Source organism: Leiobunum rupestre, chromosome 5 (genome assembly GCF_980474605.1).
Source record: "Leiobunum rupestre chromosome 5, qqLeiRupe1.1.hap1, whole genome shotgun sequence".
Taxonomy (NCBI): Eukaryota; Metazoa; Arthropoda; class Arachnida; order Opiliones; family Sclerosomatidae; genus Leiobunum; species Leiobunum rupestre.
Window position 1 is genome coordinate 63778171 of NC_143388.1, and position 72089 is coordinate 63850259.

The 72089-nt window shown below is 37.6% G+C and overlaps 7 non-coding genes across 7 annotated transcripts; 3 read left to right on the plus strand and 4 right to left on the minus strand.

Moving 5' to 3' along the window:
- Positions 1 to 22805: 22805 nt before the first annotated feature.
- On the minus strand, positions 22806 to 22878 carry TRNAT-GGU (transfer RNA threonine (anticodon GGU)). The gene has a single exon. It is a non-coding gene; the product is annotated as a tRNA-Thr (tRNA).
- Positions 22879 to 23144: 266 nt separating this feature from the next.
- Positions 23145 to 23217, minus strand: TRNAT-GGU (transfer RNA threonine (anticodon GGU)). The gene has a single exon. It is a non-coding gene; the product is annotated as a tRNA-Thr (tRNA).
- A 266-nt stretch (positions 23218 to 23483) lies between these two features.
- On the minus strand, positions 23484 to 23556 carry TRNAT-GGU (transfer RNA threonine (anticodon GGU)). The gene has a single exon. It is a non-coding gene; the product is annotated as a tRNA-Thr (tRNA).
- A 266-nt stretch (positions 23557 to 23822) lies between these two features.
- TRNAT-GGU (transfer RNA threonine (anticodon GGU)) lies at positions 23823 to 23895 on the minus strand. The gene has a single exon. It is a non-coding gene; the product is annotated as a tRNA-Thr (tRNA).
- Positions 23896 to 25838: 1943 nt separating this feature from the next.
- Positions 25839 to 25911, plus strand: TRNAT-GGU (transfer RNA threonine (anticodon GGU)). Its single transcript has one exon. It is a non-coding gene; the product is annotated as a tRNA-Thr (tRNA).
- Positions 25912 to 26177: 266 nt separating this feature from the next.
- TRNAT-GGU (transfer RNA threonine (anticodon GGU)) lies at positions 26178 to 26250 on the plus strand. The gene has a single exon. It is a non-coding gene; the product is annotated as a tRNA-Thr (tRNA).
- A 266-nt stretch (positions 26251 to 26516) lies between these two features.
- Positions 26517 to 26589, plus strand: TRNAT-GGU (transfer RNA threonine (anticodon GGU)). Its single transcript has one exon. It is a non-coding gene; the product is annotated as a tRNA-Thr (tRNA).
- The last annotated feature ends 45500 nt before the right edge of the window (positions 26590 to 72089 follow it).

Consider the following 72089-nt stretch of genomic DNA (forward strand, 5'->3'; position numbering starts at 1 on the left):
GTATTCTGCAATGGACTCAAAATCAACAGCTGTTAGTTTCGGTTAACCAAGAATATTAGATATAGCAGGAATGTGTTCTTTCAATTTAAAAATTTTCAAGAGACAATAGTAAAATGAATTCCATCTGGTTGGGCATGGAATAGGCAATCCTTTCGGTAGAAGCTATTGAACATAATCGGCTGACGACGAAGAACGACTAATTTTGTTCCACATAGTACAAAATTTCGCTATTACCACTTTGTAATGTTTTTGTAAGTTCCGTCTTTCAGTGCTTTATCAGCGTCTGTCATCGCGACTAAATTTAAGGAGTGAGCAAAACACTTAAAGTGCTTGGGTAATCTCGAATATTAAATTTCTTCGTGGTACAAAGAGTCATCAGGAAAAACATGAACATTTATGGTCTTCTGATACTCGTCGTCTAGAAAATGCAACTCGTCTTCTAAAACGTCGTCCGGAATGCTGAAAATCTGAAAAGCCTTACCAAAATTCGACGCATTATCTGTAACACATCCAAAGTTCTAGTTTTGGAACGTTCAAACCATAATTTGAATACACTGAAAATAACACTGAAGAAATTTCAATAAAAGTATGTTTAAATTTCATTCTTTGGCAAGTTAGTAAAAATGATATATATATATATATATATAAATAATGTCCAGTTATTCCCATGAACGATTTACGATAAGAGCTCCATATATCCGCGGTTGTACAGACATATTTGACTTCTAAGCATTTAACCCTTAAATCGCATTCCATGGATTGACGTTTCGCCAACAGTTTGTCCTTGAAACATGCACTATAAGGTGGTTCTCTACCACCAGATAAACATTTAATCAAGCGCCGAAATGAAGGTTTTTCGACTGTGTAAACAGGTCGCACTTCCGAAATTACGTAATCCAACAAGGCTTCGTCAACCTTTTTAAAATGAGTAAATAACATGGAAATGCACTTGCAATGTTAGTTAAAGACGGGAAGTAAATTGTAATTTTAAGATACCAAAAATATTTACTTGATCTTTGGTAGGAGGATAAACGCGTTTACGTTTTGAACTGGTATTTTTTGGGTATGTCCTTTTAGCAGACTTCTTTCTTTGAAGTTGATCTAAAATTTCAGAATTTTTTATCTAAAAGAAAAAATAATATTTGCATATAATAAAAATGTACAACCCTAACCGTTATTGATACCCAAATACGCCTAAAAACAACACAGTTTCAATTTAAACTACTTTCATCTTAAGTAACATAATAACAATAAGCATGAAAATTATCGAGATTTATAACGAAATTGATTTTCGAAGGTGGGTTTACTCACGTATAACTGGGAAGTATGCGACAGGGGCAGGGCGATGTTAGATTTTTTTAATTTCAGAAGTTCTTGAGATGGCGCTAGTAGTACGATTTCGCTGCAGTGTAGGAACAAATGGCACCATCTGTCGCTTGAAGTAATCTAAAACAAATCAGAGTTTTTGCTTACCGCTGTCAAGCTAACTCTCCGTCAAACAAACAGTAAACCGACTTATCAAGATCAGCACACAGCCCCTAGTGTCTAAAATATGGGAGACTTCCGCCTAAGCCGAAATATCTGGTTTCCAATAGATAGGCACAATACTAGGCTCGTTAGCTATAGGCCCCGTGTCGTGAACAGCGAAATAAAAGACGCGAACTTTTCCGACATAAAAACCGGTAAGCCTTTTTCCTCTTATTTCAAAACAGAACTGGCCGTTAATTTATTTTTACACGCGCAAAAAATAACACCTTTTTTAACAGCAACCAAAAACTCACTTTCACGCGCGCGTGCGCTATATAAACATTTGAAAACGAATATAGGTACATGTACTATACAAAATTACGATGTGTACAACCGAACATTCCGCCCGCCTTGAAATAACGAATTTCAAATGAGATAGTAAAAGTCCGAAAAGTTACATTTGCATACATAAATAACCCTTAGTAAATAGTTTGAATACAATTAAAATCAGTCTAGTGGTAACTGGCATAATTTAACTACGGGTCTTTTCAGTGATTTGTCAGAGGTTCTGACAGTTACGACGCGAACTTGATTGTCTTGTCCTGGATGAAGTTCAGTGATTCTTGCCATTCTCCACTTGGTTGGAGGTAAATCTTCATCTTTGAGCAAGACCAAGTCGCCGACTTGTAGATTCGGTTTTGGTGTAGTCCACTTTGGACGTTGTAGAAGGCGAGAGAGGAATTCATTTCGCCAACGGTTCCAAAAGTGCTGCAGTACTTGTTGGCCCAATTGCCAACGTGACAGGCGGTTGACGTTTTCAGAAGTGAGATCGGGTTCGGGTATTGCGGTGAGTGCATCTCCGATTAGGAAATGTCCAGGTGTCAACGCATTGAAGTCGTTTGGATCCGAGCTTAACGCCGTTAAAGGACGTGAATTTAAGCAAGCTTCGATTTGGCAAAGAAGCGTTTGCATTTCTTCAAAGTTTAGAACCATGGTGCCAAGAACTCGTTTCAGATGATACTTGACGGACTTCACCCCAGCTTCCCAGAGGCCTCCAAAATGTGGCGCTGCAGGCGGGTTGAAGTGCCAATTAATTCCTTCGTCTGCGAGCCATCGTGATACTTGATCGTTGTTGTTTGTAGAGACTATGAATTTGATGAATGTTTTCATCTCTCGATCGGCTCCTGTAAAGTTGGTTCCACAGTCGCTGTAAATGTAGGCGCATTTTCCTCGTCGAGCAACAAAGCGTTTCAATGCTGCCAGAAATGCTTCGGTGGTCATGTCACTGACAAGTTCAAGATGAATTGATCTTGTGGTAAAGCAAGCGAAGACGGCAATGTATCCCTTAAACCTGAAGTGACTTCGTCCCTTCATTAGTTTAAGGGTAAATGGTCCTGCGTAGTCGACTCCACACTTCAAAAATGGCCGAGCAGGATTTACTCTCGCTGGTGGTTAATCGCCCATAAGTTGCTTTACAGTGACTGCCTGCTGTCGTACACATGAAACACATCTTCTGATATGGAAACGTATGGCATCACGAAGACCAACGATCCAATAACGTTTCTGTAAGACAGAAGTTAGTAGTTGAGCACCTCCGTGAAAATGTTTTTCGTGCTCGTGTTGTATTAGAAGTTCTGTTAATTTGCTCTGTCTCGGTAACAGTGCCAGATGCCTTTGTTCGTATGGTAAGTTGGAGTGGCAAAGTCTGCCACCAACTCTAAGAATCCCATCTTGATCGATGAACGGACGCATCGAAAGGATTTTACTTTTCCGTGGTAATTCCTTGTTTTGTTTAAGGCAAGCTATCTCTTCGTTAAAACTGTTGCTTTGGACGACCCGAATCCAATGGGATAGCGCCTTTTCGTTCTCTTCCTTCGATAAAGGTCCAGTAATCCTCAATTCTGTCGCATTTCGCGAATTGAAGACAAAACGTAGAATGTAGGCGGTGATATGAATGAGTTTTTTAAGCGCTGAAAATTTGGAAAGGAGCGTGAAATCCATTTGATGATGTGTTACTAAAGAAATAATTCGTCTTTCCTCGGATAAACATTCATTTGGCTCTGAGAGTTCATGTAGTTCTTGCGTTGTTGCGGCGAAAATAAGGCACTGCGGTCCATGCCACCAGAGACCATGATTTCCCAGTTCGCTAGCGGATATTCCTCGAGAAGCGCAATCTGCAGGGTTGCTATCTCCTGAAATGTGATGCCATTGCGCTCTCGGTAGTTTCTCGTGGATTTCTGACACTCGATTGGCTACGAACGTTTTCCAACGTTGCGTTGGAGCTTTCAACCAAGCTAGGACGATTGTTGAGTCCGACCAGCAATGAACATCAGCTATATCCAATCTCAATGACTCCCTGATCAGTTGAATCAGAGAAGCCAAAAGTAATGCACCAGATAATTCCAGTCTCGGAAGTGTGATTTGTTTGAGCGGAGCGACTCTTGTTTTCGCAGCGATCAGTTGTATTTTGATTTGTCCGTTGTTATTCACCGTCTTCAGGTATACGGCAGCTGCGTACGCTTTCTCCGATGCGTCACAAAATCCATGCAGGCTAATGTCTGTAGCATTAGCTTGCGAAATGTGCCGTTGAACCGTAATGTTTTCAATTTCTGGTAAATCGGTTCGAAACGACCTCCATTTAGCTTCAAGTGGTTGGGGAAGTTGCTCATCCCAATTCAATTTTAGCTGCCACATTTCCTGTAACATCAGTTTCGCTCGAACGGTTACTGGTGCCAACAGTCCCAGAGGATCGAATATCCTTGCTGTATCCGAAAGAATCGTACGTTTAGTGATTGAACTTCTTGACGCTGGAGAAGTAACCATAAACGAGAAATTATCAGCCGAAGGAGTCCAATATAGGCCGAGAGTCTTGACTGATTCGTCGTTCTCGATGCATAGTGGCTTTTGTAAATCCTTCATGTTGGCTGGTAGTGTATCCAATAATGCAGCTTCATTCGACGCCCATTTCCTTATTTCAAATCCTGCCTGAGATGTAGCTTGAATGATTTCTGACTGAAGTCTTAAAACGTTCTCAATCGTTTCGTCTCCTGTCATTAGATCGTCCATGTAGAAGTCATTTTGTAAAGCCGAAGATGCCAACGGAAGTGTCTCTTTCACGTCATGGCCGAGTTGCTTCAAGACTTTAGTTGCTAGGTATGGCGCTGATGCGGTTCCATATGTAACCGTTAGCAAACGGTATTCGAGCAAGGGTTCGTGTGAGTTGTTTCGCCAAACAATTCTTTGAAAATCGGAGTCGTCTGGATGTACTCTAATTTGACGAAACATTTTGGCAAGGTCTGCTTTCATTACAATGCGATGTTGACGAAAGCGAATAAGGAGGTTGACCAAATCATCTTGAAGTTTTGGCCCCACTAGCAGATGATCGTTTAGGGAAACTCCAGTTGTAGATTTGGCAGAGGCGTCGAACACCACACGAACTCTCGTGGTGGTACTGTCTTCTTTGAATACCGCATGATGAGGCACGTAGTAAGATGGATTGGTTTCGATTTTTATTTCATTCGAGGGAATGAGTTCCATATGTCCAAGGGCAATGTATTCCCCCATGAACTTGCGGTACTCCTCATAGAGATTCGGGTTAACACGTAGACGTCGTTCTAAGTGAGAGAATCGACGGATTGCCATTTGTTTAGAATCTCCAAGTTTTGGTGCATCGTTTATCTTTGGTAATCGTACAGTGAATCTTCCTGTAGAGTCACGTGTATGTGATTCTTCAAAGTTCTTTTCACATTGAATTTCTGTTGGAGATAGTATTCTTCGAGGCTGGATGTCTTCTAGCTCCCAAAGATGTTTCAAATCTGCTTCCAATGTACAATGGTGGACCTTTATTTTCGAACTTCTTCCGGCCATCAGCAATGGACCGGAAACTGCCCATCCGAAAAGAGTATTAAAGGCACCTGGAAGACCTTCTTTCCCCTTGCAAATGCCATCTTGTAAGAGCTCTAGATACACGTCAGCACCTAGTAAAATATCCACTTGTCCAGGGCTATGAAAAGTTGGATCAGCAAGTGTTAAGCCTTTCAAGTGTAGACAATTTCCAGGATCGAACGGACTGTTAGGTAAATAATCCGTGACCTTTTTCAGGACGATTGCCTCGACGATGACCTCCGACGTGTTAATGATATTTGACTGAATATTCACCATGACACTGCCTTGAGAGGTGTTCATTCCGGTTGCTCCAATTCCGTCAACTGAGACGTTGAAACGTGTTCGCTTCAATCTTAGTTTCCTCGTGAATTGTTCCGTGATGAAACTGGCTTGAGAACCCGAGTCCAGAAGCGCTCGGGCTGGATAAAGTTGCTCGTCAAGTCCCTTTACTTGGACCATTGCGGTTGCCAAGATAACTTGGGTTGATCCAATTATTTCACGAGATGGGCATGAAACTACACCGGAGGTTGCCTTCGTCTTCGTTAATTCCTTCTCTTGATGTAGAAGTGTGTTATGTCGTGCGTTGCATTTCCTACAATGACCAGATTTGCAGTCATTGCTTTGATGACCGGTTCGTAAGCAATTGAAACACATGGCACTCCTCTTGACCATGTTCCAACGCTCGTCCGAAGATGCATTCAGAAAATTGGTACATTTGTATACAGAGTGTGTTTCGTTGCAAAAGTGACACGTCTCGCTCAGAGCACCATGATGAGCCTTTGTACTCGGTCTCTGATGTAATGGAGGCTTCGACTTGATTGCAGTAGTTGTAGGCGGATCTGCTGCTAAGGCTCTGGCCCGTTGTTCAAGAAATGTAACGAGATCCTCGAAAGTTGGTCTTTCGGTCCCCCTCAGGGAAAGTTCCCATTTTCGGCGAGATTCTGAATCCAGTTTTTCCTTTACAAGATGAAGTAGTATGGAGTCCCAATGTTGTACTGGTTCTTTGAGAACCTTGAGCGCCCTTATGCATTCGGCGGTGGTATCGATGAGCGTTCGTAAAGCGGATGAAGATTCTTGGATGACGTTAGTTTGACTGAAGAGACGTTTTACGTGTGCATCGATGATTTCCCGGGTATTGTTGAACCGATTGTTTAAGATATCCCAAGCTTCCAGATAATTAGCGTCAGTTACCGGAATAGATTGAACTAGGAGCGCTGCTTCGTTTCGTAATGATGACTTCAAATACTGAAACTTCTGAGCTCCGGTGAGCGATTCGTTGTTGTGTACGGTGGCCGTGAAGAGATCATGAAATGGAAGCCAATCGACGTAACCACCGCTGAATGATGGAAGTTCCAGCTTAGGTAAACGTACATCACTAGCTGGTCTGACTTGTCTCACTGGAATGTTTGCTGCTCTTTCATTTGATTCAGTGACGAGTAGGATTGTCAGATCTTCGAGTCGAGCGACTAGAGGGTTGTATTCATCTTCGTGATCCGCGAAGTCGTCGTCGTCGGGATCGATATTTGCAACTACGGCATCGTGAACCTCATCCAAGTCTTTCGATAGTTTTTCCACCTTGTCTACATACAGCTTCAAGGCGACGTCAGATAGATTCGTTGCTGTTTGACCCACCGCATTTTCAATCCTGGTGATCTGTCCCTTGATAGCTGCTCTTTTTCTCACCAGAACATCCATGATGACTTATGTTGATTCGTTTACGATCGGGATATGATCGATGGTTTAAACGGTTTCCAACGGAGAATCCACGCTAATTTTCACTGTCTCTCACGGAAAGATAGCCGATTCGATGATTAGTTGAGGAACATAATCAAGTTGACGAATGTATCCGGCTCGACGGACCAAAAAATGTCGTGAACAGCGAAATAAAAGACGCGAACTTTTCCGACATAAAAACCGGTAAACCTTTTTCCTCTTATTTCAAAACAGAACTGGCCGTTAATTTATTTTTACACGCGCAAAAAATAACACCTTTTTTAACAGCAACCAAAAACTCACTTTCACGCGCGCGTGCGCTATATAAACATTTGAAAACGAATATAGGTACATGTACTATACAAAATTACGATGTGTACAACCGAACACCCCGTGTGTAGATAAACATTTAGATAGAAGTGTCGCCGTCTACTGGCCGAGTTTGAAAATGAATTTAGATGGCTCGTGGACTATTGCCTGCGCCGTCATCGGGAGTCTAAAATTTATTCTTTGGGATCCCGTAATGGAGAACGGGGCTGAAAGGTAAACAACAAATACAGACTTGCCCACGAAAATAACGCAAAAAAGTATAATATAGAATTAGTTTTACACCGAGATTCGAGGTCACGTAGGTGAGCACAAGGCGTTGTAGCTATATCTCGTTATTTTTGAACTACGTTACTTCTATTACATTGGTTAAGCTCCGCGACTTTTTCTTACGAGGAGACTACCCGAGGTGATAATCAGCGATTTTGTTGAAACTAAGTGGGTGTGTAGAACTTATGGTAATATGAAATTTCACCAAGGGAAAAGTTGCAATGGGCATTAGTTTTGCCATGGCAACCGAAAATGTTTTTGACAAAACATTATGTATATTTTCCCATTGAGCACTTCTAAGGGTCCCCCTGTGAAAAAAAATGATATTAATTCTAATTAAAATTGTTAATTTTGATCAAATTCGGCTATTATAGTTGGCAAATACAACTTTTTTATCTTCACATTTCACTTTTCTCAATTTTTACCGATTCTGATCAAATTGACCAAAATTCATCAAAATATCAAAAAATTAATTTAATTTGTCAATTTTGATCTATTATTTTTAGGTTTTGAAATTTTTCACAGGGGGGACGCTTAGAAGCGCTCAAATTCCCATACTATTTTCAATGAGAAAATATACGTACTATGTTGTCAAAAACATTTTCGGTTGCCATGGCAAAACTAATGCCCATTGCAACTTTTCCCTTGGTGAAATTTCATGTTATTGTAAGGTCTACATACCCACCTCGTTTCAACCAAATCGGTGATTATCACCTCGGGTAGTCTCCTTGTTAGTACACCGTAAGAAGCCTTTTATTCATGGTTGAAATAAGCTCGAAATGTAGTAGCATTTTCGATCTTGAATTGCGACTTACCTTAACATGCTTGAGTAAGTTGCCAGTAGATGTCCTTGATGTTTTCAAGACTTTAGTGCCAGAACAACTTAAACATTGTACACTTATTGGACCATCTTCGGCACTGCATGCCCCGACCGTAACAAAAAATTCACCGTCCAACAGATAAGGAAGTGTACCATTTTTCTGGTCATTGCTTTCGAGCTCTGTTGTACTTGTCCTTTTGTCTTTATTACCCGCACTTTTTTCACCATTAATAATACCGTTTTTAAGGACTCTGATATTATTAGCCTCCGCCATACTTGGATGTATCACCCTCCTCACGTACTCCAATGCGTACAATGCGTGTTCAAACTAACGACGTAAGTGTCAAGTATATATTCCATTCGGTAAAATTCTAAATAATCTTTGTACGTAATTTACATGACAAATAGCTACCGAAAAAAACTATCTTAGATAAGAAACATAGTACAGATAATATTTTCGTCATAAGTAAAAGTTATCTTAAGAAATGGACAATAAGATAAATGTATCAAGATAAAAAATTATTTATCTAATACCTATTTAAATTGAGATGTTCCAAATTGAGTATATATAAAATAATGATACTCAAATTAAGGAAGTATTTTAATTTTTTATTTATCTTGAAAAAAATACCTAGATCCGCATTTAGATACTTCAAATTATAGATAAAAGTATCTATCGCTGAACACTGTTAGTCTTAATCCTCTTTGTATATTCCCCTAATGCTAGGTTTATCGGAAGAATTACCCCGTTTACTCCATTTAATATTAGGTTTTCCCTCCAAAGTTTATCATTTTAGAATTTGCCTATAGAACTTTGTATTTTTTGGGCAGTCAGTTGAATTTATATTGTGAAGCATACGCAGAGCTCTCTCATTACCAATAAGATACTTTACTATAGCTTCTCGGTACTATAGTTAAATATTTAGTCCAAAGGAAATTTTTGACTCATAAATATAGACTTACCACAACATAATTTTACGCCGTCTTACTTCTGCTTATTTTGAAAATAAAAATCGTTTTTTAGATGTCATACAAACAGAAAGTTCTGCCTTAATTAAGTTTTTACGACAGGGATAGCTGATCTCAGGTCAGGGATGAAATTCATTGGAAATAAGAATGGTTTTATCCAGCTGTAGTTTTTCTTCATCTTTCTTCTAAAATGTTTTTTAATTCGTGTTTTGCTTAAGGCAGTGTTAAAATATTGAAAATAAATAGAATTTAGAAAGTAATTTAAAATAATAAACTGGGTTTACATAAAATATGTGCAGTTTATTTAAAAAGTGCGTTACTTTGAGCGCCTGTACGAATGCAGGCTAGCTGCCATTATATTTCCGCCGATCAGAGATTGTAAGGCAATTATTTAATCAGGCTACCTTTATTTGGAAAGTCTAGGCTAAACTAGGTTAACGACTACAAGTTGAAATATTATTTCTAGAAAAAAAGAACTATTTAAAGTGGAAATTATAAAGTAGGACTTTTATACAAATGTTGATAGCAACGGATACCTTATTATGTTATCTTTTAATTCAATGATTTCTTAATTAAAAGTTTTTTATCCGTTGTTTTCGGTGTTGGTCGGGTCTTAAAAACTTGATGAGGTTAACGGTAATACAAAGTGTGGAGAGCTGTCGACTCACGTAGTATGAAGTTCTTGCCACCACCCAAATACGCAATGTAACTGGGCCACCGGATTTAAGGCATTAAAAATCACAATCTGACTTCGGCCTATGGTGGCGCCTTGGGTATTAACTTATCTGATTATTATGATTAATACTCATGGATATGATTTTCCAAGAACAGCATTATCTTCACGAGTCGCTATTGGTAAATGAACATATTCCTTAAATACAGTTACACTGCAAAATTAAATTTTTCATTAAGATGACTAAAAATTCTTGAAACTCAATGTTCGATAGTTGCGACAAACAGAAAAAAGATAAAAAAATTAACTTCTACAAAGGAGTATTTCTTAGAAAGATCTTCATTTACTATATATCTTCTCAACTAACTTAAATTAATGAACGGGCGCCACGCAGTTTTAATTCAATTGAAATAATTTTAAATTACTTTTAGTATTCCATTTAGCGAATAAATTTAAAAAAAGTCTTTCAAAAATTATTTCCAAATCGTTCATTGAACTTCTAACCTTACCTTTTTCTGCGTTTGAAATTTAAACATTCGGTTGTAAAAACAAATAGCTACGAGTCGGTTACGAAATGTAAAATGCCGGCATCACGTCTAACCAGAAGCCTATAATAAGAGAAGCCTCTTTTTTGTGAGATACACACACATCGGTGTCGACCCGAGGCCCTAGACACCAGCACACACACAATAACTGATTAATCAGGGTGTGATATGTGTAACGGCCACGCCAACGGGGGGATACGTGGAGACAGGGGTGGGGACACCCGTGGCGGAAGTATCCCGACCACCCGTTGGGGGAATGGTGGTCGTCCTCACACGGCCTTCCACAAACTCTGCCTCCCAGACATCTGGAATTACAGGAGTGAGCCACTACTCCCGGCTAAGAGAAGCCTCTAACTCACCCAAAATCGAGAAACGTCTCGTTTTCGAGCTAGAGGTATTCGGGGGGATGCAGATTTGTTAACGCGATATGTGGCCAGAAAATATAATCCTCTCGATATTTTTATAGCTAGGGACTTCAGGTGTAGAAATCAGCAGTGAAATCACGTAAATTTAGTAGCTTTAATAACTTCAATAAATAAAATAATGAAATTACTTTAAATCTGAAATCAGATGTTAAAAATTTCTAACATTGGAATAATTGTATAGCCCCTCGATTCATACGCGAGCAGTAGCGAAGAAAACATTCGAAAAATGCAAACGATTCTTTACATTTTAGCTCGTAAAATTCCCCTAGGATTTTAAATTTTCAGAGACTCTCCCGAGGGGTCCGTCACTTCTATGAATCGTGTACGAGATTCCGAATCAAGGAATCTGGAATCAAGATTCTTGATTCTAGCCAGATTCCGAGATTCCGCCATGATTCCTTAATATTTCGTGATTCCACACTTGTTTCTTTGATTCTTATTAGATTCCGTGATTCTTGTTCGGCTGCACACTTGTACAAGGTTCCTTGATTCATCTATTCGCAACCAAAACCAATCTAGCTGTTCGTATATTATAGAAAAGGCGGTGTGACTAGGCTAATGACCAGTTAAAAATATCTAGGTCAGTTTAAAAATGAAATCGAAGTGGTTCATTGGCCCACTTAATAAATCGGTCCCACTGGTGTTTGAAAAATCCAGCCCGAGTAGCAGGTGACTTTTCATTCCCTACGTCATAATTTCGCACCGGAAATTGTAATAATTTGAAGGCCGGTGTGGCCTTTAATTCAACTTGGTCTACGGATACATATTATGGATTAGCTCGCGTATTTCAGGGCACGGGGTCGAGGGCTTAGTCGATAGTCACGGCCACTCACTGGTTCACTTTAAACCCTGTTAAGGGGCTCACTTTATTTTCCGCCTGCTTGAGATTCAAAGCTCGCCAATATTCCAAATTCGAGCCAACGCCGGGAGAAGTGGCTCAATCCTGTAATCAAAAGCATCCGGGATGCAGAGTTTGTGGATGGCGGTGTGAGGACGACCACCAATCCGCCAACGGGTGGTCGGCATACTTCCGCCACTGGTGTCCCCACCCTTGTTTCCCCGTTTCCCCCTTTGGCGTAGCCGTTAGACATATCTCGCCCTGACTAATCAAATGAACGAGAGGACTGAACTCTCCCACACGTTACAAAAAAAAATCGATTGTAATAATTTATAATATAATATTATAAATTATAATATAATATTATAAATTATCTCTGGTTTAATCGCTTAAAACCGTTTCAAATCACTAAAAAACCGTTTTCGGGCCTTAAAGCAAGTGTCGGCTCGACATCATGTAGCTCTTTTTTTACAACAGATGTCGCTATCGTTGACACCTAAACAAAATAGTAAAGTGCCATTTTGACCCAAAAGGCGATAATTATAGGTACACCTCGCGTTGATTGGATCGTTTGTAAATTGGTGAATAACCTAAATTACAGCAATTATAAACAATATTTTTACATGGGATATATAATTTAGGTTAAAGTCCACTAAGTTGTTTAATAATAATGCTCAACAACGGCTCTCTGACGACGTTATCATTGGAGGGGAGGTCAGAACGACGTCGGAGAATCCGGCGTGTACCGCACTGAGGACGTCTACTAGATTGGCCGGCAGAGCCCTAGACGTAAATGCCCGAAGAAGAAAAGCCCGAGCCATCCGTCGCGATGGGCAAGCGAATAAGGCGTGGGAAGCGTCATCCACTGCGGCTCTACACCGAGCGCAGGAGGCCGTGGGACTTAGATTAAAGCGATGGAGAACTGCCCTAGTGGGAAGTCTGCCACAGCCGAGGCGTGCGATTAGCGTGTCATTCCGGCTCGTTAAAGTTATCCGCATAATGGCTTGAGAGCCAGGAAAAGGCTTCACGTCCAGAAGGGGCCATTGTGTCCTAGTTGCTGACCACTCTCGAGTCCATGCTGATGAAATTGCCCTTCAGCAGGCGCTTTTTCCCCCAAAGAGGAGGAAGTCCACCTTTGTTGGGCGTAGAAGCTTAGTAAATCCCGCCAGACGGTCCGCCATTTCATTGCCCAAAACTCCAACATGAGCCGGACACCACAGGAGAGTTATGGGCCACTGGTATCCATCACAAAGGTCGTGAATGGTGGTGACTACCTTGTCCGTAGAACGAGAATGAAGCTGCGTGAGAGCGCTTTTCAAATCCGAGCAAATAACCAAAGTGCCTTGGAGGTTGACCGACGCATAAGACAAGGCCATTTGAATAGAGACGTGTTCGATCCTATTAATGGGATGAACGGAATCCACAAGACACGTCGCGCTGACATTGAGAGCCGGGATCACGAAAGTCACCCCCGCCACACCCGAGCCCTCAGCCAACAAGCCGTCGGTATAGATGACTGTAGCATACTTAAGTTGTCGCAGCATATCCGAACTGTTGTCTTCCTAGGCGGTAGTGAGCCAAGTCGAGAGAATCATCGCGGCGGGTGGTTGCCAGGACGGCGAATCCTTGAAAGACAAATGGCGACGGGAGGTATTGAAGAGCCAGCTCAGGTTGTGAGCCTGTGCCAAACGCCAAGCCCTGGGGAGGAATGGTAAACGGCCCAAAGGGAAGCGATGTTCCAAAGTCTCGAGAGGAGCAATCCTTCCCTCAAAAAGGAGGTGTATTAAGCAATGTGTCAGAATTTATAGCCTGGTGTACCTAGTGCCAGAGACCATACCACCGGAGGTCTATCATCTTAGTGTCCTACGCCAGCGTCCACCTAGCCCGGACAGGTGACAAATCCAGCATGGGTAGTAGTACCCTACTACTGATGGTCGCAAATTTGACGCAAGCCACTCAACCCAGCAGAAGGTGCAGCAATGGGTGGACCATTTCCCACTTCGCACACAGCAGTGGGATTAAGAGTCGATGCTGTAGCAACTCAGCTGATACCCCACCTACGTAGGTAAAGAGTCAAACCCTTTGGAGAGAGCTCCTAAAGGGGAACGACAAGCACACAGCAGTCCTAGTAACCCGGCATAGCTGGCACCGGAGATACGTGTGTGCCTCCAAAAGGCCGGGAAACAGGACCGCCGTGCCCTCATACGGAGGCCCGCCACCCTACAGCAGGCTACCCAATCCACCGAGGCGGCCAGTTTGCATGGACCCTCTCCGTTAGCCTGAGCCGAAATTCAGTTTCCAGCCCCTACCTGACCGAAGTCGGAGGTGGAGATAGAACCATTTGACCAGAGCTAACTTCTCCCAGTGTGCCACCGCCCTTATGGGTTATAAGAACCGGACCCCGACTCCCCGGTTAAGCCATCTGTTATTGCACACTCTGACCCGTTAAGGGCCAGGTGTAGTAAGTACGACTGTTCAGCGCGCCGCACGGACTGAGGTTGAGGAGGTCCAACAAATCGCGTCTGAAGCGCAAAGGTGGAAGACTAATGGCCGTTGAGGGCGGGACCCCAAGGATGACTCCGAGAGCTGCATTTTGAACCTCGTCGAGCTAAGCAAGAACAGTGGAGGTGTCCGACGCATAGAGAGAGCTGGAATAATCCATCCTGGAGCGAATGAGAAGGGTATAAAGCAGTCTAATGACTGTTCCTGTTGGCCCCCCAGCCATTCGCGAAAACGCCCTCAAAAGATTGAAACGCTCCAGAGAAGTCGAGATCAGCCCGTCGATCTAGGCCACCCATGAGAGACTGTCGTCTATATTAACCCCTAGATATCTGTATGACGTCACCCTCGACAGGATATTGCGTCCTAGCTGAAGTTGAAGAGCGTATGGAATCTGTTTGATCTTGGATAGAACCGTGTATTTTCATTTCAGCGGCTGGAAGTTTAGGCCCCATCTTACGCCATAGGACGAAACATTGTCCAGGGTGACCTGCATGGTCGTATATAGACGCTCAAAGTTTCGACCGCATATCCAGGCGGTGATATCGTCTGCTTGTTCCTTTTGGTCGACCGCCCTGGGACATAGCAAGGGAATCCCATCCAGCATGACTCTGAAGAGGAGAGGACTTACCAAGGACACCCTGCTTATCCGAGGCCGCAACGTTGGAGCTAATAGAGGAGCGCTTGGTGATGAACACCACCGAAGGCGTCTTATAGATCCAGGAACACCGCTAGACAAAATTGGTTGGTTGCTAGGGAGCACTGTGCCGCCTTTGTCAACCGGAGAGCATTATCCGTCACCCGCCGACCCTTCCGGAAACCCGATCGGTCTTGGGGGAGAACATGATTTTTCTCCAGGAACCAAACCAGACGGCCCAATACCAGTTTCTCATAATGTTTTCCGGGGTTCAGGAGGAGATAGATATCACTGTATGAATCAGCTGAAGTGGGGGACTTACCCGGCTCTAAGATCGGATGTGGGATGGCTTGCTTCCACCTCGCCGGCATGATGCCCACCTCCCACAGGCTGTTGTAGAAACTCAGAAGTGCTGTGCGGAATGCCGGAGTAGTATTTTTGATAATGAGGTTAGAAATGTTGTCCACGCCCAGGGCCGTATTGCGTAACCCGGAGAGGACCCGATATAGTTCCTCTGCCGAGAATGGCCAAACACACCACAACCTTTTTCTAGTCAGTGAGTATTTCAGCTCCATTATGGAGCGTAAGGAGCTTCCTGGGGCAGATCCCGGTTTTGAACCACCTAACCTGGTTCCAAACTTGAGGCAGGGGCGTGTGTGCATGTAGCCTGTCACAATAGGCCATCCAACTAGCACGCTTCGTGTCACTAATCAGTCGTTTATAGACAGCCTTCTCCTTTATGTAAGCAACCTGGTCCAACAGGTTGTCTGACCGCTGGGCCCTGCAACGGGTCTGACGGACTTCCTTGGCCTTGTTAGAACAGCGTTCATCCTACCATTGAAGCTGACGAGGAGACGAGCCTCCCCCACCCTTTTTGATAGGAATCGTAGCCAGGGCCGTCTGGCGGAGAATATTTTCTGCAGAGTATCCAGAAAACGGAGCGTCCTCCAGTGTGTCATCCAAAAGGATTCTAAAACGTTTCCAGTCCACCGCTGGATAGTGCCAATGCATACCACTTGCCGTAGAACTTGTAGTGAGTGCTGGGTCACCTATAAAAATAGGGAGATGATCATTTGTTCCTCGGTTAAAGACTGTCCAGAGGAGAGAGTGAGCCAATGTGGAGCTTACGAAAGTCAGATCTAGGACAGCCTCTCGGCCCCGAGTTGTGCGGCGGGTGGCGTCTCCAGTGTTGAGGAGGACCCGACGGTCCTGGGCTTCTAGCCAACTCTGGATGAGGCGGCCTTGCTGATCCGTATGACTACTACCCCAGAGTGTGTAGTGGGCGTTGAAAGCGCCTAGGATAATAGTTGGTGTGTCAACTCCTAGGAGAAGAACGTCGAAAAATTGTCTGGAGGCTCTACCACCCGAGTCATAGATGTTAAAAAGCGTAATCCATCGTCGATTGTGTTTCTATTAGCGATCAGATAAATAGCTGAAACCCCAAATCTCACGCTAAATTCGCTGTTATAGATTATATGCCTTACTGTAAAGCTTTAGAAAATATTTATTCCTCAACGCCTTCGGCTAGACGCTTTTCGACTATTACATTACCACCCACGAGGTCACGATAAAACAATCCATAAGTTACGCCATCGTTATTTTTGGGCTACACTTCGTTCAGATGTGCCAAAATGGTCTAATTTGTCAACAACGTAAGGCACGTAAAAGACGCATGCCCGGATTCATGCAATCTACCATCTCCATAGAACCATTCGACATGGTAGGTGTCGATATTATGGGCCCATTACTTGCATTTGTTGACAATTTTACTAAGTACGTTGTTTTACTAAACGGATTAATACAATATGTGTATATATTGTTTATTGAACTTTGTTTGTTTATTCTTTGGTACGGTTTTTGTTTTGTTTTAAATTTTTGTTAAATTCTTAACAAAATTTCGTTAAAACACAAAAATTGTTCATTGTTACCTTTTAATAACGCTTAGAAAAAGGATAGTTATTCAAAACTCCCGCGGAAACTATATCAAAGTAATAATATAGCGCCACCGTGTGGTGAACTATCAATCAAACCGGGTAAAAAATTTAATCTCTTCAATTTTTCGAACTTTAGTCAAATCTCGGCGGGTCAAACAAAAATACACAATAAAAGTATATAAGGCCGTTGCCTTTAATATGGAATATATTCTTAGTTCTTGGCTGTCAGACGAACTACTACCGGACTGGGTCAGGGTGTCGGTCAAACGTTATGAGGTAACTTTGCGGTTTTAATTAGTATGGTCGGTCTTCGGTCAATAAAAGAGTTAAATTGTGTTTCGCGTTAGGAACGTGAGTGAATGGACTTAAGTGTATGAACAGTGCGTGTTTATGACTGAAAGTGTTAAAGTAATTGTGAACTAACTCAAGTCAGCTGTAAGATAAAATTGATTGTTATTATTTTTTGAATTGAGATAACCTAATTATACCCTTGAAATTATCAACTCAACCTGTGAGACTAATTAAGTAGATTGGAAGTAATTAGTAGCGAACAGCTCTCAGCTGTTAATTAAGACAGTTTATAGTTAGGTAGTTTGAATTTAGTTAAAATTACTCAGTATTATTTATGATATTTACTTAAGTGTAAGTGTGTTTTGGTTTATTTTTCAATCACGATGAACTAAGACAAATCTAGTCTTAGACACTTGAGTACCAGTTGTGTACAATTACGTAAGAGGGATATATATTGTTGGGTTATTGAGGAAAGTTAAATCTAGAACGTTACATAGACTGTTCTGAATAAAAATAAACATTTATAATTTTGCATAATTCTGGTTGCCATTTTAATTTCTAATCACTCGTCAACAACATTACAGTTCTGGCAATCCAGAATCAAATAAATTTTCGTTATAACGGCGACGGGAAATTATTCTCGTAAATTTATCGCCAGCCTTAGGGAATTTTCTTTTAACCAAATTTCGATAAACTATCTTTTAATTAAAATCGGCCCAATTCCGTTAAAATTATAAACCAAAAAGCAAACGGTCGTTATAATACCCTATGTAGATATCTCTTTCATTAAAATTTGCTTCGTATTATATTCAACTGATAAACTTGTACTGTAAAAAGGGTTCAATTCAATTGTGCATTGTTATAGTACGTCTAACTCACTGTTGTAACTACTTAACTTATGATATTCTGAATAAATTAAAACTGGTCGTTTCGTCTCAATTATATTAATTGAAATTAAAATTTTATAACGGGCGGGATAACATTTTTAACAAATAACTCTAAATTGCGGAGATATATCATTAAGGGTTATCTCGAGAAATTAATACCACTAGGGACAATTCTCCCGAGGAGAGGTTTTATTTTGGCTTGCCAGCTTGTTTAAATCTGCTTAGCTGAGGGCCGTGAGTTTGAATCTCGGTGAAGACGGTTTTTTATAAAATGGGCACATCTGCTTAAATCCGGTAGGGGATCTTCCCTTGTGGCTCCCCTTTTCCCTTCCTGCCCCCGAATCGGTAATACAGCTGGGTGCGGCGACGGCGTGACCCTCTCCAATATTTCTTTGCCACATTTGTGAGGCAATGAAATAAAAAGGGTAGATTTCGGTTATGTTACACATGTTCAGGCTATGCCCACCAGGTGGCGCTCATGTTATGTTAACAAATGAGGTATGACATGGTAGAGAATTATGGTCTGAACAACTTTGCCAAAGGAACTATAGGCCTATGTAGTATCGTTCACGCGAGAACGTCAAAAAAACTAAAAATAGACAAAATGGCGGCCATTTTTAGACATGTTATCCTTTGCATAAAGTGGTATAATTTTTTTTTACAGGATAAGGAGACCATTTAGAACGCAAAACCGTTGAGAGTTGCTTGTACCCATTTTTTTCCGGGTTCCAATACAAATTGACTGTGCTAAACCCGCAATGAATATTGTTGATTTGATGTCAAATCCGGACAAATTATCGATTCCCTTGCAAATGACGATCGATTTGGTCAAGGCGAAGAAATCTATGACAACTATGATGAATTTCTGAAAAGTTACGACATAATTAACGTCAACAAGGAATCGCTACCCAAGAGCGTACAACTTTATCCTAATGGAATAAAGTTTGTTCACCTACGATAAATAATGGAATTCACGGCTTTTAAACAGCATCATACAATACCGTCAACGTCCTTCAATAGCGCTTCATCGAAGGAAGCGTTCCGATAACCCAACGAGCAACAAAACCCACCAAAAATCGAACCACGGCTTAAATGCGGATCCATTCTAAGATTTTTCACAGGTGAAATGCTGCCAATGGGACTATTATGCACATATTCAGAGACGCGTATTAGTTTTAGCCCACCAAAACCAGAAGCTCAAACGTAAAAAATTTGTTTCCAAATCCATATACAACGGGCGGATCGAAATTCGAAATTCCCGCCGTGCGTTGTAAAAATCCTCGACAGATGGCATCAGAAGCAAATATTATTTATTGTTTCTTTTTTATTATACAAGATTTGTAGTTTTAAATGAAAGGCAGAAAAAGCTTGACAAATAATGAAAAATATCTTAATTAAAAGAATCTCTGGTGGACAACCTGGTGAGAGTTAATTTCAAACTGTTTTAAAATAATATATATGAATACAGTACAATTATAAAGTAATTCATAATTAAGAAACATTAATCTGATATTTCTAACTACTTGTTGCAAAGGCCTAAAATAGTAATAATATTTTTCTCATTAATCAACCGAGTGTTCCAAGTATATTTTTATATTGTGGTGTGATATTAAAAATAAACGAACACCACCCAATTCCATTATAATCTTAATGCGTTTTTTTTTTTTCAATTTGAAGTGAAGGCTACCTAAATTGGTTTTACCCGGCCTAAATACTAATTATTGTTGTTTACCAGAACGTTGTGAACGGTTTAAACCTTAAGTAACATTACGAAAATTTGGTATCACGTAGGGAATAATTCTATTTGTAATCCACATTAGAGAGACGAACACAGCATTGTGATATTTAACGATGTCCTCGGAACTTCTTTTACCCTAGTAATGGTAAAAATATAAATAGATTTAGGTTTATTATCATTTAGCCGTTAAATACTTTAAAGTTAATTTCAATTTCAATATAAGCAGGGAAGGCTTAGCTTTTGACAATACCAAATCGCGCCACTAGTTAAGATTGGCGGAAGCTAGACTTTCCCCTGCTAATGTCATACTCCCTTTAAGATTTCTTATTGTTTTTTGATTTAACACGTAATGGAAATAAACGCTTGGAATTGTACGTAAAATATGAAATATTACTTTATCAAAAATAACTTTGTTATTAGAAACGCTTAGTTCTCTAAGAGAGTGTTTGTATGAATATAATAGTTTATTGAAAAGACAAATGGACAATTAAAAATTGGTCTATTACAAATAATATTAGAATTTTTGTTATAACGAACCCTTCCTTAAAGGGACGCAGGGTTGTAGTTGGAATCGTTCGATAGATAGCAGCGAATTTAGAACGTGGAAAAAAATTCATAGTCATAAGTTATTTCAAACCATAATTTAAGAGTTGGAAAAGGCCATTTGGGAGCATGTTAATACGCACGTGGATAGTGCTCGGAATTCGCATAACTTTTGTTCATTTGATAAGGTCTATTGAATATCAATCGGATATATCCATATGGACAAAATAGGCCTTTCTTTATCTACAAATAAAAATATTCGAAATCCAAAGTGAAACGTATAATTTTATACTTTTTTAATCCGAACCCTCTTATCAACGAATAATTTTAACCAGATATAGTAACCGTCGCTTATGTTCTAAGTTCCCTTATCCATGGATCAAACTAAATAAACATTCACTATAATTGAATAACTAGTTCACCTTTTTCAAAATAATTTTGTTGATTTGGATAGTTTATTTATAACCTAAAGTAGACATATCTGTTCGGTTAAAAAAGAAACGAACCTATCTTGTTCGTTTTCGTTATATTAATTTTTATTCTGAAATATATCCGTAATACGTTAAAAACAAATTTTAGTAATTTTTTAATAGTATATTCGTTATCTGGCAAGTTACCGTGGTCTTATTATAGGGTACATTCTGGCCGAAACATAACCTAATTTCCTAAAAGAGGGGTTTTCTGAAACCCGATCCAATTTCTGTTTGCATGTGTCTAAAACCCTGGTGAAAGTATCGATCTGACGAATGAGTTGAAACAATTTGTGATTTCCATAGTCAACTTTTAGATCGCTCTAATTTTCGTGTTTTACTTATATTCTCATTGGCAGATTAACTACAAGGCTGAGTAGGTTTAAATGTCCCCCCTCCCCCCATTGAGTTGAGTGGGCAAATGTTCACTTCCTTCCCATAGGTGCCATTTTCGATCGTTGCCAGGGAGGGGGGTCAATATTTTTCTCTATGCCACTGTACCCATCATCCGTCTCACAAGAGAAATATTGGGGAACGGCACGCCTTTCGGCGCGTGCCTCTAAAACTGTGCTATCGACGTCAACGAGTTTAGGTTGATAGATTTGTATCGGTTATAATTGGTTACGGTTTTAATCGGTTGGTAATTGATAGCGGTTATAAACGGTTAATTATTGGAATCTGTTATAATCGTTATTGGTAATAATTATCGGTAAGATATTGTTTTCGGTTATAATCGGTATGGGTTATAATCGGTTAGATATAGGTTTAGGCAGGGCCGGCGCTAGTATTTTCGGGCCCCAGGTAATGTTTACTACAAAATTTGTTTTTTTGGAAATAGTCAGAAAATTTTAGTGAGGCACCCGTTCTGGCGGGCCCCTTTCGGAGGCCCGGGCCCGGGGTACTTTTGCCCCGCTTACCCCCCTAACGCCGGCCCTGGGTTTAGGTTATAATCGGTTAGTTATTGGTATCGTTTATAATCGGTATTATATGGAAAAGGGACCCAGTGTACGGGACTACTGTGTGAGGTAAGGTATCAAAGTCCCGTTACCAGCATTTTCTTTGTAATGTTGGACGCCATCTTCGTTTTGACTCTTGACAACGTTTAAATTAGTGTTGCCATCGATACCGATTATTTAAACGATATTTGAAAATCAAAGATCCTTACCGTTACTAATATCTAACCGATACCATTATCTATCCGAATATTACTAATACCGATTATAACATCGATATCTAACCGATTAAACTCAATACCTTCATCTAACCGATTATTACCATTACCGATTATAACCGATGTCAATATCTAAGCGATAATTATTACCCATACCGATTATAACCGAAACCGATATCTAACTGATTATTATCCATACCGATTATAACCTATCGATATTTTACCGATAATTATTACCCATACCAATTATAACCGAAACCGATATCTAACTGATTATTACCCAAACCGATTATAAACTATCGATATTTTACCGATAATTATTACCAATAGCGATTATAACCGATTCCAATAACTAAACGATTATAACCGATACAAATCAATAATCCTAAAGTCGTGGACGTCGAGAGTACAGTTTTAGCGGCTGATCGGTGCAGTGTCATAGAGACAGATATTGCTCCCTGCCCCCTTCGCAAAGATCGAAAATGGCACCTAGGAAGGAATATTCGCGAAGGTTGTTCGATTGGAGGGAAAGAAGTGAACGTTTGCCCACTCAAGTCAAGGGGGTCAAAAACTTCACAAAGACAACATAAATCTACTTCAGTAGGGCTTTCAAACATAATTATTGTGATATAGAAGTTTCATTTCAAATCAAGGAATACCTCTGCGTATTGTTCCATACCAGAGTGACTGAGAAAAATCATTTCACCTCGGGCAGGAATCGAACCTACGACCTTTGGGTTACCGTCCCAACGCCACTACCATTGGACTACCGAGGCCACGAATAATCAGGCCTCGGACATCCAATTTAAGAATGACTCGATCTGGTTCACATTATTGACGGGATACATTTAACCCGTTGTTGACGGTGCCGTAGCACTTTACGTCAACTAATTTATAACAGGACCTTGATAGCCTGTAGTCATAACATTGAGAATTTATTATTTATAATTACGCAGGAATTAATATATATAGAAGTTTCATTTCAAATCAAGGAATACCTCTGCGTATTGTTCCATACCAGAGAGACTGAGAAAAATCATTTCACCTCGGGCAGGAATCGAACCTACGACCTTTGGGTTACCGTCCCAACGCCACTACCATTGGACTACCGAGGCCACGAATAATCAGGCCTCGGACATCCAATTTAAGAATGACTCGATCTGGTTCACATTATTGACGGGATACATTTAACCCGTTGTTGACGGTGCCGTAGCACTTTACGTCAACTAATTTATAACAGGACCTTGATAGCCTGTAGTCATAACATTGAGAATTTATTATTTATAATTACGCAGGAATTAAGATATATAGAAGTTTCATTTCAAATCAAGGAATACCTCTGCGTATTGTTCCATACCAGAGTGACTGAGAAAAATCATTTCACCTCGGGCAGGAATCGAACCTACGACCTTTGGGTTACCGTCCCAACGCCACTACCATTGGACTACCGAGGCCACGAATAATCAGGCCTCGGACATCCAATTTAAGAATGACTCGATCTGGTTCACATTATTGACGGGATACATTTAACCCGTTGTTGACGGTGCCGTAGCACTTTACGTCAACTAATTTATAACAGGACCTTGATAGCCTGTAGTCATAACATTGAGAATTTATTATTTATAATTACGCAGGAATTAATATATATAGAAGTTTCATTTCAAATCAAGGAATACCTCTGCGTATTGTTCCATACCAGAGTGACTGAGAAAAATCATTTCACCTCGGGCAGGAATCGAACCTACGACCTTTGGGTTACCGTCCCAACGCCACTACCATTGGACTACCGAGGCCACGAATAATCAGTCACTCTGGTATGGAACAATTTATTTATCAGTGAAAATTCGAGCTTGAAAAATTTACAAGTTGGTGAAGCCAAATTACGATTGTTTGAAACGATAATTGAAACCGAATTACCTAATCCAGTTGAAACTTTGGTTAAAAAAACGACCGGATTTAAAAAAACACGAGGCTATAGGTCAATCCTAAACATGCATTGGGTATTTAAAGTAAAACTTTGGGAGATTATTATCAGTGTTTGATAATATTTCGAACAATGCCTCGTTATTCAGTAGCTGAGCGTACCGAGATAGTTGCCATTTACTATGGAGAAGCAGCGCAAAACCTTAGAAGAGTGACTGAAATCTTCGCAGAAAGACATCCAAATGGAGCACCATCTGTAAATACAGTAAGACGAGCAATTCACGATTTCAATCAATTTGGTAACTTGCACCTAGGTTTCGCGGATTGGGTCAACCGGATTTAGACTTCGAGAACAATGTACTCGCGTACTTTGTGGCTTATCCTCGTCACAGTTGCGCTAACGCCGCTGCTGATTTGGGTTGTTCTGCAAATCGTGTGTGGAAAATTCTTCGTAAGAATCGCTATCACCCATACAGAGCTACGCTCCACCAAGGACTAATTGACGGAGACCATCAAAGACGTTATGAATTTAGCAACTGGTTACTAAATGCTGTCCAAGAAGATAGACAATTTTTGCGCCATGTTTTGTTCTCCGACGAAGCGTCATTTTCTAGAGATGGGCCCTTTAATCATCAAAACAGCCATCTTTGGTCTGACATCAACCCACATTGGGGTTTTGAATATCATCACCAGGTTCAATTTGAACGGGTCAATGTTTGGGTTGGACTTGTTGGAAACCGTTTGATTGGTCCCTTTTTCCTGCCGACGAACCTCAACGGCCAAAGGTATTTACATTTTCTACAGAACTGAGTGACGCAATCGACGACCTTCCATTGGCTGAAAGACGTCAGTTGTGGTTTCAGCAAGATGGCGCCCCTCCGCATTTTTCCCGGCAAGTAACTGAGCACCTCAACAACGAGTTTCCAGAAAGGTGGATAGGGAGAAATGGTCCAGTGCATTGGCCAGCAAGGTCACCTGACCTAACACCGCTGTATTATTTTCTCTGGGGATTCGTTAAAGCAAAGGTATACGCCACGCCCATTGAAACTAGGGAGGAACTCATTAGACGAATAATCAGTGCTTGCCGAGACGTCACACCAGAAATGGTAGAGAAAGCGTTTGAGAACTTAATTGTCCGCGCACAAACCTGTGTTGCAGCCAATGGTGATATTATTGAAAATGTTTTGTAAAAATTTATGTGAATAAAATATCTGCATTTAAAAACCAAACGTGTACATTTTTTCAAGTGTGAAAACTATACTACGTTTGTATTAGACTTGTTCCCTTTTCAATTATCGTTTCAAACAATCGTAATTTGGCTTCACCAACTTGTAAATTTTTCAAGCTCGAATTTTCACTGATAAATAAATTGTTTTTCGTCGAGTGAACAATTTTTAAGGGTTTTCGATGACGGCCTACAACTTTATAATAGAAATGTTTTATCTCGCACCTAGTGGTCGAAAAATAATTTTTCAAAATTGGTGAAAAACATTACCGAAAACGCTCAAATTTCTCAAACTGATGTCCCCCGGTATAGAGAATTGACCTTCCAAATTTTAAATCGGTACTATAAATAGTTTTTGAAAAAAAACACTTTTCCGAGCAAAAAAAAAGACCCTGTATATATTAATTCCTGCGTAATTATAAATAATAAATTCTCAATGTTATGACTACAGGCTATCAAGGTCCTGTTATAAATTAGTTGACGTAAAGTGCTACGGCACCGTCAACAACGGGTTAAATGTATCCCGTCAATAATGTGAACCAGATCGAGTCATTCTTAAATTGGATGTCCGAGGCCTGATTATTCGTGGCCTCGGTAGTCCAATGGTAGTGGCGTTGGGACGGTAACCCAAAGGTCGTAGGTTCGATTCCTGCCCGAGGTGAAATGATTTTTCTCAGTCACTCTGGTATGGAACAATACGCAGAGGTATTCCTTGATTTGAAATGAAACTTCTATATATATTAATTCCTGCGTAATTATAAATAATAAATTCTCAATGTTATGACTACAGGCTATCAAGGTCCTGTTATAAATTAGTTGACGTAAAGTGCTACGGCACCGTCAACAACGGGTTAAATGTATCCCGTCAATAATGTGAACCAGATCGAGTCATTCTTAAATTGGATGTCCGAGGCCTGATTATTCGTGGCCTCGGTAGTCCAATGGTAGTGGCGTTGGGACGGTAACCCAAAGGTCGTAGGTTCGATTCCTGCCCGAGGTGAAATGATTTTTCTCAGTCACTCTGGTATGGAACAATACGCAGAGGTATTCCTTGATTTGAAATGAAACTTCTATATATATTAATTCCTGCGTAATTATAAATAATAAATTCTCAATGTTATGACTACAGGCTATCAAGGTCCTGTTATAAATTAGTTGACGTAAAGTGCTACGGCACCGTCAACAACGGGTTAAATGTATCCCGTCAATAATGTGAACCAGATCGAGTCATTCTTAAATTGGATGTCCGAGGCCTGATTATTCGTGGCCTCGGTAGTCCAATGGTAGTGGCGTTGGGACGGTAACCCAAAGGTCGTAGGTTCGATTCCTGCCCGAGGTGAAATGATTTTTCTCAGTCACTCTGGTATGGAACAATACGCAGAGGTATTCCTTGATTTGAAATGAAACTTCTATATATATTAATTCCTGCGTAATTATAAGGGTGGAGTGAAAATGACCAATTTCAATTAACTAGATAGGTCAAAAGGTCCCAATACTTTTATAGAACACTGTAAAAATTTTAAAAATCTCCACAATTTGTTCCCTTCTCAACTTTTTATTTAACAGTATACATATATCACTTTAAAAATATAACCATTAACCTTATATATTTAATTTTCACGATGTTGGCTGTTGAAGTTGACAACGAATGTTTACTATTAACGGATTTTTGGTACATTTCCAATATACTAGCTCATAGAAATTTTAAAATAATTTTTTTCACTCAGGACACGTCCCTAGTGCGTAGTTCTATTTTGTTTGTAATTTCTAAAGCATTACCCATGAAGTCGATTTTTAAAATATAGCTGAGGTAGTCTGCGTAAATATGGTGTATTTCAAAGAATAGAACATCCATAAGTGCTTTATAAACATAATCAACGAGATATAGTAAAATCACTAGTTACAATGGTTGGTATAAAATTATAACTGTTAAATGACAAGGTTTTTTTTTATCTTAAATCCATTATTTAGCCAAACAACTGGGTTGGTAAGTTTGCCAGATAATCCTATTTTGAGCCTCCCTGCTTCATGAAAAATCGGGCCACCAATATGAACAACCAAGAAAGTAATAATTTGTAGAATAGTTTATTGTGATCGAGTGCACGATATCGAAATAAGTGATACGGAAAATAAGAAGAAGCGTACAAATCTTCTACACCACCGCTATACCATTGCTTCGGTGACTGTTTATCTGGGTCCGCAACACGTTTGGTAAATTGAAAATGACATCAAGTAAAACGAAATACCTGGCTTTGGAAATTCCAATTAAGAATTCCCGAGTGCACGTGTTACATAAGGCTGGCATATTACTTAATAGTTCTAAATACTTTTAACTTCCTTTTACAGTACTTTAATTGTAATAATAAATAGATTTAAAATAAAAAGTTGGCAAGCTTACCAGAATATACCTCTCCTCGGAAGAATTGTCCCTAGTGGTATTTATTTCTCGAGATGATCCTTAAAGATATATCTCCGCAATTCAGAGTTATTTACTAAAAACGTAATCCCGGTTCCATCCCACCCGGTATAAAATTTTAATTATAATTAAAATAAATGAGACGAAACAACCGATTTTAATTTATTCAAAATATTATAAATTAAGTAGTTACAACAGTGAGTTAGACGTACTAAAACAATGCACAATTCAATTTAATCCTTTTTACAGTACATGTTTATCAGTTGAATATAATACGAAGCAAATTTTAATGAAAGAAATATCTACAGATGGTATTTGTATTTTTCTCGCTTACGAAATACTTGCCGCATCTTTAACGCTCATTTTATTTCAACACTCTTAGACTTCCAGTTGACGTTGTGACACATACCGCATGAAAAAGACCAATACCATCCAATTTCCAATATCATATAATGACTCGCACACCCAGGAAATCATTGACTGCGTTAGAAATCGTAGATATCCAAATATCCCAACCAAATGTATTTACAAGAAGCAAAAACCGTACCATCAACAAAGCACAGAGAGCCACTAGACTAACCGACAGCTCTCAAAGCAATAAACGTTAAATTATCGCCTTTGAATTAACACAACTATATATATAGGTCGATAATAAAACCCGTAAATAAATAACAAAAAACTAACAAAGTGGACCACCCACAGGGTCTACCCTTTAACCCTCTTATCTCGGCTGACTGCGCTAAAACAAGATTTGACCTTTAAAATTGCATACGTAAAAAATGTAGACTTTAAAAACCATTAATATACTCTTCCGCTAAGCTGAGTTTATAATTTTCAAAGAAGCGTAAAATCTATCGGTGGTTCTGTGGTAGAACATTCTCCTGTCGTGCAGAAGGGCTCGGGTTCGAAACCTGGGCGGAGCATTCTTTTTTATCAACAGAGAATACGCTACAGCTAGTAGAATTACTTCGATGCAATAATTTAAATGGAACTCGAAATTTCATTATATTTAATAACAACCAAAATTTAATACTCTGTTAATTTGTAATAAACGCTTCCGATAAAGCTGAAGGTCTAATTTTCGGTAAAGCGTAATAAGTGTCGGTGGTTCTGTGGTAGAACGTCCGCCTGTTAAACAGGAGGTCTTGGGTTTAAATCCCGCCTGATGCGATCGCAAATTGATACTAAGACGAATACCGTAAACAATTGGTGGAAACCCTGCCATTTGGACGTTGAGACGATTATCGTAACCCTCAGCACTCGGTCCGTCCCAAAAGTCAATAAGAAGAAGTTGGAGGGCAAAGACGCATATGCAAATTCAACACTCACAACCGCCATAACACAAACTCAACACTCACAACCACCATAACACAAACTCAACACTCACAACCGCCATAACAAACAAACTCAACATTCCTACACTACACATAGACAGACATTGCAACAAATTCCCATTACAACTGAGCCGAAACCGAGGCGACGGTGAGAGTTAACGAAAAAAACAACCAAACCGCAACTTTACCCGTTAACGCTCACCGTCAGACGGTGGTTTTGCCAACCTTAAAACACGAATTCACGACTTTTCACCCGTTAACGCGTTTTGGACTTTGACCCCGGTAACGCGTTCGCAGAATATAGACACACACAGACACGATGATTGTAAAACCCCTCATAAGGGACATAGTAAAAATCTGTATTTTAAATAAGGATTTTTAGACTCGCTTGAATTTGGCTCTCAACTAGCGAAATAGTTTGAACGGTGTATCCCATTGCAATAAGAGACCTATGAACTTTATCTGTGGTTAATCGTATTTTGTCGATGAATAATCCGACGTGGCTAAACATATTCAAATGGATAAATTTCATTATTCTTTTAAGTTAAAATGTGCAATGTATAAAATATATTTTATAAAAAATATAGACTTATCTGATAGATAAGGTATTTTTGGCATTTATTTCTCGGATTAAAGACGATACGTTATAAACGAAGTTACACATTTAAAAATATATTCGTTTGTTCGTTAGCCGAAATTAAAGATAGAGGTACTTTGTTTATCGGATAACCATCGGTGAATAAATTGTCAAAAATTAAACGAATAACTCATAAATATGATTAACCGATTCGGAGCACTACACGTGGATAACTGGAATTTTTCGAATGTTTATTAGTAATCGTTACAATTAGTCTATTTTATATTTTATACAAGTTTATCTTCGGGACCTTTGAAAAAATTATAGTTCATAGAAAAGGTGTGGTTATAGATTTTAGTAGTCCGTTAGCCACGTGCCTAAAATCGACCATTCGACAATAAATCTTCTGACCAAACGAAAATATAATGTCTGTGTATAGTAGTGTATCAGGAGTCAGGAACCATTTGCCGGCGCCCTCTAGCGCCCAGCTGTTAAAAATGGCGGCCCATTAAAGATGGTGTCGGAGACATATCTTCAAACAGTCGTATCTCAGTCGCCTGATATCGCAGGTCAACGTGCAGTACTTTAAATTAATGATATTAATATGTTCTTCAATTTATGTACGTACATAATTATCGTAAATAGATTAGTTTGTCTGTTAAATTCAAAAAAACACATTTTTACTCCGTAATACATCTACGTTTGGCTTCTCCAGTACTAAACAGCGCCACCGAGATTTTTATTAACGAACAAAATGTATGCTTTATCTATATATCTTTATTTTAAGGTATTTCACTAGTCGCTAGAGTACTTATACGTGGTGCTACGATAAGAAAAAACAAAGGGGGATGGCAGAATGTCGCTCTATTGAAACGTGAAAAATAAGAAATACACCTATTTTAGGAACGAAATTTTAAATATATTATATATTTTAAATTTATGAATATACAGTATGTAATATTTTAAGTACAATCTAATTAGTCCTCATCGCTGTTGCATGAGTCACTGTCTTCATGACCTATCAAATCGACTTCAACATCATCCACCACCTTCCAACAGTTTGCCAATTTGCACGCTGATGTACACTTGCATGTACATTCCGTTGGTTTACATATTCTAGAGCATTTGAAAGCCATAAGATTTAAAACCGTCTCTGGGGCTGGTAAACCTGTCATCCAATTTATTTCCAGATTTCCTTCTTCGTCACTTATCCAACCATGGCCATTTGTCGGGTTAGGAATATCAGGAAAATTTTCAAGGCTTCGTTTCAAAATACCAGCTTGTTAATTTGCTCGACAAGTGTGTTGCTGTAACGTATCCAGACCAGGTGGCCGCTGTCCCGATTGCAAGTTACCCTTTTTAGCTTTGAAGATTTGATATCGAAGTGTATTGACTTTTTTATTTTGGTGTTACTACAATACACTTGACAAGTTAGCTCTTCTATTCCCGCTATTGTTTCTTCAGGAATGTTCCAGTTGTCTCCAAGACCAGTAACGACGGACCTTACAGTACGAACAGAATCGAACCGGTCTCGGCACTCGGCTCGGCACGGGACCCGGCGGGGTGCGCGGGTCGGGGGAAACCTTTCCGAGTCCGAGAAACCGAAGAGACTCGGCGCGATCGATATTTGACCGGGTGCCGTTCCGAGATAGGGACCCGGCGTACGATTCGGACTCGGCGTCGGGCAGGTTTGGGGTGGTGGGAGGATACGAGAGAGGGTAGTTACTTCGCGCCCCGTTGGATGGCGCGCGAGAATGACGGAAGAGAAAAATCAATACTTTTCTATACAAAAACGAAGCTACTTTCGCGGCAAAATAATTCGAATTAAAAAAATTGTTTTAGTTTTAGATACTTATATTTTAAATGTTAATTTGCAGATTCAAATTATTAAAGGAACATAAAAGGTTTTTTTAATAAACAATTAATAATTCATAATTTAAATAAAGTTTTATTAGTTGTTTACAAAATAGAAAATTCACATTTTTTGTGGGAGTTTCGGTAAAAGATTGATTAGCTCATAGTGACTTATTTAAGTTTGTTTTTATATTTGGCGTTTAGTTAGTCTTATTCAAGTATATGTGCAAGAGGTGAAAACGTTAAATTGATTAGTCTTAGCTTTTCAATTTATGCGACACGTAATCATGTTAATTAACTTAATCAAAGTGCGCAAGTATAAAGTAATAGTGAGGAAACGAGCAGAAAGAATGCCTACCGCGTTAAGTGTGAATGTAATAAGGCTATGCATAGACTTCTAGACCTTATCATTACCTGCTTCCTAGCTGGGGCATAATCTCCTTAATATTTGAAATTATTTTCATCAGTAGCAAAAAAAGATAACATTTTAAAATATAACTAATATTTACAGCAGTTAGACTTATTTCGAGAAGCTACAAATTTATTTGTTCGCCAGAACCTTACCATTTTTTAATAATTATAAAAACGTGTTTATTTCGATTAAATTAATTTATTTAAATATCATTAATAAATATAAAAATAGCATATTAAAAATTCCATTCGTTTCTATTCGCGGCCATTTCTTTGTCGCTAATCGACATCCCGGTAGATCCTAGTGGTTCAAAAATGATGTGTATATTAATTTAAATATTATCAGTTAATTTCAATTGGATTAACAGATTTCATGCGCCTAGAAAAGGTATAGAGGGAGCTCGTAAGAGTGTAGAATATTCGCGATAAAGCTACGTCTTCACTCCTACACATTTCACGCTCACGGTTTTTTTAGCTTCAGTCGCTTAACCTGATGAATATTCATATTCTTGAAATAATAGGCCTTTCTGTAAAGTATCGTGTCCTTCCTGTTAAAATTTGGCTCTTACGCCATTGCTTTTTACTTTTACAAATTTACGCGTGAATATAAATCGCCCGTGCCTAGATTATTCTGATAAAGCTCAGTCTTGTGACGTCAAGTCTACCTTTAATACGTCTACGTTCTATTCGTTTTATTTTAGAGAAACATTTCTTAGGAACCGAATGATTTATAACAAGTTCATTAGAAATTTTAAAAATTTGGTGTGAAAAACGACTTTGAAATCGGTGAATTATCCCGTAAATTGAGTAATGGAACTGTAACGTCATAGGACGTCACCGATGCTTTTAACGATGGATAAAAAAATTACACCCAAAATGGCGGCCATGGCCTAAGCTACGGAGTGCCACTACTCTATCGCGTAAACCAAAGAATTTAGACCCCAGGAATGGAAAGAAAAACCGTTAATGTCTCAGTTTCGAGTTGACGGGAGAGCTTCCGGCTAGGCGAATCAATAGAACCGGAAATAAGCCTGTCAACCTAGGTATGCCTTTGGAGGCTAGGGACAAGCAAATTATACTAGGTGGAGCTGCAGTTTCCATTCCTGGGGTCTAAATTCTTTGCGTAAACTCTCGCAATTCCAGTTAGCGTCCCATATTTTCAGTAACTTAGTGCGCAATTAGCTTACCGATTTTGAAGTTGAAAGAATAATAAAGTGACGCACGTGTAATGCGTGTGGAGCTGAAACCCGACCAAAGATGCCTTTTTACACCGAATGGAAAATTCGAAAGGCGGGAAGCGGCTTGTCAAAGGAGCGGGTGAGAGAGAGGCAGTGAGAAACAGCGGGCGGTGACTGCGACCACGGAAAGACGATAAGGGAAGTACCCCTAAACAACAATCCGACCTTCGTCTTTCCCTAAACAAGCGCTTCTTTCGATTCTTAGAAAGCGACTCAAATTTCTATTGTAAATTTTCCTATTCCCTAGCTTTCGGCTTAGCGATAGTCTTCCTTGACATTTTTACGATGAGAAATATATATTTAACTGCCTATTTTTGGTTCCACGTCATTTGTCATACCAGAGTTTGGGAAAGGTTTCGAATATGTTTAATGATTGTGAATTTTTCTACGCTAAATGAGCAATTTTCAAAGACGTGAAATTTGACTTTGATACTTTTTTGCATTGTGCTTATAAATTTATTTGAGTTTTACAAAACAAAGACCTAAAAATATTGGACACTATAGAGGCTCTCTTTAGCCCAATTGGAATTATTTTTAATTGTTTTCGAAATAATACAATTTTAAATAATTTTAATATAAGATAAAATTTAAGTATTTCGCGGAACTTGAAATTTATCGTGAATCTATTTAATTAAATATATTCGTGTATTTTTTAATATTACTATTAGAATATTTATAATTTTAATAGAGCAATTATGATTTAATAATAATATGGCAAACACTGACTCGGGTTTTCTTCCGAAGTATCACCGAGGCTTAGCTTTTCAGAGATTGTTTGTATGTTTAAATTGTTAATAACTTCACAGGCACTCGATAGAATCGTTTTCCAAAGATCGGAGTTGCATTCCTTAATTTTTTAGTTTTATTCTAGAAATTTTAATAACTTCAAACCTTATTTTTAACAAAATAACGCGAACCGTCAGTGAGAAGTCATTTCGAGGTTATTTTGCTCTCATAAACTATCTTACCCTAAAATGCCATCATTTCTGAATTCGTTCTTATTGGCTTAAAAAAGTAAATCACACGTATGGCGCGAAAATAGGCTCCGCCCCACGTTTTCTCAGAGTATACCACGTGGCTAATGATGGAGTTGAATATTCATGGGTTAAATAGATTCATGAAAAAAACGTTATTTATTTAACTTTTATGATTGCCACCCTAAGTTCTCCCAGTAAATTCGATAGAGCATTCGGGGGTCACTGAAGTTCAGGACGCTAAAGATGAAAAATTACCCTAACAAAATGAAGTTGTTCGATAAATCAGATTTGTCCAGTGGTTCTTTTAATTAGTCCCAAAATTTAAATTAATTTTTCAGGGGATTTATAGGACTATTTGTTAAGAAGTTTAATAAATAATTTTTAATAGTTTTTGATGCGTGCACGTACTCGGTAAATCAGAGGGATCTAAACGAGAACGGAACGTCCACAAAGTGATTTATTGATAAGACCCTCTACTTTTAAATTCCAAGAGAAAGAGACTGGTAAAGGAAACGGGGCGTAGCCTATTCGCTGCAAGTTGTGAATGGTGCCATATATGTTTATAGGACAAATATCCATTTTCAGGCTGAATTCCTGGCACAAAAAGTATTACATTGATTTGCCACGGTATCTCCCGTACCCCATTCGCCCTAAGTCATATGGGATATTCAATTCAATTTTAAAAGCTGGTTTCCCACTCAACAGAAAATGCAACAGAATCGTAGCGGTAAACGCTGATCACAAAATAATATACTTTTAGTTTTACCAGAAGTGTATAATATTTTTACATAAGTGTACACTTACTATTCTTCACATGCAGAAGTATTAATGAGAGCTATTCACAAAACAGATAGCATTACGGGCTTCGTCGCCATTTTGCGTCCGCTTGCTAACGAGTCACAGGTAGCCTTTCACAGCGCCTCGCTAGGGGGAGATTTTCTTCTTGTTATGACGTCACTCCGCTACTAGCTCTCAGTAAAATATTCCCCAAAGTGACAAACTTATGAAACAATATTATAGACTTATGGTTTTACCGCTGTCTAACTTTACGCGGCTAATATTTCGTCTATAATGTGAAACCAACCTTAAGGGTGAATTTTTGGGATAGCTGAGCTTCATTTCGCGTAATGGTTATTTTTGGATTGAAAAATCCTCGAGTCCAAAAAAAAATGTTAATTCGAAAAAGACAGGTGCCCCAAATTAATGTTTTAATTTAATTTTATGTAAAAGTATTGAAAATGTATAAGTATAAATGTAATAATTAAAACGAATGCAAAAGTAAATAGGTATTTCATCAAGAAGAGACCAAAACCATAAACTTATAACCGTATTTTACGCCAATGTTTCGTTGCCAAATATTTGTATTTTTTTTACCCATCGAGGACATATGTCATTTCTAAAAATGGGCTTAGGTCAATGTCCCGCGATGGAAAAGACTTTGGACAAGTGGTTCCGCATTATTTGACGTACCAATATACATTTAAAGTTCATCTTTAAGTTATATTTGGAAAACACGTGGCTTTAAGCACGTGGGTATGTTTTGACATTCTCTCCTCGGCGAGACGTACGACCCTTCCCCTTTCCGCGACGATCTTCCTCTTGAACCGCGGACTGAACTATGTGAACGGGGAGGGTGAATAACAGGGTTCAAAGAAAAGTTCGGCCCGGAGAGTATGAGGAAAGGCGGCGCTGGGCTAAACGGGCCTGGAGAAAGAGACAGGAAAAATGAAGGGGTTGGAGAAGAAACCGTGCTCTCCTTTTTGGATTACCTATAGCAAAAGCACGGTGAAATGCTTTAACTTCGTTTTTCGTCGTGGCTACCAGTGTCAATAGTTTTTGAAAATGGACGCAAAGGAGTGAGAAAGAAAGAATACAATGAAAAAAAATTTGATATAAACGTGTTAACGTCATAAATTATACGGCTTAATAACCAAACTAATTCTTCCACCATTCCAAGACATTGTAGCTTTCAGTTTTGCCATTTTTTTAATTCCCCTTTTATAGTTTTCCAGGATTTTCATTTCTAAAACAATTACATTACAAATCAAAAAAATCAAAATACATAAAAACAGGGTCAGAAAACATTACATCAAATCGCTCCATAGGTTCCCAGGTTTATAATAAGATAACCAGATAAAGCTAGGAGTAGGCCTATATTGCGAATTACCAAATTAAAATGGGACGAAGAATGTGACAGTTTAATTTCGCAAAATATATATTTTTTTTATTCCAACATTTCGGAGGAACTGCCCCTTCTCTTTCAGAAGTGTAAATATGCAGCTGAAGAAGAAGTAGCAGCTCTGCTCCGAAACGTTGGATTTAAATAAATAGATTTTGGACATTTAAACCGTTGACTACGAATCGTTTTAAATTATTTAAATTCAGAAAAATAGTATTAAGAAATGCTTTATAAACATTGGAGAAATATAAAACCATATAAACGAAGGTTGAATTGCTCTTTTTGAAAAAATCCGTAAAGAAAATTTCGAGTTACCGGTTTTTGAAACTACAATAGCGAAAGCTTTTTGGTGATTTGTTTTTAAAATAAAATTGTTCACATTTTTAAACGGTATATACAATAAAAAATAAAATTATCAATGAAACATTTTCAAAATCCTGAAATTGATAGATTTAGCCATACAATTTATTATTTTAGTTAAATAGTAATATTGATGTTCTTTATCGTTATATGAAATGGGTATATTTTTTATCTTAAGTGATTGCAATTTATATCATGTTCTTTTTTAATTTAGACAATGATGTTCGACCGCATTATAGAAAAATGTAGATTTATTTTTGTATCACGATATAAAAACAAATTGATTCTTTTACGTAAAGCAGCGGTTCCCAAAAGGTGTTCCGCGGAACCCTGGGTTTCCGCGGAAGGGTCACGGGGGTTCCGAAAATTCGCAGCGCGGCCATCTTTGTTTGCGTCAAGAGTCTTTTAAGATAAGTAAAAAAAAATGAGTTGGGGTTCCGCCAGAATTAGGTGGATAGTTTAGGGTTCCATAGTAAAAAATAATTGGGTACCGCTGACGTAGATTATTCGTGGGGGAATCCATAGCTTGACTACCTGGGGAGGGGACCCGTTAGGGGAAAGAAATTTCAATAGTGGAGGCCTAGGTAGTACGGCCGTGGCGGCTGCCACATGGGAGATTGTAAGGGGGGGGGGGATACGGTCGTAAAAGAATGTATACTAATTTGCTTTTCTCGATTTATTTTAAGTCTAATTCCTACCAGGATCTCTTGAGACGTAGTACTTGTATTCTAATCGAAGACATTTTCTTAGAGGCACTTTAAATCTCAAGCCACCATTTTGCTTCCGGTTCCTTCTTCCTGTACTGCTAATATTATGACTATGAATTAATGAGGCAGTAATAAAAACTAAATCGTTAGTTCTGTGAAGGTTAAATTATAAAAAAACCATTAACAAAGTAAGAATAGAAATAAAATTTGGAAAGGTTAATAAGAAGGTATGATAATTGGTCGCTTAAATCAAAACTATTTTACAAGGCCTTAATTGTTTTTCATTTTAACAGACATTAAAAAAATTTCAACTTATATATTTACTTTATTAACTGCTTGGCTCGCAACTACCAATTTCCTGTTTATTTCTGATAAAAAAGCTAATGTACTGCTTTTTTAATTAATTAATTTACTGCAGATTTATAATTAAGAACTGCTCCATTATATATAAGCATAATATAATTCGCTTAAAACATGAACCTAAGTGTGCTCCTTTTCAATACAATCATTAGTCCTAGTTCAAAAATTATTTTACAATAGGGTTGCGTGGTTCTTTTTAACTAAGAAGCGAATGCTATTATGAAATCATATTTCATTCCATTAATACAACCTAGCAGTCCGGCTGAGTATAGGTAAGTCTAATTTTATTAAAAAAATAATATCGAAATAATATTAAAATTTTAAAAATCGCCATGTTTCGTTTTATAAGTTGCCCCAATTTTATTTTAAAAGGGACTAACCTAATTTGAACCCGTACAATGATATGTTCATATTTTAAGATTTCCAATATCATGATCACCTTAAAACAAATTTAAGGCTGACCCACGTTTAACGAACATATTTTGTAGAAGTGAAGTATGACTCATACGATGACGAATAGTTTTAAAAACTAAACATAAGTTAACAAATGAATTTGGATTAAAACATTAAAGCGGTCGATTATTTTACGGTAATACGTAATTCTAGTTTCACCAATAATTAATAAGTTTCCCTATTATAATGGATCAAACATCTTTTGAAAAAATTAGGGGTTGATCACTTGGCAGAATCTAACACAATATGGTAAAAATCTCGTACAAATCCAGATTCATAAACTTTATTGCGCTAGACTATACGCAAAATAAATAAAAATCTGTGACATTTAAAAGTATTCCAAAGCTAATAGTCTGAAGTGGAAAATAAAACACTCTGGCTCAAACACTGATCTGGTACAATTGTGAAATTTCGGGTTTCCACTCTTGTATATTTTTAATTTTCTTATATATAAAATTGAATTCGTTCTAAAGAAGAAACACAAAATTAATACACGTGTAGTTTTTCTGCCTGAAGACCCGGGTTACTCGTCCTTTATGACCTGCCCAACGAAACTCGATATTGAGGCCATTTTCGATCATTTGGGACAATGTTATTCGGAAGCGTTTTTGGGCCCCTTCTCCTTCGGGGACTGCCGGCGCCGTGGGCCCGATATAAAAGTCACTAAGCGTCGCCAGTTAAACATTTACTCCCAAATCGTTTATTTTTATAAATGTCATTCAAGTTCCGCGAAATACTTAAATTTTATCTTATATTAAAATTATTTAAAATTGTATTATTTCGAAAACAATTAAAAATAATTCCAATTGGGCTAAAGAGAGCCTCTATAGTGTCCAATATTTTTAGGTCTTTGTTTTGTAAAACTCAAATAAATTTATAAGCACAATGCAAAAAAGTATTGTCGTTATGTGGATGGAGTACGCAAGATTAAAATATAATGAACTGAGTTTATTCAGAGCAAGTCAACAATTTGGAAACAGACAACGAATATTGTACGTTTATATATGCAGCTAAAAAACATTTGTTGCCATAAAAAATGAAAGGTAAAAGATAAAGTACAGTAGACCCAACGATGGTCTTTATCAGTTACAACAGTCCCCCTTAAAGTCCAGAGCTGGATTATTAATATTTTAGCTTTGGCGTCAGATTTACTGATGATCTTTAATACCCAAATTCTGGATGCAGGAATGGTGTTTTGGTGCAAAGAGTCCCTTCGTTAACACGTCTGCAGGCATATCATTCGTTGACATGTATTTCAAGTCGATGGCTCCAGATTCGAACGCTTCTCTGATGAAGTGATGACGGATGTCTATATGTTTTGTGCGGGAATGGAAGATCGGGTTTCGGACAAGCTTTTGGGCTCCTTGGTTGTCGTTGTAAATTAAGATGGAATTTGTTGAGATTCCAATCTCCCCTAGGAACTGTTTAAGGTACATCGCTTCTTTTGTCGCTTCCGTCATAGCCATGTATTCGGCCTCAGTGCTTGAGAGTGCGACTGTCTTTTGTTTTTTCGCCTCCCACACGACAGCTCCATTTGCCAGTTTAAAAAAGTGACCGGTGTACGAACGTCGATCATTTACACGGCCTCCCCAATCGGCATCAACGAATCCTTGTAGCTCTTCTCCACTCTTTTTGAAAAGAAGTCCATGTTGAGTTGTACCCCTCAAGTAACGTAAAACTCGCTTTCCAGCTTTCCAGTGCTCTTCGTTGTAGTTGGTATTGAACTGACTCAAGGTGTTCACTGCGTACGAGATATCGGGACGAGTGGAAACGGCCAAGTACATCAAGGATCCGACAAGGCTTTGGTACGGAAAACTTTCCATGCTCTCTTCCGACGGAGATTCGGGTTTTATCAATTTCTCGTTGGCGTTCAGCGGGGTAGATATTGGTTTCGAATCTTGCATTGAAAAACGTTGAAGTACTGCCTCCGTATACTTTGATTGCGACATGCGGATAGTTGATTTTACGAGGTCTTGCCGGAATTCGATGCCTAGGCAATGGTGAATAGCACCCAGGTCCTTCATTTCAAATTTCTTTTTCAGTTCGGATTTCGTCTCCTCCATCCATCGGGCATTGTTGCAAGCAATGATTAAGTCGTCGACGTAAATGGCGATGAGCATTATGTCTTCGCCTTTCTTCGAGATGTAAACGCAGGGGTCAGCCTTCAAGGGGCGCATTCCTATCTCACGCAGACGTTTGTCCAGTTGTTTGTACCACTGCCTTCCAGACTGCTTCAACCCGTACAAGGCCTTCTTGATGCGACATACTTTATTTGATCCTTGTAAGTCGGAGAGCCATTTGCGAGAAGTTTTGACGACTTCATCGCTTTCTTTGTTCGCTTTAACGATCGCTTGGAGGACATCTACAAGGCCATCTGGTACATCCATATAAATTTCTTCATCAATGTCGCCATTTAGATATGCAGTTACGACGTCCATTTGATGAACCATCAAGTCAAGCTCCACGGATAATGCCATTAAGAGTCTGATTGAACTGGATCTGACAACTGGGGCAAATGTTTCTTGGAAATCCACTCCAGTCTGCTGGGCAAATCCTTTGGCGACAAGTCGAACTTTTCGTCGTTCAACTTGGCCGTTTCCGTCATATTTGGTTCGAAAAACCAGGCGGTTGCCAATGGCTTTGCGGTTTTCCGGCTGGGTAACAATTTCCCATGTCTTGCACTTTATTTGGGACACGAATTCGCTTACGGTCGCCACCTTCCAGTCCATTGCATTTTCGGAAGCCATCGCCTCCTTTATGTTCGCTGGGTCTGGGATACCAATCAGGCTTGCTGACTCATTTTGGATTTCAGATAGAGTAGTGCTGTTTGGGATCATGTTATACTGCTTTTTTGGTCTTCCAGGCTCTCCAGTACGTATTAGTTTAGGCCGTCCAGGTCCTTTCTTCAATTCCGTTGAATCGACGCTTTGCACTCCAACTTCAGTTGGTTCAACGTTCGTCGTTTCAGTGGGTGAATTTATTTCAGCATCGACTGTTTCAGATTTCGTGGAGTCATGACATTCTTTAACTTCGTACTCAGCGTACATATCCGGGCTAATGAAATCTTCGTAGTTGTCGTTTTGATCAAATTTTGCCAAGAATTTGGCATTTCGACTTCTTACTATTTTCCTTTCATTTGGCAGCCAAAAACGGTACGCTTTCGATTCCGCGGAGTAGCCGATGAAGACCGCCTCTTTGCTTCTTGAATCAAACTTTCCCTTCGTATCTTTTTCATCCAGAATCAGTGCTTTTACGCCAAAAGTTCGCAGATAACTTAGGGTGGGTTTCCTTCCCGTCCATCTTGTAAAGGGTAAATCACCATTTATGCTTCGAGAAGGACATCTGTTTCTGATGTAATTAGCTGTGGCGATGGCTTCGCTCCAGAATGATGGTGGCAACTTAGAATGGATTAGCATGCATCTCGCCGTCTCCACTAACGTGCGATTCTTCCTCTCCGAAATTCCGTTCTGTTGTGGCGTGTGGGGAATGGTAAGTCTCCTCGAAATTCCACTTTCTTTTAGGAAATGGTCGAAATTGTTGTTGCAGTATTCCGTTCCGTTGTCGGATTGCAAAGCCTTGATTTTTCTTCCCGTTTGGCACTCGACTCGGTTTTTAAAGTCCTTGAAAGCGTCCAAGACTTCATCTTTCGTTTTTAAAAACGAAACTTCACTCCACCTTGAATAGTCGTCGGTGAAGACGACGAAATATTTTGAACCACCTATCGAAGAAACCCGCATTGGTCCGCATACGTCTGTGTGGATTAGTTCCAGGAGCTCAGATGTCCGGTTTTCTTCAGATTTTGGAAACTGTGTTCGAGATTGTTTTCCCATGACGCAGATCTCGCAGGTCGATAGGATTTCCTCGTTCGCCAGCTTGAAACCGTGAGCCTTATTCTTCCGGGCCATGTCTTTCAGGCTTCTTTCGTGGACGTGCCCCAATCTGTAATGCCAGTCTTCCAAGTTAGACTTTGGAGTAATTTCGACTTGCGCGGCGTTGACTGCTTCCGTATCCTTCCTCAAGAAAAATAGATCTCCTATCCGATCAGCGATGGCGATTGCTTCCCCATTGGTTTTCAGGATGATGGCCTTTGACTTTTTAAAAAGTACTTCGTAACCTCTATCCGTAACCTTGGATATAGACATCAAGTTCGTTCTCAAGTCCGGAACAAGAAGGGTTTTTTTCAGTTTTAGTATTCTTCCCGTTTCGCCGTTTGTCGTTTCGATTTTGACAGTGCCGATGCCTTTAATCTCCGTCGAGTCATTGTTGGCTAAATTAAGCGTTTTGTCGACCTCTTCGATACTTTCGAACTTCTCTCCCTTCGACGTCATATGCGAAGTTGCTCCGCTGTCCAAACACCAGACGTCTTGTTCGTTTCGATCGGTGTAGAAAGCGAACTCTTCGAGGTTTCTTCGGCATTCGGTGACTACGTTAGCTTTTTCTTCGGCTTTTCCAGCTTTATCTGGAAGATTATTCTTGCAATCCGCAGCTTTGTGACCAGGTTTTCCGCACCGGTGACACTTGTACTTGAAAACGGCTTTCTCAGCTTGACTGTTGGATTTCAAAACTTCAGTATTCAGCTTGTATTGTTTCTTGCGTGGTTGTTTCTTAAAGGCAACCATGGCGTTCTGAATCGTGTCCTTCTCTTTAGACTTCCTCGCGTCCGCTTCTTCAATGATTTTGATTTTTAAAGCGTCTGGTTCAGGCAGGGTGTCCCGTGACTCGATAGCGCATCTGAAGTTTTCGAAACTGTCCGGCAGGCTGTATAGAAGCATGATGGCCAGCAGGTCATCGTTGATTTTCAGCTCCATTTCCTCCAGACGGTCGACTGTATCGAAGAACTGCTTCACGTGCTCGTGTACATCTTCGCCTTCCACCATTTTGTTGAGCGTGAGTCTCTTCAGCAATGTCGCTTTACGGGCAGGTCCTCGAGACTGGTAAATCGATTCGAGTTTTAACCATACGTCTCGAGATGTGGCACAGTTTTTGATCTGCTTCAGTTCCGATGGGGTGATTGCAAGTACTAGATCGGATTTGGCCTTTCTATCCATCCGGTCCCAATCTGCAACGGTCGCCGAATTTCCATTGGTACCGTTCACTAATATTGGTCTCGGATTACTTCCATCCACGTAGGTCCATACGTCATTCTTGACAAGTAGCGCTTCGACTTGCATTTTCCAGGTGTCGTAATTGTCTTTACTGAGCCTCTCGATCCTTACATTGTGACTAGTTGCCATGACTGAACAGGAGCTTGTGTCCTTCTGTAATGATCTTCTTGACGCGTACTTCTTTCCTGACAAAGACTAACCCTATGCAAATACTTTAGCTACTAATCTAAGCGCAGTGGGAGCGTGCTGGGCCCATAACCTGTCGTTATGTGGATGGAGTACGCAAGATTAAAATATAATGAACTGAGTTTATTCAGAGCAAGTCAACAATTTGGAAACAGACAACGAATATTGTACGTTTATATATGCAGCTAAAAAACATTTGTTGCCATAAAAAATGAAAGGTAAAAGATAAAGTACAGTAGACCCAACGATGGTCTTTATCAGTTACAACAAGTATCAAAGTCAAATTTCACGTCTTTGAAAATTGCTCATTTAGCGTAGAAAAATTCACAATCATTAAACATATTCGAAACCTTTCCCAAACTCTGGTATGACAAATGACGTGGAACCAAAAATAGGCAGTTAAATATATATTTCTCATCGTAAAAATGTCAAGGAAGACTATCGCTAAGCCGAAAGCTAGGGAATAGGAAAATTTACAATAGAAATTTGAGTCGCTTTCTAAGAATCGAAAGAAGCGCTTGTTTAGGGAAAGACGAAGGTCGGATTGTTGTTTAGGGGTACTTCCCTTATCGTCTTTCCGTGGTCGCAGTCACCGCCCGCTGTTTCTCACTGCCTCTCTCTCACCCGCTCCTTTGACAAGCCGCTTCCCGCCTTTCGAATTTTCCATTCGGTGTAAAAAGGCATCTTTGGTCGGGTTTCAGCTCCACACGCATTACACGTGCGTCACTTTATTATTCTTTCAACTTCAAAATCGGTAAGCTAATTGCGCACTAAGTTACTGAAAATATGGGACGCTAACTGGAATTGCGAGAGTTTACGCAAAGAATTTAGACCCCAGGAATGGAAACTGCAGCTCCACCTAGTATAATTTGCTTGTCCCTAGCCTCCAAAGGCATACCTAGGTTGACAGGCTTATTTCCGGTTCTATTGATTCGCCTAGCCGGAAGCTCTCCCGTCAACTCGAAACTGAGACATTAACGGTTTTTCTTTCCATTCCTGGGGTCTAAATTCTTTGGTTTACGCGATAGAGTAGTGGCACTCCGTAGCTTAGGCCATGGCCGCCATTTTGGGTGTAATTTTTTTATCCATCGTTAAAAGCATCGGTGACGTCCTATGACGTTACAGTTCCATTACTCAATTTACGGGATAATTCACCGATTTCAAAGTCGTTTTTCACACCAAATTTTTAAAATTTCTAATGAACTTGTTATAAATCATTCGGTTCCTAAGAAATGTTTCTCTAAAATAAAACGAATAGAACGTAGACGTATTAAAGGTAGACTTGACGTCACAAGACTGAGCTTTATCAGAATAATCTAGGCACGGGCGATTTATATTCACGCGTAAATTTGTAAAAGTAAAAAGCAATGGCGTAAGAGCCAAATTTTAACAGGAAGGACACGATACTTTACAGAAAGGCCTATTATTTCAAGAATATGAATATTCATCAGGTTAAGCGACTGAAGCTAAAAAAACCGTGAGCGTGAAATGTGTAGGAGTGAAGACGTAGCTTTATCGCGAATATTCTACACTCTTACGAGCTCCCTCTATACCTTTTCTAGGCGCATGAAATCTGTTAATCCAATTGAAATTAACTGATAATATTTAAATTAATATACACATCATTTTTGAACCACTAGGATCTACCGGGATGTCGATTAGCGACAAAGAAATGGCCGCGAATAGAAACGAATGGAATTTTTAATATGCTATTTTTATATTTATTAATGATATTTAAATAAATTAATTTAATCGAAATAAACACGTTTTTATAATTATTAAAAAATGGTAAGGTTCTGGCGAACAAATAAATTTGTAGCTTCTCGAAATAAGTCTAACTGCTGTAAATATTAGTTATATTTTAAAATGTTATCTTTTTTTGCTACTGATGAAAATAATTTCAAATATTAAGGAGATTATGCCCCAGCTAGGAAGCAGGTAATGATAAGGTCTAGAAGTCTATGCATAGCCTTATTACATTCACACTTAACGCGGTAGGCATTCTTTCTGCTCGTTTCCTCACTATTACTTTATACTTGCGCACTTTGATTAAGTTAATTAACATGATTACGTGTCGCATAAATTGAAAAGCTAAGACTAATCAATTTAACGTTTTCACCTCTTGCACATATACTTGAATAAGACTAACTAAACGCCAAATATAAAAACAAACTTAAATAAGTCACTATGAGCTAATCAATCTTTTACCGAAACTCCCACAAAAAATGTGAATTTTCTATTTTGTAAACAACTAATAAAACTTTATTTAAATTATGAATTATTAATTGTTTATTAAAAAAACCTTTTATGTTCCTTTAATAATTTGAATCTGCAAATTAACATTTAAAATATAAGTATCTAAAACTAAAACAATTTTTTTAATTCGAATTATTTTGCCGCGAAAGTAGCTTCGTTTTTGTATAGAAAAGTATTGATTTTTCTCTTCCGTCATTCTCGCGCGCCATCCAACGGGGCGCGAAGTAACTACCCTCTCTCGTATCCTCCCACCACCCCAAACCTGCCCGACGCCGAGTCCGAATCGTACGCCGGGTCCCTATCTCGGAACGGCACCCGGTCAAATATCGATCGCGCCGAGTCTCTTCGGTTTCTCGGACTCGGAAAGGTTTCCCCCGACCCGCGCACCCCGCCGGGTCCCGTGCCGAGCCGAGTGCCGAGACCGGTTCGATTCTGTTCGTACTGTAAGGTCCGTCGTTACTGGTCTTGGAGACAACTGGAACATTCCTGAAGAAACAATAGCGGGAATAGAAGAGCTAACTTGTCAAGTGTATTGTAGTAACACCAAAATAAAAAAGTCAATACACTTCGATATCAAATCTTCAAAGCTAAAAAGGGTAACTTGCAATCGGGACAGCGGCCACCTGGTCTGGATACGTTACAGCAACACACTTGTCGAGCAAATTAACAAGCTGGTATTTTGAAACGAAGCCTTGAAAATTTTCCTGATATTCCTAACCCGACAAATGGCCATGGTTGGATAAGTGACGAAGAAGGAAATCTGGAAATAAATTGGATGACAGGTTTACCAGCCCCAGAGACGGTTTTAAATCTTATGGCTTTCAAATGCTCTAGAATATGTAAACCAACGGAATGTACATGCAAGTGTACATCAGCGTGCAAATTGGCAAACTGTTGGAAGGTGGTGGATGATGTTGAAGTCGATTTGATAGGTCATGAAGACAGTGACTCATGCAACAGCGATGAGGACTAATTAGATTGTACTTAAAATATTACATACTGTATATTCATAAATTTAAAATATATAATATATTTAAAATTTCGTTCCTAAAATAGGTGTATTTCTTATTTTTCACGTTTCAATAGAGCGACATTCTGCCATCCCCCTTTGTTTTTTCTTATCGTAGCACCACGTATAAGTACTCTAGCGACTAGTGAAATACCTTAAAATAAAGATATATAGATAAAGCATACATTTTGTTCGTTAATAAAAATCTCGGTGGCGCTGTTTAGTACTGGAGAAGCCAAACGTAGATGTATTACGGAGTAAAAATGTGTTTTTTTGAATTTAACAGACAAACTAATCTATTTACGATAATTATGTACGTACATAAATTGAAGAACATATTAATATCATTAATTTAAAGTACTGCACGTTGACCTGCGATATCAGGCGACTGAGATACGACTGTTTGAAGATATGTCTCCGACACCATCTTTAATCGGCCGCCATTTTTAACAGCTGGGCGCTAGAGGGCGCCGGCAAATGGTTCCTGACTCCTGATACACTACTATACACAGACATTATATTTTCGTTTGGTCAGAAAATTTATTGTCGAATTTTCGCATGGCTCACGGACTATAGTAGTCTGCGATGTATTTCGTTCAGTTAAGCAGACTTATATACGTTTGAGTTGGAAGTGACTTTCGAACAATAGCGTAGTTTTGTCGAAATTTTCGAGATCTTCATCCGCAGTCTGATAGGTGCGATTCGGTCTTAAAGACTGAATTAAATTATGCTCTTGTAGGTGAGGAAATGTCCGGTAACTCATTTAAGCATCTCCCATCGAGAAATTTGATCAGATTTATCCTTTAGAGAGGGTCATATAAGACCAAATAGATCGCTGGGCTTGCGTCTTACACTTTGAATCAGACTCGAATATATGTCCATTCAGGGCATTCCTTGCTTAAGAATATTTTGACGAGTTTCAATAGAAACGAAAATCCGAGAGGCCAACCACTACCCTAAATTCTGTACACCGATTACAGCGAGTACAGCCTTTCGTAGTCCTAAACCTGTTATCAATTATGTATTAACTTTAGTACTGTCAAAGCTACGGGCTGGTACACGGATTACGGATAGTGATCAGCTCCTTGCGATAATCAGCAAAATTCATTCTTTTTCGAAGTATTAAAGACGCAGTTTCTGGGGTTCATCAGGGCTTCGTCCTCAATACATTAGTTACATTTTCACGAAACGCAAAACGAGGCACTGTAATATCACAAGATTCTCTGACATATTAGATAAATATCGCATAGCTTAGCTCAATTGATTCATGTATGTTTATCAGCGACCAGTCGTGTGTGAGTAGTGAAGAACTAAATAATTCACCAGAGTTGTAGAGAGCGTAGTAGGCAGCGTAAAGTGTTACATTTTGAAAGATAGAAGTACTGTACGCTTAACCCTAGTGAAGGCAAGTAGTTGATATTGCTGTTGTAATCCCACGAAAAGGTTAAAATGAAATTCAAGGCATGGGCATGCTGATTGAGGTCAAAAGCGTGAGTAGAAGTCACGAGCCGATAACGAAAGGCTTTTTGGGTTTTATTAAAAAAAGTTCTAATCAATAAATAGTGCCATAAAATCAACTTCTCACTACACACTTTTTCCAAGATAACCTTAAAATATATTAGTAAAAAAGAATACGGAACAGTAACTTGCCCCACTAAAATGTTCAACGATGATAGAGAGTGGTTGTACATAGGAGGTATTGGCTTGTGATAATATGATAAGCAGTCTCGTTTTCGAACGCATCCAAAAACAAATCTACTTTTATAATATGTGGTATATTTTAATCAGAAGCAAACCAATTTTTATGTTGTTATTACTCATATGAAATTTAGATTTCCATTGATCTGGAACTTAATCGATTAAAGATGTGCTTTATCACAAAAAGTAATCGAGTGAATGAAGTGTGTAACGATCTTTTACTCAAACAGGTTTTTGGCAGCGCCTATTTTCTTCTGGAGATCCGCGAAGATTATAAATATTAACTAAGACGTTATTTAACAAATATTATATTTTCCCACCTTAGCAAGACCTTCTTTATTGAAGGATTCATTTAAAGATTTTTTCAGTTTTGAAACATTTGCCCTTTATCCGAAAAGATCATTCTTAAAATTGGATATAACAAAACGCTCATGCATACGAAGAAAAAAATAAAAAATGCTTTTAAATGAAGTAAGTTTTAAGTCGTAGCTATATTTTTCCATTCGATCCCAACTAATTTGAAGCTCAAAACTAAATTGAAGCTCAAAACTAAATTGAAATTTTTCTCGGAAATATTCGAAATAATTTATTTTGTTTTATAAAAGTGAATTACTCCATAAATCGAATTTTAAAGATCGTAATTTTGACACCCCTGCGATAATTCTTCAAATAACTGAAACAATAAAATGATAACCTTAATAGTATGACTGTAACACGCGCAATACTTTAAGATAAATTTAAATCGAATCGGTGTATCTTACTCCATTAAACAGTAAAAGTTGATCTCAAACCACCACGTGCAAATTATGAACCCAAAGTATTATTAATATCTTATAAACCTCTGTTGACATTTTGGGGTATGTCAAATTAATTTGGAAAAAAAACCTTGCAATAAAGTGTATTGACTTTTTATTAAAACTTAATGATAATTTATAAATATCTAAGCTTATTTACTTCAATTGAAGCAGAACCTAGAAGAATCTCTAAAAAGTTTTAAATAAAATATTTTTTTGAATATATAATTTTTTACTGAGCTTAAATTCACTGCTATAAATTTTACATTTACTGACTTAAATGTACGATAAAATTTCTCTGGAGTTTACTTAAAATATGATTTTTATTTAGGTTGAGTTCAGGTAAATACTTATTCCACCAATGCTAAAAAAATCAGCTGTAACATTCTTTTTAATGCAACGACTATAAAATAATTTTAAGAGAGGGTCATACCAAAAACTTCCTAAACTGGTTTTTACATGGATATTCTGTTTTAAAGAAGGCTTATAATAATGACATTTCCACATTTGGGTCCTCTATCTGTAAAATTTTTTGTCCTTAGGATTAGTTGAGATATACACACACCGAAGGCTTCGTGAGCTCCAAAATTCTTATTTTCGATCATAGCGTGTAGTGAACACCAAATATTGGGCTTATGGAATTTATCTGTAACATTAAAAATTCTTAGTCCCATTTAATATTTCGTGGAATTCAGTTTATTTTTATCCAGGGAGTGGTTGCGCGTGTGGGGTAGTTTTCGAAGCTCGCGCGTGACACGAGTGGAGTAATTGGCTCCATATTTGACCATACCCTACGATACCTTTTTACTGAAGGGAAGTGATAACTCTGTGGGCCTTAGGGTCCCTCTTCCTTCTTACCAAAGCTGCTTGTTTATGGTTTTGAAGGGAAATGCGTTATCAAAAAAGCATAAATTATAATGAATTTATTTCAGTTAAAATGTTTATCAGTAATCATTTATTTCTGTTACAATGGGCAACTATAATTTTTAAAAAAAATCATTTTCTTTGCTAGCCGCTTCAATCAAACTCCGTGAATGTACAATATTGAGTGTGTTGCTTTAAATTACTCTTAATTAAAAATTAACCACGCTACGAAATTATTTAATTTTTATATATTATTATTTTGCCTTTCAACAAATGGTTTTAAGCGATTGATTAAAAACGGTAAACAAATGACTATGTGCAAAATAATTGACAATATAGTGCCACAGAAATAAAGAATAAAAACGCTGGAAACATCCTGTATTGTTAAATCTGCATATTCTGATTGTGTTTTGACCCATTTAATATTTCCTATGAGATATTGGGGTGGAATTTCTTCTTGTTTTGGATATCTAAATGCAATTTCCGTCTCCTTCATGTACAAAAAGCTGAAAATATTAAAAATATACATATATGTTTAAACTAATCTTTAGATACTATTGATCTACTCTGATGATGATATTTCGATTTTATAGACCGCGTGAGATAGATAAATTAGCTATTAAAATTTAATATTTAGTGAAAATTAAAATAAAAGAAATTTGATTTTGAAGCTGCTTGTTTTTTAAGGTAATCCCTACTTTTACTTAAGTCTTCCATAAAGAGGTTTTGCTCCTTTTAAATACGAAAAATAAAACACCTTGTTATTTCTCATTGCTTAGTGACTGCAACTTTTTGTATACATTACTGGTAACTATGAACTCGCTTTTTATAACCTACTCCGGAATAGGTTTCAGCAAATTTTAAACTTACAAACTATTTAAATGTTGAAAAGCGGTAGTTTTTGAGAAATTACTAGACACGGGAAAAACGACAAAACTGTTTGATACGGGTCGAGAAATGTAAACTCTGCGTCTAATCCCTTCCCAGGAAAAAGAAACATTGACGTTGTTTTCACCGACGTTCTTCAACATCTTACAAAAATCTTCCACAATAGTTTTACTTGCAAGAATTGCCATTTGATTCATTGTTGGACTGCTTATTATGTTTTCAAAGCAATCAATAAAAGTGCCTTTTACACTAAATTTATTTTTAATTGATTGATAAAGCTCTCGACTTTCAGCCTGAAAAAAAAGTGTAAATCAATATCATTATATCCCACATTAGCGATACCTAAAAATACATTTTTATCTAAGTATGCAATTTGTGTTTATTTTTCCTTTACTTTTTGAAAATGGTTTGAATGCTAAATTGGTTTGGTAGTTTTTAATCACTGTCGGTTAAGGCCTATTGGTAGGGGCGTAAGAAGCATGGAGGGCAATGTACCTTCCAAATATTTTACTCGAAAGAGAAACCATTGGTTTCGTCAGTTCATAACTTCATATCAACGAGTTGAATTACTAAAGTCTTGAGAAAGTAAAAATTAGTAGTCAACGAAAAACTGAATACTTCTGTTTATTGGGAAATACGCGATTCGTTTGATATTTTTTTCATCTAATATTATAAATTGTAAATTGTGAATTCACCATTTGTAATATATTTTTATGTTATCGTTATCTATTTGTATGTTATTTATCCCCTAAAATTTATCTTAAACACTGACGGTAAAAATAATAAATATTGAAAACCTACTTTTTCTTGTTTAATAAAAAACACCAACTTTTTGTCCCTAGAAAACGAGTGCGGGGTCCTACTGTAATTCCGTTTAAAATTTGCCCTTGTTCTAACACTTAGTTTGTAAAAGTAAAACAATGATTTGGCTCAAAATATGTTCATTTTTCACAGACAATCATTACAATAAGATTAGGCGTAAAAACATTTGGGTAGTACCAACTTGTTATTTTTCATGACCTATTATTTCAGTGACAAAATGTACGATTTTGACCATACTAACCCCATTAAAGATTTTCGAGTATGGTCTACAACTTACTCATTGGAACTTTTCGTCTACCACTTAGCGTTCAAAAACTACAAATTCTAAAACCGTATAAAATTTCACGATTTTTCTGAAATTCACAAATAACAACGATCTCCACCGAGAGAGTACATTCTGAAAATTCACATTTCTAGAAGGTATAGTGTTTGAGAAAAATGAAGGGGCTGATTAAATATATATATATTAATAGATAAACACCGTACCACTGCAAGTAGAAGAGTATTAATTATACCTACTAAAAATTCTAAATCTTGCTTTTCTCTTGACTTCTCGTGCATGTAAAACTGAACATCAGTTTTTTGTAAAGCGTCTTCAAAGGAATCAATGGTATGAAATAATACAATTGTAAATTGAGACTTCAACTTGCTTGACATTTCAAAATACACAAAGCATGTTGCTATCAACCAAACAGCAATTAATATTCGAATGGACAATTTCGTAGAGATAAATCTGAAAGCTGAAAACACACAAGTTGAAGAGGTAGTAGTATCATGTTAACCAGAGTAATTTCGGTAAAATTTATTTCTGTTACATCATGGCACTGTGTAAGCTCAATTTCAAATGCCCCTACTGAACTAATATTGTTATTTAAATCCACTAATCTGAACATAGGATTCGTACGCTACTCACTTATTCTAGTTTTTTTACTTAATGATGACACTTATAAAACTACCATGACGACAACAACCTATAAAGTTGCACCTTTTCCGTCCTCCACACTGTATGGCTACACAAGCAGAGGATAAATAAAAAATAGGGGTTTCAATTAAACACTTTTCGCAATTGCATATTAATACACGAAACTTGAAAGGGTATAGACACATTCGATCGATATCCAAACGGTTGATAGAGGTTCAGGTATTTTTGATCCAAGTGCATTTAATCGAAAGTGAAGTTCATTTGATTGAAACGTTTTTTAAAGCGTGATTATTTGATCGACAAAAGTGACAGCATCCGTAGTAGACATTTCTTCTCAATGTCATTTTTTTACAGGAATGGTAAAAAAAATTATGGTAGCAGGTTAGGTTAAATAAAAAGATGTTTAACATAATAAACTAAAATGTTTAATTAGAAGTTTCATTTAAATAAAAATAAACTCTCAATAAAATGTTTAAGTTTAATGATTTCAATATGAGTAGGTACGCTTTTACTTGTTACGATTTCAGTAGGTGCGATTTTTATATGCACCCACCGTGACTATAGAGAATGGTCTTGGAGGGCGCAGCGAATTATATAGGTTCTTGCAACAACTACCGAGTTAAAGTTTAAAAAAAAATAAAAACAATGCATTGAATTTCAAACTTTGATATTTTGCATTTCGATCATAAAAACACTAATTTTTGAATATCGATGAAATGCAATTCGATCAAACGGATCCAAATCGCTGAAAAGTACTGCAAAGCACTAGCCTGTATAATATGGTAACCGACAAAAGATAATGTTTTTTCAGGGATGACCAATTTTATGAATATGGGTGAGGCTAAAAGTCGGAGATTTTAATTGAAATGTCTATTTTAATTTAAGATAACCAACCTATTGGTAAAAAAGTTGGGATTCTTAGGAAAATCCATCGCGGATAAGTAAACCTAAATTAGCTCCATTGTATTCTAAACTAGTAATGTTTACGATGACTTATTTAAATATTAGACAAAGGTGATGTTGAGATGTTTTCAAAATTGAATGTGTTTAAAATTAATTATTTAGTTTAAATTCCAATTTCTTGTTAGACATTCATTGAAATTTCAATAATTGCCTACGCTCAAAGAAGAAAACCATAGTTGTGTCCCAAATGTTGTTAGTTAGTATTCCTAGGTTCTTTGAATAACTGATTTTAGATTCTTTCTCTTTTTCATTCAACATCATTTGGAACAAAGTGTTTAATCCTGCAATGCATAGTACGCTGATGGTTAGAAGAACAATGAACTGTAAAATAGAAAACTTTATAGCGTACTTAATCTCAAGAATTTTATATATACAATTTTAAACCATCTCCCTAAAGTTTCATGGAACATTTGTTAAAATAAACACATTGTAAAAGAGCTGTTATGAACTAAACACGAAAGTGAGTACTTTCAGTACACACGTTGTTACAAACTTTCCCGTACACTGATAGTTTTGAACAGATCTGCTTACCGAATCATCCATAACTAAAAAATTCATTGAAGAATAACTGATGGATTTTGGTACAGAAGATATTAAATACAAATCACTTTGTAGAATGGGATTTGTAAAGTGCGCCAAATCAGGTCTCTTTTCTAAATTAAGAACGTTTGTTGTCATCCCATAACCAATTATGTCGAATCCCTAAATATTTATAAATGAAAAATATGATTAAATACGCGATACATTTTGAAGCGTGCCTCCCTCGTAACAAAGATTCTCGACTGGAAGGACCCCACCCCTAAATTACGAAACAAACACCCTGACACCCGCAATTTTAAAAGTACCATAATCAATAAGTCTACTTTTCATTGTTTTTATAATTATAGAAAGATAATCATCAAATGTTAAATTTAGAATTATGATACGGTACGTAAGATATTTCAGTAACCCCTAAACATTTAGTAACTCATTCGTTGCTAAAGGAAAACTGTCACCAAAACCCAAAATTTACGAGGTTTTTTTACAGAAAGATGGAAAATATATTAATAATTATGTCCCTGAAATTTTATACTTATTGGAAAAGTATTTAAAAAGTTACGCAACTTTTCCCGCAACCTACATCAAACGGCTTAAAAATTTTCAGAAATCGCAGTTGAACCTATACGTGCAGCGCCAAAAGAATGAAGCGGCAAAAATTTGGGAAAGGGCAGCTTTGTAAGGAATATTAAAAACACGATTAACTACAATCTACCAACATAACTAGGTTCAAAAGCCAAGGAGAATGTCGTAGCAGACGACAGTTCCGACCGAAAAACGATAAAACCGGGGAAAAAATATTTCGTTAACGATATGGCGCTGGAGATAGGTTCAACCAAGTGGTTCTGAGATTCTCAAGGGGGGTGGATAAAGCACGAAATTTGGTTGCTTGTAATAATTCAAATACTGGAAATATTACCATGAAATTTATATATACCCATTTTCAGACGTCCTCTATCCATTTAAATAGTTTTAAACCAATTTTAGGGTGGTGACAGTTCTCCTTTAAGGAGTTCCCTAATTTGTGAACGCTTCCGATAGGGAAAATTTCGGTATTGAAATATTGATTTCGGAAGCTTAAAAACATGCACAACGCTTTAGAACAGTAAATGCGTGTATGTTATTTATTACCTCAGGAAATGGTTTACCATCATTGCGACCATCGTAAGGATTTTCGTAAACATAACGATCAACTAATCTGAAAATAAAATTTCACCGATTTGTATTATTAAAAGAAAGAGATGAAGACCATAAAGCCGCTGTTAAATTTTTTTAAATAAATGTCGAATTCAATTGTTCGCATTCCGTCCCACTTAACCGAAATCCAAGCTACCATACGGCGTGGAAACTTATTTTATGTTTTTTAAAGATTGATCCCATTAGGAAGAGTTTTATTAAACCCAATATTGCAATATTAGTGTTAAAATTAAATTGGGTAGCTTGGATATAAAGTAAAAAAATTAAACATATATTTAAAATGGGTACTGAGAATGACTATCAGTTTGATATCTCTCGAAGAAAGATGGAGATGGATATTTCGGTATTTCATGAAACGTAGTGTTCAGTAAATGTATATACCGGTACACCTGCAATCCCACCCACAACACGGACGAGTGACAAACAGCGGGTGACCCCTACCATTGACACAAATCATCCCACCCTCCGGAACGTGCAACAATGGAACCACTACCACCCAATTCGCACACAGCCGTGGAATAAACGACGCTTTATGTACCACCACCACACCCATCCCACAAGAAGGCGGAAGGCAACACCCTGTGGAAAAGGTACTAAAAGGTAAGACAAAGGGCACAAAGCTACTCTACACAACTGGAGAAAAATCCCGGCGCCACAAATGATTTTAAAGTGATTGTGTTTCAGATCCGAAGAAGCCTTTACTAACGGAGCAGTAATAAATACAAGTTTTTAACCAAACCCAAACTTCAATAGGTATTAACTTTCAATCAATCTTACAATTTCCTTTATTTTGAAGTAAGCCGTAAAATCATTTAATTATTTTTGATTTTTAGTTCCAGGGCTACACTTAATTTCCATGCAAATTGTTTCAGTGGATAATACGATTTCATCTAATTTTTAAATTGGTTTTGTATATTTCTAGTGAAATATTAAATGACAATCAATTTTATTTAGCACTGTTCTTAAAATAAGTTATAATAATAACTAGAGGCGTGTTTATTACGTAGAAAAATGCGAATGTTTGTGAATATTAAATGAACGTTTTAAGATAGAATTGGCATCTGGCCAATGTATCCTAATTTATGTCATATAACAATATGGAATTATAATAATATTATATAATTTTATTCATATTTCATAGTTTAATCAATTAAATAACAATATAAAAATTACCTTATAAAGGAATTGTTTTGTAACAGGTAAGCAATATTTTCTACTTCAAATTTGTCTCTCAATACATCCTTCTACGTAAGAATGAATAATTACTGTTTATACATTCATACAGTGTTTAAAACTTACTTTATTTGTTACTCTACCAAATATTATATCCAGCATTTCTAAAGCGCCGAGGGGCTTCTGTAAAATAATAATGAATATTAAAATTGATGTACTTTATTGGTACCATGCACTACACCATTATTTTTCAAATTAAATCCAAATTGAAATAACTTTGGAAAACCTAGATTGAATTAAACTCGGTATAGCTTTTCCCTGTTATATGTCATTTCCGATAATCGTAAGAGTACACGCCTTTATTTATTTTAAGTTCAGAACAAAGATTTGACTTTTGCAATATTTTTGTATTTGACTTTTGCAATGTTCGTGCTTGAAGTAATTTTCTTCCAGATTATATTCCACCTTCGCGAGAATTATGCATATTCTACATTTACGAAAGAAATGTATTTTAAGCGCCTTTACTTAAAATTCCCACCAAAGTCATGAAATCAATATTCCGTTATATTGATCTGATTTTCGAATTAAGTACGAAAGCGCCAACATGTATTAACATTTGCTTACAATAAACATTATTACCATAAATCATCTAACACACTCCATTGTGTTTTATATAATTAAAGGTTCATTTTAATATATTAACAAAACTAGGAAAAAGGAATAAATTTGGGTCATTAGGTTAAATGTTTCCAGCATTAATGTTTTTAAATGTTTTATACAGACTATCATAAAACACAGTAAAATTTTCATAATTGTTAATGTGCATTTTTCTGATTTTTAGGTCAGAATATCGACAGTTTTTAGTTAATGTTTAATTAAATAAATTGTAGCCGAACCGGGATCCATTTTCAGTTTGTTTAAATCATTTGCAGCTACAACCCCAATAATTGACATGTCTTCATCACTATAATAATAAGCTATACTCATAACCTACATTGCTACAGCCCGGAGGCCCTTTTAACAGCAATACAAGGGAGTTGAAATCTCATTGAAGGGTTTTGATTAGCCCGGTCTTATTAAACTAGCGTCCCTTCACTAACTATTGCTTTAACATATCTGTAAGTCTTTATAGAAAGATTAAATTGAAGTACTCGGAGCAAAACACCTTTACTAGGCAGGGAAAGAACTTTTAAACGCAACGCAGACGGAAAGTTTCGAGAAAACACAGAGATACACGGGCTCCTTTTACTGCGTGGAGAAAGTGCTAGCTACTTCGCCACAAGGATTTTTATCGTTCAAAAAATTCTATGCATTTTATTTTTATTTCTTTCTTTTGAAATAATAAAACTGTCATTTGTGACCGGCCTTTTTCATCAGAATTAAAGAAATTTTCCTGTCTAGAAATCTATACTATAAAATCAACTTGGTTCGTTCGTCGTTTGTAGCATTTTCCTCTCGAAGATATATATATCTTTTATATAGTTGCGTCGTTCATTTTGCTCATTGTTAGGGTGGGCGAAAAGTAATTTATTTTTGTCAATATAAAAACATAGGCAAATCCTGCCGATGAGTAAAATCTGTGTATGCCCAAAGGACGCGTGGAATGATTTAAAGCTGTTCCACACATAACTTCGTAGCTTATTCTCTCGATGCTCAGTTTCTATTTAATTGAAATATAATGGAACAGGCACTTTAGTGGTTATGAACGTGAATTTATCTAAAAAGTAGTATAAATATATACATTTGCTTTCGTAGATCTTGCATTCTTTGATGAAGCGTATTCCGAAAATAAAATTGAAAATAAGATCTATTTCTCGTGACCAATACTAAAACCAACGGTTCAATAGGGCGACTCGCTAAAAAGACAGCAAACGAAAGCTTAACTGCGACAACTTTTCGGAATAACACTGCACCATGAAGAAAACTAGCCACCACTAAGTGCAATTCCGGTATCAGAGAAAAGACAGGAGGAATAATAGAAGAGAGAAGGAACAATAACTGAAATATAAATCCTTGTCCAAAAACTGCATTAATGCTGGCATATGGCATTTTACTTCACCGAATATTTATGTAAAATTGTCATATATCAAAAAAGCATAAAGACTAGATTGATCTCCCTAGAGTGGGTAAAATCAAAACTTCAATTTCAGTTCTTGTGACTTGCTTTTATACGTTTCGCTGGATGTGTTACTTTTTAGCTTCGTTTATTTTTTGGTTTGTTCTTGCGATTAATTATTATTGCAATTGAATTCTCAATTAACTGTTTGCTTATGACGTGTGGCTTGCCCTATACGCCCTGTCTATTTACCCCCGATTTTCGGTGGTAAATAGCCTGTATCTATTTACCACCAAAGATCGGGGGTAAATAGTCTTGATCGCGTGGCCTCGACTATTTGCCACCGAAAGTCGGGGCTCGGAAATTTCGGTGGCATATAGCAACCGCCGCGCGATCGAGTCTATTTGCCACCGAAAATCGGGGGTGTTTTATTTTCGGTGGCAAATAGCGTAGCCGCGCGGCCAAAGCTATTTGCCCCCGACACGAACCGAGCCCCGACTTTCGGTGGCAAATAGTCTCACCAATGATCCGTGCTATTTGCCACCGAAAGTCGGGCTTACATTTTAATGCTAAATACCTAAATCCGCTTTCATAATACGATTGTTATTAATATCAGTTTATTATATATGTATGGTTTTTTTATTTTTGGCTACTAGTAGCGTCGGTTTTTATTGAAATTAAAGTAGGGGTCGTCTCTAAAGAAAAACATGCTTCATGCAATTTTTAAATATAAACAAACAGGGACATCATTTCTATAATACGCGAGATTTTTAAATGCTTATCATTCGACATTGTCCATTATTCAGGTTCTGTTCATATAGACCAAAAGGTTACCATATATTTTTGATAAAATTATCTATTAGGCTCTTTCCATGAGCGCACCCAGAGCGACCTTTCGGTGTCGACGCATCTGAACGGTCATGAAAATTACGCGACGCGATATCGCCGCCTGTTTCCATTGTCGAATCGAACCCCCGCTGATGAGTAGATCGCTCCATTTGTAGTGCTACTAACTGGCATTTTGAAGCATTTATCCTAATATCTTCTTTCTAGCCCAATGCGGTGGATTAAGTCAAACTCGACTTTCACCCAAACTAATTTGACTTACGCTTACGCCACAAATTTATACGTTCATATAAATGTAAATTTGACGGTGAAATTAGTGAAGCAGTTTGGATATATAATTCAGATTGTAACTGATCATGTGAGAAAAAGATAACGGATTGATATGTTCAGATAGAAATTAGAAGCACTAGATTTACCGGTTGTTTTTCAATTCGGAAATTGGCTAATAGGCACACCGAGTATAGAAGGAATAAGGAGATAAACACCCAAAATGTAGTGAGAACGATGCGATGACCGTTTCCAAGAAACAAAAAGGAGCGATATTTTCTCCCCGGAACACCTCTTTTGTCGTGCCAAGAAGGTCGACCACTTTTATCGCACTAACGCGTTTCCATGACCGTTCAGATGCGTCGACACCGAAAGGTCGCTCTGGGTGCGCTCATGGAAAGAGCCTCATTATCAGCTTATTTTATTTTGAAATAAATAAATATAGAAATGTAGGGGTTGTTCATATAGAACGAAATGGTACTATATGTATTATTTTTAATCAATTATCAATTAATTAACATTGTTCATTTTAGCTTATTCAAGTGTATCTTGAACTATCAGATTTTGTTTTACCATTTTTACGTACCTTAATTCTGTATTACAAGTTAAGATACTAATTTTAATTATTACCTTAATTCCATGTTGGCGTAAAATTTAATAGTGGTGGCGCCTAATAGCGCGTAATTGGCGCGTTATTATAGGCTATTTTGGGAAACTAATTATTGATATTGTCATTCTGCGTTAAGTTAGCTCGCCAGGTTTCAAATTGGTTTTGAGACAAATGTAGAAAGTTTCGAAATAAAATATCGTTGGCGCGTAATAGCGCGTAATTTTTTTCATATAAAGAAGTTTGTTACGTAGAAATAAATTGCTGGAGCCCAATAGCGCATAATTCGAGCGATATTATGAAATATCTTTCCTTTTTTTCATGAGTTTTGCCACTGAATTAAAAAATTTTAAATGTGTTATAAGTCATGAACCCTTATGGCGCAAAATTTGAAACTAGTGGCGCACAATAGCGCGAAATGGGCGCCTAATTATGTGCTATCTTTTTTTGAAATTTGTAATTATTGGCGAGCTGGCGTCAACTTAGCCCGCCAAGTTTCAAATCCTGTTTCTTGAAATTCCAATCTGGCGCGAAATTTGAAACTTATGGCGCGTAAAAGCGCGTAATTGGCGCGTAATTTTGAAATAATTAATTTTGATTTTCGTTTGATTGGCGCGCCAGGTTGATAACGCCCAGATTTTGGCGCTTAATTCGGTAATCAATTAGGGATCGTCTATAAAGATTTCTTACTTTGTACTTGTATTTGAAAGATTATATTTCCGAGCTCACGTAAGTGTTTATTTGGCTTTGTTCGGATCGCCGTCATATTTCACGATACACACAGGGGTTTTCCATACAGTTCATATGGTTATTAAAAAAAGAAATAAAATAATTATAGATAATACTGGTAAAAAATGGTAGAAAGTTAAAAAAAAAGTAACGGAAGCAAAATATCTGGGTCTATGGATTGACGAGTCTCTCAATTGGAACTCGCACGTAAACTCGGTTGTTAAAAAATATGTTATAGCACTTTCTTGTTAAAACGATACCGCGAAATGTTTAACTATAAAATTATGCGACAACTTTATTTCTCTTTTATATATTCCCATATGTCTTATTGTATTTTTATTTGGGAAAATACCTCAATGTATAATATCAACAGATTACTTATATTACAAAAACGAGCAATTCGAATTATGGACAACGTCCCCTATCTTGCCCACACTGAACCTATTTATAGAAAATTTAATTTACTTATTGTTGAGCAAATCTTTCACTATAGTATGTTGGTATTTATATATAAATCATTGGTAAATTCGTTGTTTAATATATTCCAATATCAATTACAACCGAAATATAATGTACGCAGGCAAATTATTTTATATGTAAGTCCATCTCGTACTCAACTAAAATGTAACTCTATTTTTCATAATGGCGCCAATAGATTTAACTTACTGTGTTTTTTCAATTTACCGAACCTAGGAACGTATAAAAAATTGTTCACAATGCGAAATGTTTCGTAGAAGCAGACGACCACCAGTCTACCATGGATAACAACGGGGATTTGGTTAAGTTAAATATTAAGAAATTGAAAGTTTTAAGCACGAATGTGGGAATTAAATTTAAAACTAAATGGAAAAAAGCGTTTATATTGACGAAATATTGAAAAGAAAAAAAAACACCGGAGAACGAATCAAGCGGGAACCTTTTTTCGAGCTTCGATAGCCTAGAAAACTTAACACTTGGTGAAAATGTATGCTTTAAAATTCGGTCGGATTCGGAGGATAGCAGAAACATTAGTAAACAAGTTAAGGAAGGCAATATATTAGAAGAACTAGAGGAGACAATTAAGTTTTTTCAAAGCTGTGATAATTGCATGGGTGATAAAACAATAGACTGCTTCTGCAAAAGGAACGCTTCCACTCCTATAGCAAAACCTCAAAAAAAGAAAAAGTCAGAACTTTTGTTAGGTAATGGAATACACAAATGGTTTCAAGGTAAGTTAAATGTTATTAATAATTATTGATTGATTAACTGAAAAAATTATAATTTTCTTTTCTTTCTGATTAACAGATTTATGTGGTAAAGATGCTCCCCAGCCAGACCAGATTTTAAACTGGAAGTCACGTCCTCATCTTTCTATTATTCCAGTTATTTCATCTACTGAAATTTACGTTTATATGGTACAACAAAAATCTGCAATTGACAACACTAGCAAAAAAGATTTCAAAGGTTTTGAGAAAGTGGTGGCCCATCATCAAGAAAAAAACATTATCGGAGGGTTAGAAACTAGTCTCGTAAGTTATAGTCTTACTGATTTCTTAAACTTGCTAGACTGATAAAAGTTATAATTTATTTTTTATAAAATAGGTTTATGAGCAATTTTTGTACGGTAAATCAAGATGCTATCCTTCTATGAAGTCAGATAGCTATAGGGTCGTCGTTGTTCTAGATTCTTTAGATCGAACAATTTGTGGCGGGGGTTGTGAATGTGTAATTGGGTTTAATTATTTGCATATACGTTTTAAAAAATTATCTGAGTCTCATTTAGTTTTCTAATAACTATTATATTTCTTACATAAAAGGAAATCGGGATCATGCAGTCATGTTGGTGCCTTACTATTATATCTGGAAAGCTATTCCAAAATGGAAGATGATGACTTTGAAGTTGCGTGCACTTCTAAACCATGTTCTTGGAATGCACCCAAGACTAGAAAAATAGTTTGTAAACCCTTGAATGAGATAAGTTTCAACAAGCAAAAACTCTACTCCGAGAAAGGCCAAAAACACAAAGTGCAATTGAAAAAGAAACATATTTTGGAACTTCAGAAAATATATCCTAAGACAGGAGCTATGCACTTTTCGAATTTTGATGACTCGGAAATCGATACACCAAATGCGAGTCTAGAAATGGAAATAGAAACCACAGTTCAACAAGGTGAAGTTTAAAACACAAGCCAACTTCAAATTGACCACCTAAATCAATATGTTTATAATCCTAGTAAGTTAACTATTTAGTGCTTTAGATAACCTGCATTTAAACTTACGTTAGTTTAACCAACGCTGAATTCTAGCTTTTATATATCGAGACAAAAGAAAATGTTCGATAACTTTTTGTAAGGAATCAGGTCATAAGTCAAGAACTGGTAGATTTGATTGAAACTGCAACTAAAGAGCAGTCAAGCAACAACTTGTGGAAATCTTTAAGGCGTGGGAGGATTACTAGTTCTATATTTGGACAAATATTAGCTTGCAGAGAAAAAAATTTTCTACGTCACTAGTCGATTCCATCTTAAGCCCATCAAAATTAGACAGGTATGTATTATTTAATCTAAAGATTATTCGGTTTACTTCTATCTCTGTCTGACCATTTGCTGATATTATTTGACAAACTATTTTGGGAAACGAAACTTTTACCTAATATTTTGCACTTTTATACCAAGTACATAGTTCCTTTTCTCATAAATGAATTATAAAATTAATTAGTTTTAAAATTATTTTTTGTTCATGAAGAGTTGAAAAGAGAAAAAATTTAAACAAGTTTGGAAAATGTATTCAGAAATGTTCGTAAAACCAGTGTTGGGCATTTTTGAGCGGTATTTGAGCGCTAATGTAAAAAAGGCATTAACGCCTTTTTACATTAGCGCTCAAATACCGCTCAAAAAATGCCCAACACTGCCTAAAACTAGTATTTATAAATAAAGTCATTTAGAATATTTAAACAAGTGGTTCATAAATGTTTCTTAAGTACGAACACACAGAAAAAATATCATTTGACAATTTCGCCAATGTTATAGGCATAGTTCCATCAAATATATGAAATTTTTTAATCCTTGCAATAAATAGCCCTTTCAACGTGAATTCTTAGTTCAGCAATTCTTCTAGTTTCAATAACTTCGCTTTCAGAAAATTGGGACTTATCTTTGAGGAAAGGTGGTATATTTGGTACTTTTTTTCTTTCAGTAGGTCTTCAATCAAAAAGCCTTTGTCAGCCATAACATTGTCACCCTCATCTAATAGCAATATAAGGTTTGATTCTGTCGTTATAATTTTGTCGGACACTCTGCTACCCCAGGCTTCAGATACGAAAGATATCACACCTCCAGGAGTAATTCCAACTAAATATTTCAAAGTGTTATGGCTTTTATAACTAGAAAAGGTTTGATTTTGGGTTTCTAAAGATTTTGGTCGTTCTAAAAATATTTCTGAACAGTCTATGATTATTCTGGTATTTGGAAATTTCAAGAAACACTGGGGCATGTATTTGTCAACCAAAGCTCTGGTCGGGAAAGGGAATAGTTCACATAATTAAAACTTCATTAACCTAATCCAAGTAGCAAATATATGGGAAAACGTTGTAATTGAAATTTCGAAACGGTCAGCAATGTCTTGATGAAAGAGTCCAACTTTCAAACGCATCATTGCAGCAAGAAATTGATCTATTAGAGGTACTTTTCTCCTTTTCTGAGTTGAGTGACCAGTCTTTGCGCCCCATTATGTCATCCGTTCTGCTTTTGGCTGTAAAAATCTGAAATTTACAGATATAAGTATTTTGAAATTAACTCATGATTTAGCCCGGGTTCGATCCCAGCTTGTGGCACTGGGTGAAAACCTGGGAACCACTCCTGCGTAGAGCTTGCAAAATCTCACCCCCATCCGTTAAAGAGGTTTTCCCCCGAGTACTTCGGTTCCCCTTTCCATCAAACCTTACGGAGATTTTAAAGCAATAGCATAAGTTAATGATACCTCTAAGTAGACAAATGGCTATGCTGCCTATGGCGGATATGCTTGTCCAAATCGACCTATGTCTCTCCGTACTGCGTATCAAAGTAGCCTTAACATACACTTGGAACTGCCGAAGCAAACGTTTCTTTAATCCCGTTTGGTGCAAGGCTAGCTTGAACTTCCCCAAAAGAGATAAATTTCGGTATTCCCTTAGAAAATTCGTTCCCCCACAGAGGCAAAAGAACGTTTTTTTTGCTATTGGTTTATTTATCTCAGCCCAATATAGTTTCATTCTCGACCGCACCGCGGCGCTGGGTCCGAGATATTTTTCAAATCTTTCATTTTCGCGGGAATCGGAGAGACAAGATTTGACATCACATTTTCTGGACAAAGATTCCACCTTGAAAGGGCTTATTTGTCTACTTAGAGGTATCATTAACTTATGGCAATAGTTAGTGTAGGGGCGTTAGCAGTTAGCTGTGGCAGGGCTAGCCACAACCCTCCCACTCTTTTTATTATAATTATTATTAAAATTTAAGCCTTACGAGAAAAGCCACATAAAAACAGCAAAACATGGTAATCCGGTATAAAATCTTGTCATGTCATCATTGTTTTTGATTTTATCTGCTCCCCATATTTTCTTCTTCATCTCTTCTTTCAGTTCTTTTATTTCCTTTCAAAAAGTCCTGTTCTCAACTTCTAGGTCAATGTAATCAGTTTGAGTTCCCGTAGTAGCAGATTTTACTGGGAAAGACTCCTCTTGTAAGGATATTTCAGATGAAGCTTGGAGTGTTGACATTTCAACGGTTTTATCAACTTTATCTTGTGTACAGATGCGTAGGTTTTCTATTTCTGTAGATTTATCATCTATATTAAAATCTTCAAAGCTTATATCTCTAAAAGTATAGCTATGGAACTGTAGTGAAGTATTAAGTCGTTGCTGAAGAGTCAATGTATTTACAAATGTTTCATAATATTCATCCTAGGAAAAAAGTATCATTAGAAATTTTGGTGACTGACAAGGGTTAGATCTTCTAATCAAGTTATATTACAATATCATTACTAACCTTTTTTTTTATTCTTTTTTCGTTTCTATCCGCCCTTTGTTTTGCTAATTCGATTTTTGATTTAGGTATTATTTTACTTGATGGTATATTTAGTGAAGGTATCCAGTCCGGATCATCAGGCTCCCATCCTAGAAACCCAGAGTGAAAATGTCTGCTACAAATGCGCAAACTTGGTGTAGGATGCCAATTTTTTCTATTAATTATTCTAGCCCAGAGGCGCGTTCTCTTTTTGGGAAATCGATGGAACCTAATTTCTGGGGTTCCGTAAATACTTTTGCGACCTACCACACTGCACCAAACCATCTTTAAAATAAGTATTGTTGTTTTGAAGTTAAACCTAAATTTTCTCCATAGGAAACTGCTGGCCGCGATTTCTAAGATGTAGGGCGATTTCAAGGGTTAGGCCCTTGACAACTCATGGCACCAAACTATAGACCACGACTGTAATGAAATTACATATCTTGACCCGTTGCAAAACTAGGTATTTTTCAGGGCCCGTTATGCAACTTGATAATTTCCAGGGCCCGTTACCCAACTAAATAATTTCCAGGGCGTTACACTATATACTTTTTAGGGAACATTACGCAACTAGATGAGGTTTAGGGGGCCGTCCGAGAATAAAATGTTTGTTGGCCGCAACGATTCTCGATTACCTCCATTCATTGTAACGAGACCTGATATGGTACCTAGAGCCAGAAACCAGGTTTGATTATTTCTGATGTTTAGATCCGAAAGTAGACCAGCTAATGTCTAGGGCCTGAAACGACACCCAATAATGTCTAGGGCCTGAAACGTGGCCGGATGATATCTGTGGCCTGATACGAGGCCCGATAATATCTAGGGCAAGAAACGAGACCCGAAATGTCTAGGGCCCGAAACGAAGCCAGATAATATCTAGGGCCCGTAACGAGGCCAGATGAAGGCTAGGGCCCGAAAATGAGGCCCGACAATGCCAAGGTCCGGTAACGAGGCCAGATTATGTCTAGGGCACGAGACGAGGCCGAATTATGGCTAAGGCACGAAACGAGGACCGAATACGTTTAGAACGTGAAAGTAGGTCCGATAATGTTTCGGACCCGTAATGAGGCGAGATGATATATAGGCCTCGTAATTAAGTCCTTGACGTCTCAAGAAGAACCAATGATTTCTAGCCTCGATTATTTCTAGGGCCTGCAACGTTGCCCGATGATTTATACTCAAAAGTAATCAGTAAAAATATTTCGGAAATAAAAATATCTCGAAATCATAGAATTCAAAGAATTAAAGGGAATATAACCTAAAGTCGTTTTTTAAGCTAACAATTTCAGCAAGATTTGACTCACTAGCGTGAAAAATATCTAAAGCCCTAGAAGGTAGCGTTAAATGTTCGAAGTGTTGGTATGCCACACCAAATACCTGATATTCTGTTCCCTTTAAAAAAATTGTTCAGTAATCACAAGAAATAACAAATATTTAGTAGAGTTCACTAGTAATCACAAAAAATATTTAAGAAAACCAATCTTTTTTAAAGTAATCAGTAGAAACATTACAGAAATCACCAAAAATATTTGGATTCATCGGAATTTATTTTGTAATTCCTAGAATTCGCGAAATTTTTGATAGGTGGAATCAGGTGTACCAAATTTTAAAACCGACTACCACTCGCCCCAGCTGTTCGAGTTTTCGTGCACGACCCTGCTGCCATATAATGAAATATCTCAGGTTTCAAAGTCAGCGAATTTATGTTAAGAGAGTTATATTTTTGAGTTATTCTTCCGAATTTAAGCCATTTGTTGAACTTATTATCTGCTACAATGTCGTTAGTTCTTTAATGATACATGTAAATAAGCACTGACGACGTAGTCACGTAGCAGATAAAAAGGCATATTTTACTGCCAGTGTCCAGAAAATTTAACACAGCACCTCTAGTTGCCAGATTAAGTTTCGTTTATACAACTGTTTTTCAGTAGTCACTTGGCATAATAAATTGCATTATCTTTCATATCTTTAAGTGTGCGCTTAGTTCTAAAGGAAAAACTTATATTCAATTTAATTACAACTCGTTGTCTGTTAAACGTAAATTTAAAAAGGTCTTAACCATGCACTGAAAATCGGGATTATAGTTTCAAAGGGTATGTACGTTCTAGAAACATCACAATCAGGAATTCATATATAAAATGTTATTAACATCTAGAGTTTTAAAACGCTACAAATCTAAGCTATTTTGTTCTTTAAGGGCAATAAGGTCTTACTTAAGAATCAAATTGTGAGTGGGAATTCTTCATTACTTAATCCCAGCTCCCATCTTGAAAGTTATTTGAAACAACTTGGGGTTAGGATATTCTTCGCAACGTTTGAACCTTTCAATAATCGTAGAAAGTGACACCCGCGATTTCGAAACGATACCACATAAACCGAGCCGATTATAATAATAAACTGCATCTTTTCTTGGGAATGATCACTTTAATGGAAACGATTTATAGATTTGAGATTAGAGAGGTTAAGCAGATCGCTCTAGAAGTTTCAACGACATTGATTAATGGATTTATATACGTCGAGAGTTACGTGATCATTTTCAACGGTTTTATTCCGCGTTTCAACTTTGCTGGCTCAATATTTTAAAACTTAAAAACGACGCCATGTTTTTGACGAGCTTACCCGACACGTAGTGTAGTCCGTGTATTATTTCAATGAAAATGTGGAATATTATAATTATTCAGCTCAACAAATCGAGAGGGAGTCATGGCAAGTTGTTATTTTTCTAGCAGAATGATTTTTAAAAATTGAAAATACTGTTTTAAAATTGAAAGGAGACTAAGCCTTGTATAGTTTAAGTAGAAATCGTTACGATATAACGGATACGCGAAAAAAAGAAAACAAACATTTTGTATTTAGACAATACTCAAATACTGTTAAGCACAGTTTAGTCCATAGGCGTGTGCCCGGGTAATGCCGCGTGGGCCGGGGCCCGTCATGAACAATATTTAAGGGACGCAAAGTTAAAGTAAACTAGGGCCCTTAAAATGGGGAAAAGGTCGAAAAACCGTGTAATTTAAATTAAAAAATGTATGGAATTTTTCGTTGGCTACTCGGGCTACATTTACTCTGGTCACTTTGCGCCTCTATTTTAGTCCTGTTCAAACACCTTCCTTTGTTGTTTCGGAAATGTGTTCTTTTTCATTATCCCTCGAAATGAAGGCGAGCTAACGGATTTTGTAGAATCTTTCTTCGTGAAAGTCTAGGTAGCTCCGACGTTATCGTTGAAACTTCTAGAGAGCTCTGCTTAACCTCTCTATTATTCTGCTTCAAACTTCCGAGTCTTAGCGAGTTTTTAAGCTTGTTTAATATATACTAATTCATGTTATGATTATTACCTTAGTCAATCGTAACCTTAGATTAACGATTTGTATTTAAAGTTTTGAATTATTTGCAATCCAATTTGTAGTATAAAACCAAAAGAAGGAAGCGAAGTATGATTTGGCCCACTTTTGCCAACAGGTAAACCGTAAAAGAAAATAATATTAAAATAAGTACATTATCCTTTTCTGTCTGTATGTATGACCAGTGTATGTATCGTTAGTTCGTTACATAAAACGACAATGCAAACAAAACCAAATAAATGCTTACGTCAGCTCGTAAATATAACATTTGAAAGGTGATACAAATACAAAGTAAGAAATCTTTATAGACGACCCCTAATTGATCATTTAATTAACAAAAACTTGAGTAAGTGAAAATGAATAACGTTTATTAATTGAAAATTATTTAAAATATATAATTATATAGTAACATTTCGTTATATATGAACAACCACTACATTTCTGGATAAATGCCCGTACGCAAAATGTGTTTTTAATCGACTGACGAAGCCATGATGAAAGGTTTACCTAAAATGACCAACAGGAAGACAATTCAAGAAAGTAATGTTAAAATAGGTAAATTTGACCTTCTCGGTTTGTATAGATAACCCCTGTGTATCGTGAAAAAAGACCGCAATCCGAACAAAGCCAAATAAACGCTTACGTAAGCTCGGAAATATAATTTTTCGAATACAGGTACAAAGTAAGAAAACTTTATAGACGATCCCTAATTGATCACCGAGTTAAGCGCCCAAGTCTGATAGTTCAAGATACACTTGAATAAGCTCAAATGAATAATGTTAATTAATTGATAATTGATTAAAAATAATACATATAGTAACACTTCGTTTATATGAACAACCCCCACATTTCTAGATAAATACTCGTACGCAAAATGTTTTTTTTTTTAAATCGACGAACCAAACCGTGATGAAAATTTATAATATTAACCAAAGTTCATCGAATTTTAATCAAGATTTGATCGGTTAATTTTTTATCATCAATTGGTCAGATTTCGATCAAACCCTTTCTTATGGATAACAGATACTACCAACAGCGACAACTAAATCTTTAAAAAGTACCATAACTTGACTATATAAGAAAATGGAGAATTCCCACCTTCAAAACATTTATTTCAAAATAAAATAAGCTGCTATAGATAATTTATCAAAAAATATGGTAACCTTTTGGTCTATATGAACAGCCCCTAAATAATGGACAATGTCGAATGATAAACATTTAAAAATCTCGCGTATTACAGAAATGATGTCCCTGTTTGTTTATATTTAAAAATAGCATGAAGCATGTTTTTCTTTAGAGACGACCCCTACTTTAATTTCCATTTAAACCGACGCAACTAGTAGCCAGAAATTAAAAAACCATACACATATAAAAAACTGAAATTAATAATAATCGTATTATGAAAGCGGATTTCTGTATTTAGCATTAAAATGTAAGCCCGATTTTCGGTGGCCAATAGCACGGTAAGCGCGGTGAAGGCTTTTTACCACCGAAACGAAAAAACTACCAATTTAGGGTGGAAAATAGCCTCCATCATTGGTGAGACTATTTGCCGCCGACAGGGGCGGCTGAAGGGCCGGGCAGAGAAAAGGGCCAAGTACTGAGCCCTATGGTACGCCTGAAGTGACGGGATACCAATCTGACTCGGCACCAGGAAGGACTACACGGAACTCACGCCCCTCCAGGTAGGAAGCTAGCCACCGTAGAGTGGGGCCGCGTACGCCATAGCTATGTAGTTTCGAAAGAAGAAGCACCGTGTCAAATGCCTTTCTGAAGTCTAGGAAGACCACATCCACTTGGGGGGCGGTCTCCAGGCCAGTAGACCAAGCGTCCACGCTGGAGAGGAGCTGGGTTTCGGTACTGTAACTGCGGCAGAAGCCGTGTTGGGCTGGAGTAATGGCATTATGGAGCTCCAAGTGGGTGGTGACGGAGGAGGTGTCAACGTGCTCAGCAACCTTTAAGGAAGTCGTGGTCCCCGAGACCTGGGCGGTGTATCACGTCGCCAACAACTCCTGCGGGAGACGAGAGCGCTAAGTCGAGAATGCTTTCACAGGAAGACGTAGTTCTGGTAGCACTTAGAACGTGCTGCGTGTAGTTGCACGAGAGCACAGTGCACAAGAACTTCGAATCGAGAGTTAAAGGGGCTGGTAACAGTTCCAGTCTATGAATTTATAGTTGAAATCAGAGACACCCTGGGACAGCTTTTCAAATAAGGCGTTGACCCGGGAAGAATACGACTTATTGGACGAGGGGGGACGATAGATGCAAGCGACCATCAGACATTTGGAGCCCATAGTAAGTCGCACTACAACCGCCTCAACGGTATCCTCGGAGCGCACTGGATAAGATTTTATGCTATTGGCGACCGCGTTCAGGACACCACCACCGTGTCGATTTCGGTCGTGACGGTATACGGCAAAGTCCGAGAAAAATATTTCCGAGAAATTATCGAGGAGTCCAATTTGGTCTCAGTTAACGCGACAATAGCAGGGCGGAGAGTTGAGAGGTAACCCCGGAAGGCAGGGATTTTATTGCAGAGCTATTCCATTTTGGCGAAGAGGAGAGTCCGTCGGAACGGTCAGGCCAAAGAATATAAAGCCCGAGGAATGGAAGGTTTTTAAAGAGAGACCGGGTTCCGTTAACCGTTTCCGGTTTCTCTGATTTGCTTTGCCGGAAGTTTCTAACGAAACCA